Source organism: Panthera pardus, unplaced genomic scaffold (assembly GCF_024362965.1).
Source record: "Panthera pardus isolate Hobbes unplaced genomic scaffold, ASM2436296v1 HiC_scaffold_11, whole genome shotgun sequence".
Lineage (NCBI taxonomy): Eukaryota > Metazoa > Chordata > Mammalia > Carnivora > Felidae > Panthera > Panthera pardus.
The window spans coordinates 100242107-100311988 of record NW_026526666.1 but is presented as its reverse complement, the minus strand read 5'-3'; the positions used below and the strand labels follow the sequence as shown (position 1 = coordinate 100311988).

The 69882-nt window shown below is 53.9% G+C and overlaps 3 protein-coding genes across 3 annotated transcripts in view; 1 reads left to right on the top strand and 2 right to left on the bottom strand.

Moving 5' to 3' along the window:
• Positions 1-1281, top strand: part of CA6 (carbonic anhydrase 6) — a 19467-nt gene extending 18186 nt beyond the window's left edge. Inside the window, exon 8 of the mRNA XM_019461284.2 lies at positions 860-1281. Within this exon, the coding sequence (XP_019316829.2) occupies positions 860-960 (101 nt within the window). The 3' untranslated portion in view covers positions 961-1281. The remainder of the gene's footprint in view (positions 1-859) is intronic.
• Positions 1282-14686: 13405 nt separating this feature from the next.
• LOC109274059 (solute carrier family 2, facilitated glucose transporter member 5) lies at positions 14687-36129 on the bottom strand. Its single transcript, XM_019461287.2, is given in 14 exon segments — positions 14687-15416; positions 15523-15650; positions 16126-16201; positions 16792-16893; positions 17380-17490; positions 17579-17766; positions 17860-17985; positions 20154-20247; positions 20249-20307; positions 24594-24718; positions 27197-27357; positions 27885-27983; positions 35835-35922; positions 36017-36129. Coding segments are annotated over 13 exon segments (1503 nt in total). The 5' UTR covers positions 35865-35922; positions 36017-36129; the 3' UTR covers positions 14687-15212.
• Positions 36130-48311: 12182 nt separating this feature from the next.
• GPR157 (G protein-coupled receptor 157) lies at positions 48312-66277 on the bottom strand. Its single transcript, XM_019461295.2, has 5 exons — positions 65795-66277; positions 53167-53380; positions 50330-50524; positions 49609-49852; positions 48312-48532 (listed from the first exon to the last, which is right to left on the bottom strand). The coding sequence occupies exons 1-4, from the start codon at positions 66175-66177 to the stop codon at positions 49637-49639; spliced, it is 1008 nt and encodes a 335-aa protein (XP_019316840.2). The 5' UTR covers positions 66178-66277; the 3' UTR covers positions 48312-48532; positions 49609-49636.
• Between the last annotated feature and the right edge of the window lie 3605 nt (positions 66278-69882).

Genomic DNA, 69882 nt, shown 5'->3' with positions numbered 1-69882 from the left:
CTCCTTGTTCTAATTTTGCCGTGTTCCCATTTTCCCTAATAAAAGGGTACGTGACTCTTGCAACGGGCACATGCAGATTGTATCGTTGCCCACATGCTACGTCTCACATGTTCTTTCCACGAGCGGGGAGTGTCCTTCCAATGTACCCTCAGGAGGGAGCTCAGACGTTTTACATCCTCGCCTCTCTGACCGAGATGCTGCCGTTTGCCTATGTGTCCGCTGTGCCCACCCTTCTGAGACTGGCTATTTAGGATTATTACTTCAGCTCCCAGTAGATAGTAAGAAGGCTTCTTCCCCTGCCCCCGACCAAGAGACTTGAACAACAGCCCCCCTTTGCTGTTCAGAGAGAGAAGAGAACCGCTGTCACACCCAGCAGTGGTCTCCAGTCAGCCCAGTTGTGTCACCCACCTGACACCTCGTAGTTGTATCTGATCTCACCCTGATGGGTTACCATGATCAACCCACCAATGAATAATGGCCCGACAAAGAAGGTCAGTTACAAAAACAAGATAATGGCCAATAGAGATGTCTCGAAATTCATTTACTAGAAAACACCTCTGTCCCCTTAGGGTAAGGGCTCCTGGGCATCACATGAGAAACCAAGGTCCGTGAGTTAGAATCCCCTTCGACATATCACCCCTCAGATTCTGGCAGCTCACAAGCCTAAACTCAGACACAGTGAAGATTGCCAGAAGCCAATGGGGTGGGAACATGGAGGGCATTCTAAGGAACCAGACACCCTTCCCTAAGTGCACGTGTGGGGAATGGCATCTGGCTGTCCCACGTGCTGTTTTCACGAGGACCGCCAAAGGTTTGACCTTTTTTGTGTTAACTCTTCTTTTTATGGGATATATTCTAGGTTCTGAGTTCCAGCTTTACCTAACCAAGCTTGACAATAAGCTCGAAAACTTGAAGAGTCTTCTTGAAAAGAAGAAAGCGAAGGAACACCACCAAGAGTAGGGAGCTCGAAGTGTGCGGCGTGCAGGACGAGGCGAACTTCCGCTGAGCCCACGACCCTGCCTGGCTCCGAGAAATTCCGTGTCCGGATCGCACCCTGCCCGAGGCACCTGTCGGGTTTCTGAGTAAGATGGGGGAAACCATCGTCCCCGAGCGGAGGTGACGTGAGTCAGACGACACCGAGGGGAACTGACTGGAATAGAAATGCGAAGGGATCGGGGCGCTAACCACCTTCCCACCAAAGCCTGCAGGTTTGTCTGCGTAAATTACGAAGCAGCCCAAACTTCCGTGTGGGACTTGGGTGTAATAAAATAACTTTGAGAATTTGTCATTTGAAAAGTTCTCTTTTCTATCCCTTTGTACCACGTCGAGTACCCCTCCCGTGCCCTCCCCGCAGGGACACGGGCGAAGGGACAGAGATCAAGGTAGGAGGGGTTCCGGGACCAGGATTAGGAAAAAGGAAAGAGAGTCTTACCTTGGGGACTGCTAGTGGGGAGGTCTGGAGCACTGACTGTGATGTGTGAGCAAAAGAAAGAGCGGGCGGGGAGGGGGCGGCAGGGGGGCTCAGTCGGTTAAGCATCCGGCTCTTGACATTAGCTCAGGTCACGATCTCACGATTCGTGAGCTCGAGCCTTGCCTTGGGCTCTGTGATGACAGTGCGGAGCCTGCTTGGGATTCTCTCTGTCTCTCTCTCTCTCTGCCCCTCTCCTGATGGTGCTCTCTTTCTCTCTCAAAATCAGCAGCAGCAACAACAAAAGAGTGGGGGAGGAGAGGGGAGGGGAGGAGAGAACCCCTCCCCGCAGATCTGGTCCTTTCAAGTCCGGTGGTGGCCGGGTCTTGCCACACTAGACGCGGTTTCCAGTTCCAGTTACTATCGTGTGGGATAATCGCCTGTCCTGTGAGCCGTGGTTTGAGTGAATCCATGCATGTTCTTCAGTGAGACCCCTTTCTCCCGGCTCACTCTTCAACGCCAACCCCCACCCAGCCCCCCGCGTTCTTCTCCACTCCTTCCTCCGCTCTCCTTACTACCTTTGCCCTTGCACGCTGTCATTCAGCACGGCCTCAGCACTTCCTGACTTCATTTACCGCTCAGGACCACCCTCAGTGAAGCCGCAATTCCCCCAGTTTACTGAAACAGAAGCCGAGATGCAGGACGGCCAGGGGACTCGCCCAAGAGCAACCAGATAGAAGACAGTAGAGCCGGGATCTAAACCCAGGTCTCCTGCATCCAAGTTGCTTTAGCTACAGAAGGCTTCCCTTTCACTTCTACAAGCTTGTGAAGCACCTGCCATGTGCCAGGCGCGGGGCTGAGAGCTGGGACACAGAGACTGGGCGGGAGGGGTGTTTCCACACCGGGAGCTCGAGTCCAGTGAGCAGGACATTTAACTGACCGGTCACGCTCTCCTGGGACAACGGGTTACGACCTCCTCCCCAGAGGGGCTGGTACACACCGGGTTGAAGGGCCTCACCTGGAGGGCCCAGCGGGAGAGCTCACGCTAATGGGACAGTTCGGTGTGGACGGAGGAGCAGGTTCAAGGGGAGCTGCAGGGTAGCGGTGTCGCCGGGAGGTCGGGTGCGCTGGGGCCTCTGTGCCACTACAGCGTTCTGGATTTTCTCCTGTGAGCGATGGGTCGCTGCGGCAGCCTGTCCAGCCAGGAAACGGCGCGACGGATGTGATCGGATTCGTCCTGTCCCCCAGAAATGAGGGTCTGCGATGAACTGGAGACGAGACAGTGAGCCATACAGCCCAGGGGTTTAGCTTCCTGTCGGAAGAGAGGCTTACGTTTCCTGTAAATGAACACGTAAACAAACAGGATTACACATGTCTGTCTGTGCTTGAAAACACGGGGAAAAGGAACCAAAAGTGGATGACAATGGTTACCGAAAAGGGGAGGCAGAAGAGGAGTGGGGGACAGGGCTGGAAGTTGGGCTTTTCTGAGTGCATCCTGTTCGGTAGTGTTGGCTTTGGAACCTTGGGTTTCACATTAATTACAAAACAAAATTAAATGTTAAAGATGTGTTTAAATCCCTAAAACTTTGTTAAGACGTAAAAAGTAACATGATCGAATAATTGCACATTGAGTTGGTGGCATACACAGAGAAGAATTTTTCCAAGTTATTTTTATTTTTTATTTTATTTTCAAGATTTTATTATTTAAAAAAAGGTTTAACGTTTGTTTTTGAGAGAGAGAGAGAGCACGAGCCGGGGAGGGGCAGAGAGAGGGAGACACAGAATCCGAAGCAGGCTCCAGGCTTTGAGCTGTCAGCACAGACCCCGACATGGGGCTCGAACTCACAAACCGTGAGATCAGGACGTGAGCCGAAGTCGGACGCTCAACTGACTGAACCACCTAGGCGCCCTATCAACTGACCTTTTTACAACTTTTCTGGAAACTGTAAATATTATTGTTTAATTGTGCTCTTGCTTACTGTGAATTGATGATTCCAACTGTTTGCTATTACAAACAACACAGAATAGGAACCTGGCTGAATTTAGTTTAAAAACTAACACAAACTGAAACACCCGAGAAAAAAACTGAAAAGGCTTCAGATGATACTAATTTCAGGTTAAGGTTATTTCCCTCAGATGGTCGTTGTGAACGCAACTGAATTGCTAGGGTTAATTTTGCTCTCCCTAAGTTTTCTCCTGGGAGCCGCAGAGGCTCCAAGGGCACATTCTAACCCAGTGACAGAGAATCTGCTCCTCAAAAACAGCCACAAAGCCAGCTGCACGTTGTCAGTGAGAGAGAGAGAGAGAGAGAGAGAGAGCCGTGGGCGGCCGCCCCCTCCAGGGCAAGACCAGGCCTGCCTGGGAGCAGAAGCATGAAGTCCTGGAAATTCACGGGGCTCACGAGCCGTGGTAATAAAATATCCCTTAGGAACAGCCTGTTCGCTGTTCCACAGTGTTCTCAGTGGGTGTGCCTCTCACCAGAGCCGGAATTTTCCAAAGGGCCTTCTGTGTTGGTGCCATTTTGTGGAAATCTAAGGAGAGCCAAGGTTTTGCTGAAGATGGTTGGGAGGGCTGAGTAGGCGGGTTGTGTTGGCAAAGGAGGTGCTGCCCCCTAGTGGCCCCTGTGGGGATGGCCGGGTCTGTGCCCCAGGGAACCTCGGAGATCTACCCTTCCCATTTCTCACATTGGTAAACTGAGGTACACAGGACCCATAAAGGTCTTGTGGTAAGTTACAGGCGTATCGGCAACAAAGAGCACAGCGCATGTCCCGGAGCTGCTGTTCTTTCTCTCACGGGAAGGTGGGGATTGCATGGGCCGTGGTCCCTCCTGCCTCCACGGCCTGCTTTTTGAATCTCTTGCTTGCTTGCTTTTGGGAAAGAGAGAGAGACCATGAGCAGGGGAAAGGCAGGGAGAGGGAGAGAAGGAGAACCCAAGCAGACTCCGCACTGTCAACTTGGAGCTCGATGCGAGGCTCGAACCCACAAACCGCGAGATCATGACCTGAGCCAGAGTCGGACGCTTAACTGACTGAGCCTCCCAGATGCCCCTTCAAGATTTTATTTTTAAGTCATCTCTGCACCCAACGTGTGGCTTGAATCCACAGCCCTGAGATCGTGGATCGCACAATCTACCGACTGAGCCAGCCCGGAACCCCTGAGGCACATCTTTCTTAGAAGCCGACATAGACAGGCAGAGCCTTGGCCTGGGAAAAAACAATACCGGATGGGACCCTTAGCCCTTGTCAAGAAAAGAAGTCCCCACGTTCATGGAGGGGGCCCTGAGGCAGTGTCCCACTGCCCGCACGCAAGAACGAGGGTGCTGTATGCTCAGTTCCCCCTGCGTCCTGCCCCCGTGGTATCCCCTCCCATAATACAGTCTCGGTGCCCATACGATGCACATCGAAGAACAAGGAACAGAGCCACGGGGACGTTAAGTGACCTGTTCCAGGTGCCTTGGATACGAAACAGCAAAGCAAGATCTAGAACCTAGGTCTCCTGTTTCTCAGGCCAGTGATCCCTCTACTATATTCCCGGCTTGAGCGGACTTCGGAGGGCTCCTGTCAGAAGTTCACCCGTCCCTCTCGGAGAGCAAAGCACTCAGACCCTTCCCTGCCCACCAGTCTGTGCAGGTTCAGAACCTGAAAATCTTTCACTCTGAGGCTCCCGTCAGGATAACGGGAATGATGGTGAAGACGTTATTCATCAGTGGGGTTCCCTTCCCTCAAGGACATGGCTTAGGGACGGACTCTGGGGACAGAGGGTGGCTGAGATGGCAGGATCTCTTAGACATAAAAACCACCACACCTGAATGGCAAAGTGGGCGTGATGTCTGACCCGCCCTCCCGGAGGTGCCCAGCAGATGTCAGGACGGGACCAGCCAGAGCACGCGGAAAGGTGTCTGCCCCCCACACATGATGCATTTAATCTTCTCAACAATCCTGCGAGGTAGATACAAATACTATGATCCCATTTCTCAGTTTGGAAGATGAGACGGGCAAGTAACTTAGCAGGATCCAAAGCTATGCTGTCTGGGCCCAGAGCCCACGCTGGAATGTGCTGTCTTTGGAGGTGATGAACTGCCTGTCAATGAAGGCATTCAACCAGAGTCTTGACAATAGTAGGACGGATGAACAAGGAATTCCTACGAGGGACAGACCAAGAGATAAAGTCCCTTTCAGTGTTGAAATCCGTGATCTTAGGAACAGGCGGGCACGGGGCGAGGCTAAAGCAAACCTCTCCTGAGTGGGCTCGTGAAAACATCCCCCCCGTGTTCACACGGGACTCGCCAGGCAATTAACTGACGTGCAGGCTGGTTTTCTAGAGACTGGCCACCAAGTAGGCAGTGGGGGCCTGCCTGGGGGACCCTGGCCCCATAACTGGGGGACTGCTCTTCAGAGCCCAAACCTCGCTGGCTGTGTAGTCAGCCAGCCCCGAGGCCTCTCCTCCAGCCCTTCCGGATGCCCAAGAGCCGTGCTAGCCTCAGGGAAGCTCAGGGCAGCGATGAGACCGTCACCGAGGTCCCAAGATCTGCGACTGCGGAGGTTCAGGCGAGGCAGTGGCCGCCAAGCCTGGGCTTCTGGAACAGCCCAGTCACTCTCGGTGAAGTTCAGAACAGCACAGCCCAAATTGCAAAGAAGCCTGGATTACGGATAATTACACAGTGCATAATTCAGCATAATTACAATATGCTGAATGTTTTCTTCATTCAAGCACACAACATATGGCAGGTTGTTAATCAGGTACTTAGAGCAAGAGGTCTTATGGTCCTGCTTCAACAAAGAATTAATTTTCGGGCGCCTGGGTGGTTCCATCGATTGAGCATCCAACTTTGGCTCAGGTCATGATCTCAGAGTCCGTGAGTTCGAGCCCCGTGTCGGGCTCTGTGCCGACAGCTCGGAGCTGGGAGCCTGCTTCGGATTCTGTGTCTCCCTCTCTCTCTGTCCCTTCCCTGCTCACCCTCTGTCTGTCTCTCTCTCAAAAATCTCCCCTAAGATCTTGGCTCACGGCCCTTCCTTCCTGGGAACCTTGGCCTGGGCATCCTTCCTCGTCTGCAGACCCACATCCTTGCGGCACCCGGGCTTTGGCATAGAGGTTGCTGTGTAAACCAAGCAAAGTACAAAGCCCCGTTCCTCATTCTCGCACGAGACACGAGACCGGGGCCCGCGCCGTGACTCAGCCCGAACCCCAAACCTCAGAACGACCACGCTGGCGAGGCCGCCCAGGGAGAGGCTGCAGCTGTCACAACTTGGGGCCACGGTCGCCTGGCCGTGAATCACACCCCGGCGACCGGCCCCTGTTCACCACCTGCCAGAAGTGCTGCTGAGGCAGATGCTAAGTACCGCCAAGCACTTTGCTCTCAAAGGCTGGACGCGGCCACGGGGTGGACGACGGAGGCGATGCCCTTCCGAGCAACTGACACGGAGAGACATCCCGAGGAATTCAGGGACTTGCTTTTAGGGCATGACGTCTGTGCCTGGGGGGGGCGCGGGGGACTAGACATCAGGCCTCTTGATTTCCAAGATCACACCAGCTCCCCACCACACGCACGCTCGCCAAGAGATGGTGTGGTTTAGGTGAGGGCAACACGTCTCCTCTTGACCAGCCGTATCTGTTGACCCGCAGGCCGGCCACCGGCGACCCCCACAAGCCGCCCAGAGGAAACGTGGACACCGTGCAAGGGCACAGGAGCAGCACGGCCTTCGTGTCCACGAACGTGGTGTCACTCGAAGTAGGTTTCGGTATAAAACGTCAAGACCTGGAAAACGTGGCCCCATCTGCAGCCAAGAGCACTGGGCAACTCAAGAGAGAGGATGAGGTAATGTTCTCAGCTGCCCCCGGTCACTTCTGCCGATACCCCCCGGGAGACAATGGATTCTCTGCTGAGAATAAAACCACCTTGGGGTGAGGTGAGGAACCAGAACCCGGGGAAAAGTTACTAAAAAATCACTGTTAAAAAAACCACTTTGCAGACACAGGGCGCCCGGGTGGCTCTGTCGGGTAAGCATCTGACTTCGGCTCAGGTCATGAGCTCACGGTTTGTGAGTTCGAGCCCAGCATTGGGCTCTGCAGCGACAGCACAGAGCCTGCCTGGGATTCTCTCTTCTCCCTCTCTCTCTGACCCTCCCCCTCTTGCTCTCTCTCTCTCTCTCTCAATAAATGAACTTTAAACAATCACTTTGCAAGAGATGGAGATAACGTCAGAATTATTGTTACTAACCGTGGGGCCTCAGGAGAGCGATACTGCCTCTAGGAGCCTTACTTTCCTCATTGGTTACAGAAATAATATCTAGAAGAGAATGTGTGAGCATACCATGTGATACAGTGGTGGTGCATTGCACAACTGAGAAAGGCTGTTGTCAGTATATTAACATACCCTATGAGCAAATTGTGCGGTCAGTGCCTCCTATAAAGCGATTGTGAATAAAATATAACTACAAACGAACGACATTGTGAAAGCAGAGCAGAACTCATATACCCAAATGAATGGTAATAGACATTAGGTCCTGTCTTTGCTCTTTCCGGGACTTTCTCCTTGCAATTTACCGCCCCCCCCCCCCCCCCCCCCCCGCCGCTGTCTGTCCTGCATCGCTGGTCCTTCCTTTTTTTTTTTTTTACTGCATACTCCCTCTCAGTGTCTAAACATGACTCCTGCCCTATAAAAACCTAACACGATTCCGTCATCTCCCTTCACTAAGCTTCATATTTTGTCTCCTTGTGCCAAAAGCTCCTTCAAATAGCTCTCTGTCCTTGCTGTCTTTCCTCCGTCCCACCCGTTTCTCCCTTGAACCCACTCCAGCCAAGCTTTTGTCTCCAGCTCTCACCTCTGCTGCTCTTGTCAAGATCATTCGTACCCTCCGAGAGGTCAAAGCCATGGTCGGTTCTCGGTCCCCATCTTGACTCATCGGCAGGGGTTGTCCCTTCCTCCTGACTCATATTTCTTCCTGGGCCTTGGGGACACTCTGCCCTCAGGTTCTGCCCCCCCCCCCCCCATGACAAGGATCCCTTCTCCTTTTCCTTTGCTTTCCCTCACCTCCACCAAGCCCCAAGCCGGGAGCTCCCCAGGTGCACCAAGGAGGAGAAAACCACTGTCCACCATTGTCCCCAGAAATACATCCCCACGCTTATACATCTGGACTAATTATCCATTTGGAGGAAAGAGTCAATTAAAATTTTTTTCTCCTTTTTTTTTTAATGTTTATTTATTTTTGGGAGAGAGAGAGAGACAGAGTACGAGCACGGGAGGGGCCGAGAGAGAGAGAGAGACAGAATCTGAAGCAGGCTCCAGGCTCTGAGGTGTGAGCACAGAGCCTGATGCAGGGCTTGAACTCACCAACAGTGAGATCATGACCCGAGCCGAAGTTGGATGCTTAACCAACTGAGCCACCCAAGCGCCCCTCAAAAAGAATTTTTTTTAATACAGCCTATTTCTTTCTTTTTTTTTTTTAATGTTTATTTTATTTGTTTTGAGAGAGAGAGAGAGGGAGAGAGAAAGAGCAAGCCAGGGAGGGGAAGAGAGAGAGGGAGAGAGAGAATCCCAAGCAGGCTCTGAGCTGACAGCAGGGACTCAATTTCACAAACCGTGAGATCATGACCTGAGCCAAAATCAAAAGTCAGACGCTTAACTGACTGAGCCACCCAGGTGCCTCCAGTCTATTTATTTCTAATTACCCTTAGTAATAAATAAGCCATTAAACACTGAACAAAGGTGCTTATTTCAGAATTACTCTATTAGCTAAAAAAAAAAAAAAGGGGGGGGATGATTACATAAATTATGACAAATCACCTGATTGGAAGGCTGGGCTCCATTTGAAAGGAGAATTAAGAACACACTAGACTTTAAATTAAAGGCTGTAACAAGAGATGAAGAAGGGCTTTATATAATAATTACAGGGTCTATCCATCAGGAAGAGCTAACAATTACAAATGTCTATGCACCGAATTTGAAAGCACCCAGATATATAAAACAATTAATCACAAACATAACCGATCTTATTGATAAGAATGTGGCAATTGCAAGGGGACTTTACTCCGCTTACAGCAATGGACAGATCATCTAGACAGAGAATCAGTAAAGAAACAATGGCCCTGAACAATGCATTGGACCAGATGGACTTGACAGATATATTTAGAACTCTATATCCCAAAGCAGCAGGATATACTTTCTTCTCGAGTGCACACGGAACATTCTCCAAGATAGATCACATACTGGGCCACAAAACAGCCCTCAATAAATATAAAAGAATTGAGATCATACCATGCACACTCTCAGATCACAATACTATGAAACTTGAAATCAGCCACAGGAAAAAGTCTGGAAAACCTCCAACAGCATGGAAGTTAAAGAACATCCCACTAAAGAATGAATGGGTCACCCAGGCAGAGAAGAAATTTAAAAATGCACGGAAACAAATGAAAATGAAAACACAACAACCCAAACCCTTTGGGATGCAGCGAAGGCAGTCCTAAGAGGAAAATGCATTGCAATCCAGGCCTATCTCAAGAAACAAGAAAAATCCCAAATATAAAGGAGAATTATGAAACGTACATAGAAGGGGGCGCCTGGGTGGCTCAGTCGGTAGAGTGTCCGACTTCGGCTCAGGTCACGATCTCGCGGTTCACGGGTTCGAGCCCCGCGCCAGGCTCTGCGATGACAGCTCGGAGCCTGGAGCCTGCTTCGGGTTCTGTGTCTCCCTCTCACTCTGCCCCGTCCCTGCTTGCATTCTGTCTCTCTCTCTTTCAAAAATAAACATTAAAAAAAATTATTTAAGATAAATAAGCATTGTTTAAAAGAAAAGAAAATTCCAGAGGGACGTGGAAACACGTTGTATATGGTGTGTGTGTGTGCAGCGACCCAAGCAGAAGGCACCGGCGTGCACAGGTGAACCAGTGCTGAGGGCGCACCACAGGGACAAGACCCTAACGGTCTGCTCGCGACAGCTCAGGTGGCTGTGAACGGTCCGTAAAGGGCTGTGTTTGCTCTGCGGCTCCCCGCGTCCCTTCCAAGGCCCGGAGTCGGTATCTGTTGGGAGAGGCACGTGTCTGTGACCCCTGCTGGCTGGGCTGCGGCCCCAGACACTCCGTACCCGAGTCATGGAGAGCCCGGGTAGCCTGGGCCAGGCTTATTCCGCGGTGAGGGGATGGTTTTCCCTGTTCCCGCTCCCACTGTGCTCCCCTGATCTGCTTAAAGCGGATGCCCCCACATGTCTGTATTTTAGACCCCCCGGGGGAGGGGGCGGTCCTTCCACGGCAGAAAGGGGGTGCGCGCAGCCACACGGTGCTCCAGGGTTGCGGGTGGGTCCGCTGGCCAGGGGGGGAAGGACGCAGGACAAGGGCTGGCTCTTGTAGGCTGTCCCTACCCTCTCTTGTACCACCTGAGCCCGCTGTGCCAGTGGTCTGTCCTCAGTGACCTTGAATCACACTCTGGTTTCTCCCTTGGGTGGCACTTACCTGCCTTTTCCCGTTGGGGGCACAGCTGGGCCACCCAGGGAGCAATGAAATACACACATTCAGGTTTCTACTAACTTCTTCTGCTCTGCTTCTCAGAATTCTCCCAGCCCGTCCCCATCAGCTTCCTGCGGCTGTTCTAACCAATCACCACAAACCTAGCGGCTTAAAATAACACAGATTTATTACCTTCCAGTTCTGGAAGGTCAGAAGTCTGAGGTGGGTCTCCCTGGGCTAACATCAAGGTGCCAGCAGGACTGCGTTCCCTTCTGGAGGCTCCAGGGGGATATCCGTTTCTTTGCCTTCCCAGCTTCTAGAAGCCACCTGAACTCCCCGCTCATGGCCACTTCCGCCATCTTCAAAGCCAACGACGTTGGACTGAGTCTCAAGCTGCCGTCTTCATGGTTCTGCCTCTTCCCTGTGATCACACGGATGCCTCCTGGACCGTTCAGAAAATCTCCGATCTCAGGGTTGGCTGATTAGCGGCCTGAATTCCATCTGCCGTTTTAATTCCCTTTGCCAGGTAAAAATACCGCATTCACAGTTCCTGGGGATTAGGACAGGGACACATTTGCGGGGGCGTTATTCTGCTGACCACAGTTACCTTTCGGTGAGTCCCTACGGACTCTTGAGTGCTAGTCGAGTGCTAGTCTGCCAGATACTGCTGCTTTGTCAGCTGGTTGAACATTGTACTTTGGGCATGCCTCTTCCTGTTGGCCCCAGTGCTCACGGTCTAATCACAAGGGTTAAACTCCGTGTGCCTTCCCTGACTTTCTCTGAGTCGACCCCAATCACAAGTCAACTCGGTCGGCGGCAAAGTCAAGTCAAGTCGATGGCAAAACCAGCCTCCTTCCATGCCGTTCCTTGCGCTTGAAACATCCTTCCTCCAGACCACGGGACAAATGTCACCTCCTGGGGACGTCTCCTCGGGGACCCCTCACCCCTTACCTGCCGCGCTCTCAAACTTTACCTTGAATACTCCCTGCGATAACTTTAAGTATTTGTTTACTTATATTTTTGACCATTAGATCCGTTATACCCAATGCCTGACACACAGTAGGTGCTCAACAAATACTTGCTGAGTGATTGTCTTTGATTCACGATGTGCACGCCGCTCTCTTCCCTGCTACCCTTCCAAGCGCCTTATCCTCTATTCCTGTATGAGCCTCACCCGTTCCTGAAGGCTCGGCCCATGGTTTACTTTTTCCCCGAAGACGATTCTGGCCCACAGTCATTCATCCAACATTTATTTTTTTTTTTTAATTTTTTTTCAACGTTTTTTATTTATTTTTGGGACAGAGAGAGACAGAGCATGAACGGGGGAGGGGCAGAGAGAGAGGGAGACACAGAATCGGAAACAGGCTCCAGGCTCCGAGCCATCAGCCCAGAGCCTGACGCGGGGCTCGAACTCACGGACCGTGAGATCGTGACCTGGCTGAAGTCGGACGCTTAACCGACTGCGCCACCCAGGCGCCCCAGATCCAACATTTATTAAGTGCCAGCAAGGGCCACTGGGGCTGCTCAGCTGATTAAGACAAGGCTCACAGCAGACTCAGAACCAGACGCAGCAGTCTCCCCTTCTGTCCCTTTTTACCACGGGGCAATGTGGTTTCCATCCTCCTGGCTGACTCTAAATTCCTTGCAGATAGAAGAGGCCGTGTGTGCGTCGCTGTGCTGTGCCCGATGCGGGTGACAGACCCGAGTCTCCCATGATTCCACGACAAACCCCGCGCACATGAGGGTGTGACGATCACAGGTCCTTATCTCCTCACTCTTCCTCTGGGGACCGAGGAGCCAGCCCTTAAGGGGACAGACTTTCAGATGGCAAAACCCTGCCCCACTCCCATTCCAGAGTGGGATTTCAGACTCTGTCCCACAAGCCCTCTGTCCCAGAATCCCAAGCAGGCTCCGCACTGTCAGCGCAGAGCTCGACCTGGGGCTCGAACTCACGAACTGTGAGATCAATCAGGGTCTGATGCTTAGCCGACTGAGCCACCCAGGCGCCCCCATCAGTCACTAACTTTTGAACACAAACCTCCAGTGTATGCATATTTATTTTTTATAAGTTATGTATACGTACACGTCATGTGATAAAACACACACTCAACCAGAAATTGTGAAGGGAGACAGCAAGAAATACAGTCACCCTGTTATCCACAGGGGATCCACTCCAAGACCCCAAGGGACATCGCGGACAGCTCTGAACCCTGGATACACTGTTTTCTCCCATGCATACATACCTATGATCAAGTTTAATTTGTTAATTAGGCACAGTAAGAAATTAACACAATAATAAAGGACAATTATGTCGATATACTGTAATAAAAGCGATGTGATTGTGGTCTCTCTCTCCTGAGTTCCAGAGCCATATGGCTGACATCCTTCTAGACACTTCTAGGTTTTCAATAAAACACCTCCATCTCAACATGTCTTCTCCCCAAACCTCCCCACACCCTTCACTCCTGGCCCACCAGGAAGCCAGCAGGGGGCCAGGTGCCTTACTGTGGGGGCCAAGGGTCCCTAAAGCCAACAGCTCTCCCTCTGAACTCTCCCTGGCATCTTGGCCTGACTGCTGCTGGCTCTGCAGGGACCCCCTTGTTTCTTACCAACTGGCCCCCCTACCGAAGGCTCACCGGGTCCTTATTACTGCCACACAACTCCCTCAGACTCGGTGATCACCCCACGCCTGTGTTATCTTCAGGACAGAAGATGTTAGCTGTCAGCACAGAGCCCGACGCGGAGCTCGAACTCACAGACTGCGAGATCATGACCTGAGCCGAAGTCGGGCGCTTAACCGACTGAGCCGCCCAGGTGCCCCTCCTCCTGTATTTTGTAACCCGTGTAAATACACGTGTCTGTAAGTGTTCCTATTTGTAGCCATCCGTGTTTATAGCAAACTGAACGTGATCTCATACCAGTATCTCCAACGCTCATTTATGATCACGTGGATCATCCTAGACTCCTTATCTTGGCTTATCTGTAACCTCCCACCGTCTGCCATCCATTTACTGAATTGTTTAATCGCAGTTGTATATGTAGAGTGGTCTCTCGCTGCATTTTACCTGTGAGTTTATTTGTCCTCAAGACCGACGCTCATTCCCAAGCACTTAAAAATAACCGCGGAGATAATGCAGGCCAGCCGCTGATCGAAGCACCACACGCCTGTTATTTCAATCCCATAGCCACGTGAGACACTTGTTCTTAGCTCCATTTAATGGAAGAGGAAGCTGAGGAACAGAAAAGCTGAGTAAGTACCCACATTGCACCATTACTAAGCGGCAGGACCAAGGACGTGAGGTCCAGCCTCCCCCAGGCTAGAGGTTCCTTGATTCACACATCCGGCTGCACTGCCTCGGTGGCGAGAAATTCCGTGACTGTTTCCCGCACCCCCTTCCCACACAGGGACACAGTGTGGTCCAACCACAGCAGCGAACTGTTTACTTCTCCTCTAAGTGATTTATTTAGCTCATCACCTGAGGGATCCCCATTCCACCCTCACAAAAGCTGCTCCCGTCCCAAGCACCCCCAGCGGCCCTGGGTCTGCCTCCCTAACTCCCCGGAGCAGGGAGCAGATCTCACATCCTACAGGTGGCCTCACCATCTCAGCTCCTGCTTCTCCCCTTCCAGCAAATACTGTCTGAGGGCCTCCTGTACGCCAGGCCGGGTCCAGGCAGCGGGATTCCGGGATAAGCAAAAGTGGCCAAACTCATGCTCTCAAGGGGCTGATGCTCCAGCAAGATCGAACTGCTCAAAGGAGCAGGGACCCCCTCACCCCCGCACACACACCCCTCCCGCTGCCTTCTTCCACCTGCTCACAGGAAAGAAGCATGTCTGGGTAAAAGGGATCATATGTGTTTTATTGAGCATTCAGAGGCAATGCCATTCACTGCCCTTCAGCAATATAATCCGGAATTAACAAGCTCCGACCCCATTGAAGTCTCCATAGGGACCAGCTTCGCAGCTTCTCAGACATCACACTTTCCAGGACTGGTGTTTCTGGAGACGGATCGGGCAAGAGGAAGAATTCCCCTGAACGCAGGCCTCCGGTCCCCAGAAGACCCATGGATTTCAGAAGAGGTGTTTCTCTGGCCGGATGTGATTCTTTCCATCCCGCCACCACACTAATGATTTTTGTCGTGAGAGCCGGCGTTATCAGGACCTGACGGCTAGCCCAGCGCGGCGAGGGGCGCCTGCCCCCCGTGACTCGGGGTTGACGGCGGTCATCTGGAGACAGACGGCACAGCCCCGGTGCCTTCCACCCCGGACGGCGCCTAGTCCCGCACGTTCACGGCTATTGGCCGGGACAAAAGCCCGGGAGGGAAGCCGGCGCAGACCCGCTCAGCAGGCTCCTTCCCTCGAGTTACTGCCCCCGAGTAGAGGGTGGAAATTCCTCCAGTTCCTCTTTTTCCGGGTGCACCTCTGACACCTTATTCATCTTGGTGAAAATCTGATTGATCTCTATGAAGGTCTTGGCCTTGGTCTCGGGGACCACCAGGAAGGTGTAGATGGTCGTGAGAAGACAGATCACGCCGAAAATGACGAAGCTGTAGGCTCCGAGGCCCACCTGTGGGAAGGGCAAGTGGGGCTCACCTTCTCCAGAAGCTGCTCCCTTCACCGCGTGAGGATTTTGTGCAGGGGGCAGGGGGGGAGGCGGGGCGGCTGGCACTCACTTGGACGAATGGGAAGATCAAGCCCACCGTGAAGTTGGAGAGCCAGTGCACGCTGCCCCCCACCATGAAGGCGGCTGGCCGGGAGGACTGCAGGAAGGTCTCCGTGATGAGCACCGCGGGGACGGGGCCTTGGGGGGCAGAGGGGGAAGGAGGAGGAGCTGTCTCCTCTGGAAGCAGGCAAGCCCGCCAAGGGTCCCGGAGGCCCTGCCGTGCGCGGGGCGCCCGAGGCATCCGGCCCGAGGAGCGGGGTGTCTCCGGGACTCCCGGGCTGGCGGAGAAGCAGCGCGAGAAGGCCAACAGCAAGAATATGGCACCGCAGGTGACATCCTGTGATGTCCCTAAAAGGGGCCCGGGACCACCGCAAGGCTCTCTACGCCAATCGCACGGGGTAGCCTGTTTCAACCCACACGGCGAAGGCCGCTTTAGCACCGTCACTCTAATAACCCTCTGAGCAAACCCCTGCGCGACAGGAAGGCAGGGGGAGAGGCCATTCTGGGGCTGCATGAGGCCTCCAAGGAGCCTCTCCAGGGGACCCAAGCCAGAACTTTCTGGTTCAGGAAAGGAGGAGACAAAACCAGGGAGAGCCAGCTCTAGGGAACATACTGGGCCCAAGGGCGTGTCCCACGACGTAGGCGATGATGCAGGCGATGCTGACGTAAGGCATCCAGGATATTGTGTCCTGTGGGGAGAGGACATTGGATCACACCTGGCAGGGCAGAGACGACCTGGGTGGGGCATCTTGGTCCCCAGGGGCTGTGGCCGGGCCGGGCAAGGAGGGCACCTGGCTCCCCAGCAGGCCGTGCCACCCGGATGCATCTGGGAAATCGGCCGGAAGTGGGCAGCGGGCTACTTAAAATCTTTTTTTTTTTTTTTTTAACATTTATTCATTTTTGAGAGAGAGAGAGAGAAAGAGAGACAGAGCATGAGCGGGGTAGGAGCAGAGAGAAAGAGACAGACACAGACTCCGAAGCAGGCTCCAGGCTCCGAGCTGTCAGCACAGAGCCTGACGTGGGGCTCGAACCCATAGACCGCGAGATCATGACCCGAGCCGAAGTCGGACACCCAACCGACTGAGCCACCCAGGCGCCCCGGCAGTGGGCTACTTAGACGTGGAGGCTCCCAGGGGGGCCCAGGGGGCAGATGGTCCCCAGGCGTCTGATTCATCATAGTTGCGAAAAGATCATGTTGGTCACTTTCCTTACCATGCGAGTGAGGGCTCAGCGGACGGACAGGGCTCTCCAGCCGCCACCACACCCCCCCCCCCCTCACCTGCAAGGCCAGGGCCGCTGTCAGCACGCAACAGGCCGTGAAGCAGACGGAGAAACCCAGAAGGAGCAGGAACCTTCGCCCCAAGAGCTCCACCACGAACACCTGTAAGGGAGGGGGCGGAGGGCAAGCAGGGAGGCTCAGCAGCCCCGCTAGACAGGAGGCCGCACCCCTGCTAGAGCCGCCTACGCAGGAAGTCCTCCGCCCGTCTCCCAAACCCCCCTTCCGAAGGGGCAGCTGTGTGCCCGCCTGCCCGTGTGTCTGCCCCCCAGCAGGCCACCACCCTGCCCAGTCCAGGGCACAGGTAGTAACCACACATGGGACAGATTGGGGAAGAGCCACTTCACACGGCGGAAGCTTCCAGAGTGGAGGGCAGGGGGTCTCCATCTTGGGGGCTGGCACAGGCTGCCCACCCCCCCCGCCCCCTCCGAGAGACAGGCTGTCATCTGACAAGTGGCCCGGAGATGAGGAGACCAAGAGGCACGTCACCACCTCCGATCTGGCTCTTTCCTCAGCTAGGACCCACCCCCCCCCCACCGAACACACACACACTCAAGATGCCCTCGTCCTTGGTGGCTGTCGGGGACTCACGGCACAGACGGTCATCAGCACGTTGACGGCCCCGGTGCCCACTGTCACGTACTGGACGTCATTCTCCTTCACCCCCGCGCTCAGGTAGATCTGGTCCGCGTAGTAGTAGATCTGGAAGGCACCCCAGAGGCTGGCGGGGTGCTCGGGGCCCCCTGTGATGACGACAGCGCCCCGCCCAGCCCCCCCCCGGCCCCCGTACCGCGTTCACGCCCGACAGCTGCTGGCCGCCCATGAGGACGATGACGGAGATGACCTGCCACCGCAGGGACCTCGTGCGGAACAGCTTCAGCACGGAGACGAAGCCCACGGCCCTCTCGGCCTCGTCCTCCTGCCGGATCTCCTCCATCTCGGGGCCCACGTCGTCCCAGCCGCGCAGCCTCTTCAGCGCTAAGGGAGGGGAGCAGGGGGCCGGCTCAGGGGACCCCAACTTCCCGGAGCAGAGACGCCGCGGCCTCCGCCCCCTGCACGGTGGAGCCTTACCGGTTTGGGCAGCTACCTCGTCCTTCTTCTGAATCAGCAGGTACCGGGGGCTCTCGGGGAAAAAGGGTAATAGTAGGAGCTGGAGAGCCGCGGGGACCCCGGTCACCCCGAGGAGGATCGGCCAGCCTGCAAGGAGGCCAGTGCCCAGGTGAGAGCTGCCTTCGCCCCTCCCCAGCCCCTCCCGCCCCGGAGCCCGGCCGGACCGCCCTGTCCCCTGACTCGACACAGAGCTGACGACACCCCACACCGTCCCGTGCTCTGACACAGCGCCCTGAATATGCGGGGCCACCAGGACGCCTGGTCCGGCAGGGTCAGAGCGGCACTGGTCACAGACACGGAAGCCGCAAGCAATGCCACGTCCACAGTACAGAGGGGCCACAGAAGCCACGGCGTAGCCATACGATAGAAGTCTGTACAAACCACGGCGGGAGCCCATCCCCGAAACTCAGTGTCCGGTGCAACGATCTACGCAATGGGGTCCAACTGGATGAAGTCCAGGAGCGGAAAATTAACTCTATCTTTGCAAAAGGTGGTAAAAAAAAAAAAAAAAAAAAAAAAAAAACCATGGGGGGTGGGGGCGGTGCAAGGATGCGATGATGGTAACCGTCAGCACGGCGGCCCCCTGTGGGGGTGGGAAGGCCAGGGCTGAGGGCCGCAGCAGGCCTCCCCCTTCCCCTGCGGACTCTTAACCCAGTGTAATACAGGCGTGGACTCCGACCTAAGGCGATGGCCCTGTCACCCCCAGGGGGTCTCACTCCTGATGTGGGAGAGGAATAAACAAAGTAGAGCCTCCTGTGTAGACATCATCTTTTCCAGGTCTTGTTTCGGCCTCTGACGCTTCCTCCTAAGAACACACGCCATGCGATGAGTTCAACTTCTGCCCTGCCCACCGCTCTGCCGGCTGGATCCTCTTTTTCCTGATCTCCTCCCCTCCCTTGACTCCAAATCCAGGGCCCGGCTAATCCCGGACCCTGTTTCCATCTGCTTTCCGAGAAGACCGGGACACCCGTTCTCAACCTCTGCTCCATGACCGCCTGCCTCCTGTGCCAACGTTCTCTTGTGGGCTTCCTTCCTTCCTTGTTCTCTGAGCATCTAGCAGTATGCACGTGCCAGGAGTTGAGCTGGAGAATAAGGCCAAGCCCCGCCCTCCACACTGTGTCCAGAGGAAGGACACCGACGACAAAATGGTCTCCATAAAGGATGGAGGGACAAATGAAATCCACACATTTGCGGTTCCCCGAACGTGGCAGGGAGATTCCACAGGTGTGCCCCGTCTGCCCACGTCTGGAAGGCTGGTCCTACTCCCTCCGTCGGGCCCGCTCTGAGGCCCCCCTCACTGGGCACACCAGAGAGCACTTCACCGACACCGGGGCTCTGAGGCTGCCCTGGGTCCTGCGGGTGTATAGGTGACATCACTGGGAGACAGGAACTTAGCCCCTGCCCTGGTCCCCGCTCCTTACGAGGGTGATTGGAAGGAAGACAGTGGTCGTTTCATGTGGAGCCCGGCCCAAGCCACCTGGATTTGTGTCCTAATGAGACCTTGGACCTGGTGTCCAACCTCTCTATGCCTCAGGTTCTGCATCTGGAAAACGGGTATAATGATAACACCTGCCTTACAGGGCTATTTGGAGGATTAAATGGACTTCATCGAAAGACTTGGTGCCTGGCCCACCGTAAGCACTTTGTATGTTTTGGCTGGTGTTACCATTAATGGGGATTGCGAGACCAGAAGGGGGAGGTCATGCAGAAGCAGTGACAGTTACCATTCACCATGCACTTATGGTGTGCTGGGCCCGGGCTCCTGAGGAAAGTGGGGAGGCTCCAGAGTCAGGGTCTGGAAGGGGTACCGGCCCTGAGACTCACCATTTTACCCCGAGGGGGCTCCCTCTTTCCTGGTCTACAGAGTAGGACCGGCACAGGACCCCCCACCCTCCCAACCAGGCAGCAGCGTGCTGGGAGGCTCGAGTGAGGCCTCAAGCACACTGGCGGTGGTCATTACCATGCCTCGGGCCCCTCGCTTGGCCACCACGCAAGCCAAGAGAAAGTCAGACAAAGACACTTCCTGCTCACGCTAAAGCCCCCTCCTCTGTGTCCTAGGAGGGACTGGAAAATATTAGCCACATGGGCCCCGCCACCTTGTTCGGGGCCTGTTCTGTGCAAATACCACACCAACACCATGGGGCCAGGGCAGTGAGCCAAGGACACTTGCCTGGACACGACTGGAGAGGAAAGAGCAGCCCACAGAAACGTCCAGGCAGAAAGAGGAATGTGGTCCAGAGGCATCTTGAGCTTACCTTCTTCGCTCGCGAGGAGGCTCCGAAGGCCGAAGATCTGAGCCACGAGGATGCCAATGGTGATGAAGAGCTGAGGCACCACCCCGAGGCCCCCCCCTCAGGTTTTTAGGGGCCAGCTCTCCCAGGTACATGGGGACAACATTGGAAGACAGACCTGGCAGGATTGAAGTGAAAACACCGTCAGGAAACATTAGTCTGACCGGGACAGGCTCTGTCTTCAAACACATTCATTTTTTTTTAAATGTTTGTTTCTGAGTATGAGCAGGGGAGGGACAGAGAGAGAGAGAGAGAAGGAGGCACAGAATCTGAAGCAGGCTCCAGGCTCTGAGCTGTCAGCACAGAGCCCGACGCGGGGCTTGAAGCCACAACCCATGAAATCATGAGCTGAGCTGAAATCAAGAGTCAGACGTTTACCAGACTGAGCCAGCTGGGCCCCCCGATCTTTCCTCCTAACTGGCTTAGTCCCAGGGAGGAAAAGCCCGGGTGTGGTCTGGCACCCTCTCCTCTCTGGCTCCTTAGGGGAATCTGTTAACACAAGGCCAAGGACCCCTGCCCAGCAGCTTCACCTTCTGAGAAGGTATGTTACATAATAAACTGACGCACAGAGATGCCCACAGACGTTGAAGCACACGTTCTAGCTATCAGTAAGCATTACACACTGACACGTCATGGAAAAACTACAACTCGGGATTTCTGCAATACCTATGCTATTTCTAAACCCCCAATACTTAAACTTTTAAGTTTTCTCATCTTTCCGGAATCTGACCCTCTTAAAGGCAGAACCTAATTTTATAGGCTCCAAAGCACTTTCACATATATTGTCCCATTTAATTCTCCCAAAAGCCCGAGAGACTGAGAATCTTGGACAAAGGCCAGGTGGGTCATTGCTGGGATTGTACCGACTCACGCTGGGGCTCAGAGGGACGGGGGTCTGAGAAGGCTCCGGCCACAGGGAGGCCACGGGAACAGTGTGGGGCGCTTGGAGGTTAAGAGCTGCTGGTAACAGGAGGGTATTTGATGACATCCAGTTAGGAGGGAAACTTCTGAGAGCCAAGCATTGAAGCTTTGTGATTCTGCCCAAAGATATCTGCTTAGTGTTTTAAAAGAGGCTCGCTGTTCACCAATTCTTTCCAGTTGTCACAGCAATATCAGCCCTTAGAAGTCTGGTGGGAGGGGTGGGGGGAGACCCCGAAGGCCTAGTGCCCACAGGGCTGGGAAGAAGCAGGGGCCCTTGAGGGGCAGGCTCCATGGTCACCACTCAAGGGTCAGGGGGCGGGGGACGCTTCTCAGCAGCAAGTTCTTTTTCACTTGACCAGGGACAAAATTGAAAAGGCAAACCTCAGAAGGTTTGTGAGAGACGGGGTCCCCTTCCTGCCGGTGGGAAGCAATCTCTAACCTGTCTTAAGAGTGGCTCCACTGGTGGGGTGCCTGTGTGGCTCAGTCGGTTAAACATCTGACTTCGGCTCAGGTCACGGTCTCACGGCTCGTGGGTTTGAGCCCCACAGGGGGCTCTGTGCTGACAGCTCGGAGCCTGCGTGGGATTCTCTCTTTTTCCCTCTCTCTCTCTACCCCTCGCTGATCCCTCAGGCCCTCTCTCATAAATAAATAAACAAACAAACTCCACCGGGCAACACCAGCCTCTATGTTCTGACAGAGTCAGAGAAAGCAGCTTTTACATTTGAAATTCCTTCCATGAAAGCAGTTGGTCTTCTGGCCACACAAGTTGACTAAAAGCCAGTGAACTGTGTCTCAAGTCCTGCTCACGTCTGTTCCTGCGCCCCCCTTCTCGCCACACTCCCTTTGGGGGACCAGCTGCTCCCTTATTTTTTAGGGTGTCTGAGCAGCAGCTGCCGACTCACACACCGCCCAGAATTTCTCGGGAACCGTGCGCAAGAATTCACTGCGAATGGATTATGACTCCGTCCCTTCTCCAAGGGGGATCTGAGGACCTAGGAAACTCCCGACACCTTTTCAGGGGGCCTCTGAGGTCAAAACCATCTTCCAACAATCCTGAGATACTGCCCTGTATAGTGCCCACACGGTGGAGTGTTCCAGAGGCTCCCCGCCGTGTGAGGTCACGGCCAGCAGAACACAGAAGCAGGTCTGAGAAGCCAGCCGTCTTCTATGAGGCGGGACATTAAAGAGCTTTGCAAACCCGTGAAGCAATGCCACGCTTCTCGCTGAAACTCTTTGTTTCAGAATATACGCCTATTTTCACAGAGACGTGTGACGGGCTTATTGTTGCCGTTTAGATGAATTAAATGAAAACATTTCTTGGCTGCAATTTGTAAATGGTAGATATTGGCCAATACAACCCACACGAGCAAAAGCTCTTCGGGGCCCTCAATAATTTTAAGAGTGTAAAAAGGTCCTGAGGCAGCAACTCTTTCTGCCCATGGGTCCTGTCCCTGTGCTATAATAAAAACACCTAAGAGAAAGTGAGGGAGGGGGAGGGAAAAAGAAAGAAAGAAAGAAAGAAAGAAAGAAAGAAAGAAAGAAGAGAAAGAAAAGAAAAGAGAAAAGAAAAGAAAAGAAAAGAAAAGAAAAGAAAAGAAAAGAAGATCCTGAGGCCAAAAAGTTTGAGAACCACGGACTTAGAAGTAATGCTTAAGAGTAAAGGTTGGGGTTTTGGTGATTTGTTAACTATTGGAGCCTAATATCTCCCTGTGGGAACCAACTCTGGAGTGCTGGACGGTCAAGAGAAAAGTGCCTGCCTGCACCTGTCCACTGCCGGTGACTTCCAGGAATCGTTTGTTTTTTCTTTCTTTCCTTTTTTAAAATGTATTTATTTTGAGAGAGTGAGAGAGAGGGAATCCCAGGCAGCCTCTGCTGACAGTGCAGACCCTGACGCTAGGGCTCAAACTCACGAACCGTGAGATCATGACCACGATCGTGAGCCGAAGTCAAGAGTTGGACGCTGAACTGAGCCAGCCAGGCGCCCCGGAATCGTCTATTCTTTATTAGCGGAGCCCCGCTGCAGGGGGAGGCGGGAGGCGGGAGCAGGGCCAGACCAAGGCGGCAGAGACCCGTCCAGGCGCTCTCAGGGAAAGCAGTAGGGCGACGCTTGCCATGGGGCCCATCATTCCCGCCGGGACATGACCTCTTCTCTCTTCAGGGAGGCTGATTTCCTCTTTTGTCCCCCAGCCTCGCAGTTCCTTGCCATTTCCCCCGACACCGGGCTCCTCGCCCTCTCCCCCACGGCCCAGGAGGGCCAGCTGAGGGGCTTGCGGACATCAGGCCAAATCATCCGCTCACCCCATCCCCGTGTTTGGAGGCAGAAAACGAGAGTTGGTTGCCAATGCCAGGGCCGGGTGCAGGGTTGCTTGACGAGGCGCCCAGGATGCAGCCCTTTGGGGGCGCCCGCCCTGAAGGTGCACGGCCCCGAGGGTGGGTGTCCCACTTGCCCCCTCCAGCCCTGGGAAACACAGTCTACAAAAGAATGCCACGTGGGGGGAAGGCCACAGACGTGGCTTTAACCACATCTTTTTGGTCGGAAGGAATCACGGGGGAGTTTTCTACGACCACCAGAGTGCGGCCCGGGGGGCCATAGCTCTGGAGGGTTTGCAAAGCAGCTCCGGGGGTTACGAGACCAGAGACCTCAGGCGAGTGAGCGTTACCCTCTTCAGCAGGTGGACCCTGGAGGAATAGGTGAAAAGAACCCCTAAAAATCCTTCTGCAAACTTCACGTTCCCTCTAGAAGGTGACAGGTTGCTATCATTAACTCTTCTTGGGCGGAGGGATTCCTACATTAGATTGTTTCTCATGCGTTTTTGACCACGACCCACGGTAAAAATGGGGAGACACGTTTAACGTTGCAACCTGGTTCTCACCCACGTATACGGATAAGTCACCGAAACAAGTTTCCGAAGACTGCCCTTGCCCCTACTGCACACGACACGGTCTACACTCTGCCTAGAAAAAGAAAATGCTGGGGCACCTGGGTGGCTCCGTCCGTCAAGCATCTGACTGGTGGTTTCGGCTCAGGTCATGATCTCACGGTTTGTGAGTTCGAGCCCTGCTTCGGGCAGGAGCCCCTCCCCCTCCCCCAAATAAATAAACTTAAAAAGAGAAAAAGAAAAGGAAAAGCTGCTCACTAATCAGGGGCACCACCCACTCACTGGCCCCACCTATAGCTGGGAAAACACGAAGATAAGGAAAGGAAAGGAAAGGAAAGGAAAGGAAAGGAAAGGAAAGGAAAGGAAGTGCCCTTGCGAACAGGACTCTGGATTTCTGTCTTTCACAGAACAGCTCTCTTTGCAGGAAGCATCACAGCGAAGCTCGGTCCCTTGACTGCATCTGAGAAGCGTCAGGACAGAGGAACAGCTCGTGTCTATGTGCTTCAGCGGTTCCAGAACGATCCAGACCCCGGAGTCTGCCCCCGCCTCCCCCTCCTCCTCGATTATCCTGAATGACAGAGGCGTCACACGTAGCACCGTTTACCTGCACATATTCCCACCAAAAGTCTGGACAAAATGATCATCTCGAAAGACCCGGCGACCTTGCTGCACCCCATTAAGACGGCAGGCACTATGGAAAAGATGTTGTTGAAGAGCAAGGTCCCTTTCCTGCCGAGGACAAAATCTCAGTTAGTTTGGGTTAAGGGTTCAGCTGTTGTCTTTGCAGATGTTCGCCAAGGGTCTGCCCGGCTACAGCAGTGGCCTTTGCTGCTGTTTGACGCTGTGATGGAGACCGATGGAGGTCAAGTGCACAGCCTGCGGCGGGAACATTCTCTGTGGGAGCCAACAGCAATGACCACAGTGCAGAGCACGTCAGCGGTGGGGAGCAGAGGAAGAGGGCCGCCTGCTACGATACGCTGACGGGTTCCGGAAACCATACGCTCGCATGATTCTAGTGTAATCCTGCGGCCCAGATCAGGGAATGACATTAGAAGGATCGCATAGGCCAACCCCACTTAGACCACATAGAGGGAGAAGTCCTAAACGAAATAGTAGCAGATCGAATTCAACAGCATATATGCGAATCTTTCAATGTTAAAACGCCACACCAGATAAAACGCCAGATCTCCCTGCGAAACACAGAATTGTAACACTATTTTTAGAACTATAGAAGGCTATCCGTGGGACTCCAGGTAGGGAAGGCCGTCTTCAGGCGCAAAAGTCAAGAACCGTAACCGAGAGTTAAATCTGACCACTCGAACGTTTAAACATCTCGTGTGAAAAAGATACTATGGATATGATTAAAAATAAAGCAACAGATTAAGATACTTGCCTGAAATAACAGTTACTCGGGACACGCAGGGGGGTGAAATTTCCTCCCAGCTGTATAATCTTGGGTAAGTTACAGCATCTCTCTGTGCCTTGTTTTCTCATTTTGAAAAAGGAGATGATGGGGCTTTTGTAGGGATTAGGGGAATTAATAACCCTAAAGTCAACCCATCAGTCAACTGTTAGTTGCTACGGTTATTTCAGGAACAGGTTCTTCAGAAAACCACATTCATCACATTCTTTTTTTTTTTTTAAATGTTTATTTTTTAGAGATGTAGAGTGTGAGCAGGGGAGGGGCAGAGAGAGAGGGAGACACAGAATCCGAAGCAGGCTCCAGGCTCCGAGCTGTCAGCCCAGAGCCCGATGCGGGGCTCGAACTCACGAACCAAGAGGTCATGACCTGAGCCCAAGTCAGATGCTCAACTGACTGAGCCCCCCAGGCGCCCCAAAAACTTATCACATTCCAAAGCAGAAAGCTGGACAAGTGACTGTCCGTTGCCTCCGTGGACCAAAACGGTAAGTCCTTCACTCAGAGGAGACTTGTCCTGCAGATCTGTGACCTCATTTGATGTCCTGGTCCCCGAGGCCCCTAGGGAGAACTGTTGAGTTCAACACCAACCTTCCAGGAAGGCCTTAGGATCTTAGATTCCCAAACCAGAGGTTGTATGTTGCTAGTTTCAGACTCTTTTTGAAAAATACTGGAGAAGGCACTGGGTTCTGGCCTTGATTCTCAACCTAGCAAGATCTGTGGTGAGAAGAGATCTTACCTGGCCGGCGTCTGTGTGCTCAGGGAAAGGGCTGGTGGGGAGGAGCTCTTTGATAGTGTTCATAACAAGGCCTCTCTCTCATGCCCATGGAATTTACACAAGGGGGTGTGATGTCTTAAGGACCTTTCTTGGAATCAACTACGGAACGAGAATCTCTAATGTTTCTGGAACTGGGGGCAAAGATACAAGCTCAGCCCTTGACATCCAGAACACTCAGGGTGAGAGGTGTCCTGGGTCTACAGGATTTCACAGTCGAGTGCCTGACATTAATCTCAGCCATTTCAGGGTTTTACAGGCATTTAATTTGGACCCAATTTAGCCTATTACTTGATCCCGAGGTGAAAGAACAGAGTAGTGAGTTTGTGTTAGTTTGGGAGGCAGGGCTTAAGAACACTTATGATCTACATCGGGATTGACACCTTGGCCATATTATCTGGTGTTTGACTCTTTTAAAGGCAAATAAAAAAGGGGGGGGGGAATGCCTGGGTGGCTCAGTCGGTAAGCGTCTGACTCTTGGTTTTGGCTCAGGTCACGATCTCACGATCTGTGAGTTCGAGCCCCGCGTCCGTGCTGACAGCACGGAGCCTGCTTGGGATTCTCTTTCTCCCTCTCTCTCTCTCTGCCCCTCCTCCGCTCCCACTCACGTACACCCTCTCTTTCAAAGTAAATAAACTTTAAAAAAATCTTTAAAAAAATAAAATAAAGGCAAAAACAAAAAACAAACGAGGAGGGCAGAACTTGATTTTGGTTTCTGGTAAGGAAAAGACCCGTAGGGCAAGAGAACAGAGAGAGGGAGTTCTGACCTCCCAAGCACTTTCTGGTCTTTCTGGGTCTGCCCCGGGATTCTGACACCTATCACTCCCACTTGTCGCCCCGAGACCCTGCTGCGTCCCCAGGTCAACATCTGGTCTTCTTAAGACCATGTGAGACATCAGCAATCATCACAGCGGTTAGTACCTAGTTTTACAAACAGACGATTTCAGCTTGAGGCCTGCGTTTTAAACCGATGGGGTCTGGGAGCTACAGGAGTTGGAAACGCACCTTTCCTTACCTGCCAAAGTTATTCACCAGGGGGCCGACCATGAGGGACCCGACGAAGCCTCCGAAGGGAAACATGGACACGGAAACAGACCACAGCAACGTCAAGGCAAACTCGTCCATGTAGTCATTGTTCCGCTCATAGTAGGTCTTGTTGTAAAACGTTTTCATGAACTGCAGAACAAAAGCAGGGCAGAGCGCCCGTGTGCCTGGACCCGGCTTTGCAGACGGAAGCACCTACGCGGTCAGGCCGCCCGCTGGATGACCGGGGCCCAAGACGCCAACACCAGTCGGGGGAAGAAAGGGAGTAGGGACCAAGCAATTAGCAGGGGCGCCCGCGGGGAGGGCTGTCCGGGCCTCCGATGTGCACGCGGCCCAGGATGTTGTTAACTCCAGTCCTCCGGTCCTTTGCATGACCCCTGACCCTCCAGACTCGTCTGGGGAGCACGAGGCCGCAGAAGACCAGAGCCCCCAGCCTCACCCCCGAGGCCAACCCCGGGGCACCCAGCCAGGCCTGGCGCTCCATGAGAAGCCGAGGCCGGGGCCGGGTTCATCCCCAAGGCCCTGGGCCGTGCGTCCCTGTTACCTGAAGACCCACTGTGTGCACCAGTGTGCACTCACTACCACCTTGGTGGCTGCTCCAAAACCCCCTCCCGTTTACAGGGGGTGGGGGGCGTGTCTCATGCACCCCAACGACCTACCTGGGCAGGGGAGTTAATGACGGCCACGTTGTACCCATACTGGAAGGATGACCCAAAGGCAGCAATCAGCGTCGCCAGGCCAAGCACAAGCGTCAGCCTCTGCGGGAGGAGAGACCCTGACTTAGGTCACAGAAAGCAGCTGTGGTTCATGAGAACCCCTACTTTACCCTGAAGTCTTCTAGAAGGACGGGAGAGAATCCGAAGATCCTGAGTCTTTCGAGGGCGCCCTGTGCCTACTCTCTACTATCTAACCTGGCAGAAAAGCTTCCCTCCGGGTTCCTGGGAGGCTCAGTTGGTTAAGGGTCTGACTTCGGCTCAGGCTCACGTGAGTTCGGGCCCCGTGTCGGGCTCTGCGCTGACGGTGCGGGGCCTGCTTGGGATTCTCGCTCTCTCTGCCCCTCCCCTGCCAGTGCTTTCTCTCTCTCTCTCTCTCAAAATAAATAAATAACCTTAAAAAAAAAAAAAAGATTCCCTCAACCCCAACACTTAGGGCCAGGTAATTCTTTGCCCTGGGGGGCTGTCCTATATGCACTGGAGGGCCATCCCTCCCCTGCCTGCGACAACCCAGAGTTCTCCAGGCACTATACATGTCCCACTGATTGGCCGGAAGGGGGTGGGGGGATGAGAATCGCTAGGTCAGAAAGACCCGGAAGGGTCATTTCCTCCAACACTGTAATGTCCGAATTGTTTCCTTAACATTCCTGACGTGTGGCTGTATTTGCTGACCGTAGCAAATGCACTCAGTACTGCCTTAAACACAAAGTCCCCTAAACATCGGGGAGGAGAGAAAGGGAAAAAAAATTTTTTTAATGTTTATTTACTTTTGAAAGAGAGAGAGAGAGAGAGAGAGACAAAGGGATGAGTGGGGGAGCGGCGGAGAGAGGGAGACCTAGAATCTGAAAGAGGCTCCAGGCTGTCAGCACAGAGTCCGACACGGGGCTTGAACTCATGAACCGAGAGATCATGACCTGAGCCGAATTCGGACGCTTACCCGACTGAGCCACCCAGGTGCCCCAGAATGGGAAAGTTTTCATTGTTTATTTAGGGCCTCTGATTAACTTCCTTTAGCCTTTGGACTTTTGCTGTAACAGATGAAAGACAGGGTGAGAAAATCTATATTTTTTTAAGTTTATTTATTTATTTTGAGAGAGACAGAGGGAGAGAGAGAGAGAATCCCAAGCAGGCTCTACGCTGTCAGCACAGAGCCCGACATGGGGTTCGAGGTCACAAAAGGGTGAGACCATGACCTGAGCTGAAATCGACAGCTGACGCTTAACCGACTGAGCCACCCAGGCGCCCGGGGAAAACATTTAAATACAGATTTCTGGGGCCTCTCACACACATGCATTCTGTGCTAACATTCCCCTTTCACCCACGAGGAAACTGAATACGCACAGAAGGCAATCTTTTCGACGACCAGAGGAAGGTCATCAGCAAAGTCATGGAAAGCCAGAGAAAAATCGAAGTGAAAAAAGCTTTTCTCTTGGAATCTACAGGTTTCTTCTCACACGTGTCCACTGCCACTTTCCAGCTTCATCGCTACAGTCTTCAGTTTCCTCATCTTCCAAAGGAGGGTCATAACACTCCCTCAGAGCCGTCGCAAGGTGTAATTACGAGAGCAGTTAGCCGTGGAGGTGAATCCACTGACTGGGGCCTGGATGGGGCTCTCGGAGGCGGCCGCTGAAGCACCTTCACGCACGTATTCCCACGGAGGCCCAGTCCAGGGGACACGTGCCCTCCCCGCCACCGGCAGGGCAGGGCCTCAGGTCTTCCTCTGGGTGGCCTCCCCGCCTAATCCAAAGAGGGTACCAGCTCTGCAGAGGGGTAAGTGAGGACCAGGGCAGGCAGAGAGCCGGTGGTCATTCCTGCCTTGTTGTGGTGCTCTGGGGAGCCCGAGCTGGTTAGCCCTCTGCACAGCAGGAGCCCCCAATAAATGAAACCTCACCTCCTCCTCCCCCCACCAAATGGATTGAGGAATGGCTAATTCAGGAGCGCCTGGGTGGCTCAGTCCGTTAAGCACCTGACTCGATTTTGGCTCAGGCCGGGGTCTCAGGGACTATGGGATTGAGGTCTGCCAGCGCGGAGCCTGTGTGGGATTCTCTCTCTCTCCCTCTCTCTCTGCCCCCTCCCCTGCTCACTCTCGCCCTCTAATAAACATTTTAAAAGACGGTTAATTCAGCACAAAGTTTCTGGTAAGCCAGGTAAGAGCCATGGGCTCTGGTTTCCAGTCTCCCTTAGTCCCCACCATCCCCCGGAGCCGGCGTGGGGCACAGGTGACAAAAGTGGGGGCGATGGCACCCAGGAGAGAAAGCGGGTTCCAGGGCTTCTGCCGCGCTGTCCTGTGACTTCTAAAGGCAGGGGGTGCGCAAGTAGGCACATCCACGCGCAACCCCCCCACCGGAGACGCAGGACAGAGCGCTCTGGGCACTCACTCACTTCAACATGTGGAGCATCCAGACAGGGTTCTAAGTGCTGGGGATACAGTGGAGAACAAAACAAAGACCACTCCCCTATGACTGTTCTATTGTTTGATTTTGTGGCAGGGAGGGAGGAAGGGAGGAAGGAAGGAAGAAGAGAAAGAAAGAAAGGGGGGGGAAGGAGGGAGGAAGGGAGGGAGGAAGGAACGGAGGGAGGGAGAAAGGGAGGGAGGGAGGAAGAAGAGAAGGAAAGACAGGGAGGGAGGAAGGAAGGGAGGGAGGAAGGGAGTGAGGGAGGAAGGGAGGGAAGGAGGAAGGAAGGAAGAAGAGAAAGAAAGAAAGGGAGGAAGGGAGGGAGGGAGGAAGAAGAGAAAGAAAGGGAGGGAGGGAGGGAGGGAGGAGGAGAGAAGGAAGGAGAAAATTGATAAACAGTTTTCCTCTTTAATTCTCTTCCAGGTAAACGATGAACTAGAAACACAACAGGCTTCCCTCATTCTGCCAAGTGAACTCTCGGCCACTTCCCACCTCGATGGGTCCTACGGCCCGGAGTCCTTGGCCAAGCGCTGCCGGGGGGCTGGCTGGTGCCCCAGAATGGGGGATGCTGGCGGGCACCGTGGACAGTCCGCGGCCCAACTGCCTCCGTGGGGTCCCAGTGAACGTGACCAGGAGGAACGCGGGTCGCAGATAGAATCTCTAAGCACAGAGCCTACAGTTTAACATCTAAGGTCCATCTTCCTCCTCGAGTTCAAGACGCGGCCACATTCTACAGACCCGTACGGGTCAAGGGGTTCCCCTCCGCGGAAACAGCAAAGCCATTCGGGGAGGTTCTCACTGACCTTGCCGGTCCGAATGCCTTCGTTCATTAAACAAAGTGGTTGACAGCTGACCGTAGTCCAGGTGCCATGCCAGTCTGGTGAGCAGATCAGCTGCCCTCCAACACCAGGGTCCAATGCGGAAGGCAGACGTTTAAAAAAATACATAATAGGGGCCCCCGGGTGGCTCAGTGGGTTGAGTGCCCGACTCTCGATTTAGGCTCAGGCCATGATCCCACGGTTGTGGGATCGAGCCCTGCGTCGGGCTCTGTGCTGACGTGCAGTCTGCTTAAGATTCTCTCTCCCTCTGCCCCTCTCCTCTGCTCTCACTCTCTCTAAAATAAAAAAACTGGGGCGCCTGGGTGACTCAGTTGGTAAAGCGTCCGACTTCGGCTCAGGTCATGATCTCATGGTTCCTGAGGTCGAGCCCTGCATAGGGCTCTGTGCTGATGGCTCAGAGCCCGGAGCCTGCTTCAGATTCTGTGTCTTCCTCTCTCTCTGCCCCTCCCCCACTAGCACACACGCAGGCGCTCTCTCTCTCTCTCTTTCTCTCTCAAAGATAAATAAACATTAAAAAAAAGTTAAAATAAAAAAATTTTTAAATAAATAAAATAAACTGGGGTGCCCGAGTGGCTCATTTGGCTAAGTGTCCGACTCTTTTTAAAAAATAATTTTTAATCTTTCTTTATTTTTGAGAGAGAGAGAGAGAGCGTGAGTGGGGGAGGGACAGAGAGAGAGGAAGCCACAGAATCCGAAGCAGGCTCCAGGCTCCGAGCTGTCAGCACAGAGCCCGACGTGGGGCTTGAACTCATGAACTGCAAGATCATGACCTGAGCCGAAGTCGGACGCTCAACCGACTGAGCCACCCGGGCGTCCCACGTGTCCGACACTTAGTTTCAGCACAGGTCATGGTCTCATGGTTCATGGGATTGAGCCCCACAGGGGGCTTTGCACGAGTGGGTGCAGAACCTGATTGGGATGCTCTTTCTGTCTCCCTTTCTCCACCCCTCCCCCACTGGCATTCATTCTCTCTCTCTCTCAAAATAAACACTTTTCTAAAAAGGAAAAAATAAAAATACAAAAGTACATAATAATTGAATAATTTAAATGAACTGTAACTTTACCATACTAAGTGTAACTGTAGTGAGCTCTACAAAGAAAAAAAAACACAGCGCCCCCTCCCTAGTCTCAGCAAAGGGACTATATTTAAAAAGGCGTGGAAAAGAAAGCCAGGGTTTAAGCTTTCTTTCTTCTTCTTTTTTACTTTCCAGGAGGGAGGGGAAAAAAAAAAAGACTTAGCACTGGGTTAGATTAGGGCATGAGGGAGAGCAAAGGATTCCAGGTCCCCCAGCAGCCTGTAAAAATGACGCATGGCCCGGTGGCCTTCAGACATGAGCCAGGGGGTTGGGGGGGGGGGTCTCCTCAGAGGCCAAGGGGAGCCATGACTCAGCTCTGCTTTCTGGAGAAATCCCACATTCCTCACGCCCATAGTGAGCTGGCTTCCTGTTCCATAATGCTGAGTACCTTTTTGAGACTTAATAAAATAGCCACCTTCGAGGCCGGTCCTCCCGGGGCACAGTGTCATTCAAGGCCACTGAGAAAGGGAGCCCTGCCCAAACGGGGTCCCTTGGGGATTTCCTTCCAAGATCCGTTCAGTAATCTCTGTTAGAACGCAAGCATCTCCAGAAAAGTTAGCTCCTATGAATTATTAACTCTTTGAGCCACTTTCTCACACTCCTGATCCCAAAGTTCAAACAGAAAGTGGGGCTTCGGTGGTGAGGGGACAGAGGAGAGGTGCCTTGTCCTGTGGCTGTGGTGGTTTAGAGCACAGTGGGGGCAGCCCGAGAGCCTGGGATCATCAGGTCCTGTGCTCCTGCGGCTGGCCGTGTGGCCTCGGGCCGGTCACTGAACTTCTGTGTCTCAGCTCCTTCACCTGTAAAATGGGGCCAATGATACTCCCTCCCGCATAGGACTGAGGTGAAGAACGAAGGAGTTCTAAGAAAATGAGTTCTAAGAAAACCACGTGGAGCCCTGCCTGGCTTGTAGAAAGTGCCACCCACAGGTTTGCTATCATTATTATGAACAATGATAGACCCAGAGGGAAGTTCCTATGATGCTAGATGTGTTGTTGATGGAGGCACGTGCCCACAAGGATGTGTTTACAGGGCGCCTGGGAAGTTCAGTCAGTTAGGTGTCTGACTCTTGAGATCAGCTCGGGTCATGGTCTCATGGATGGTGAGTTCGAGCCCAACACTGGGCTCTGTGCTTACAGCATGGAGCTTGCTTGGGATTCTCTCCCTCTGTCTCTCTCTCTGTCTCTCTGTCTCTCTCAGCCCCTCTCCCCCATGCGCTTGCTCTGTCTCTCTCAAAAATAGATAAATAAACTTCGGGCACTTAGGTGGCTCAGTCAGTTAAGCTTCCGACTTCAGCTCAGGTCACGATCTCACGGTTCGTGAGTTCGAGCCCCACGTCAGGCTCTCTGCTGTCTGCATGGAGCCTGCTTTGGATCCTCTCTCTCTCTCTCTCTCTCTCTATCAAAAATAACATTAAAAATATTTTTAAACTATTAAAATAAATTAAATAAATAAATAAACTTAAAAAAAAAAAAAAAAGAAAGGACACGTTTTCCGTTTCTAAAACACTTGGCATATTTTTCTTCCTTATCTATTTGTTCCCCCCTCCAGGCCAAGAGTACTTTTTCTGCGCAGAAAGTCCTTGATGCACATTGGTCAGATTCTGGTTTTTTCTCTTTACATATGAGGAACCCAAAGGCCACTGAGGTCATGGTCACACAGCCAATGGGGGGGGGGCGGGGTACAGAAAGCTGTACCCCGCCCCCCACCCCCCAGCCCAGCCCGCACAGCGCCAGCTTTCTGCAGGCTCCCCCGGGCTCCTGAATCCCCCCTGGACTTCACTTAAAGATCTGCGGGTTCTTGCAAGCAGCCATCAGGATTCTCAGGAAGCCCAGCACGCGTCCTGGCTTTTGTCCAAAGGGTCAGGTCTGCCCTCAGGCAGCCGGGAAGGGGACACTTTCATCCCCCCCTGACACTGGAGGGGCTTCCTTCCTCCCAGGGGGCAGGTGACTATAATCAGCCCCGACCTTTTGCATGTGACCGTTTTAACCATTTCCTTTCTAGATGGATTGCTGCTTTTCAGGGCCCACGATGCAGGGGCATTTCTGTTTTTCTGCAGCCTCACGTGGGGGGACCGTCAGGCAGTGCACCTCTCTTTGCGGAGAGGGCACAGATCACACCAGGGTCTCTCCTGACTCCCAAGCCCCTCCGGCCGTGTTCCCTCATAGCCCCTTTCCTATAAAATAGAGGGGCACCGCGCCTGAGAGGTCTAACACTTTCTTAGTTGCCGCGAGAGTCCACCAAGGTCCACGCGAAGGCACTCAGTAACCTCGAAAGCTCTCTCTCTCACGGGACAAGAGCACTCCTGGCATCTAACGAGTGGAGACCAGGGATGCTGCTGAAAATCCTGCCTTACGCAGGCCCGTCCCCCGTAGCACAGAATCATCCGGCGTCAAATGTCATTAGTGCCCTGCTCGAAAGGATGATCGAAAGCAATAACATTTATGGGGGAATCACTATGGGCCGGGTAATTTACATGCATTACCCCATTTCACTGTTCCCGCAGCCCTATGAGGTGGTATGGTTATTATCCCCATTTCGCAGATGAGAACACTGAGGCACGGAACAGCGAAGTAACTTGCCCAAGTTCCCACAGCTAGAATAGGATGGAACAGGAATGAAACCATCTCCCAAACACGCTCGGAACCTACAAGCTTCAGGGCGTGCTCCTGACCTGCCTGTGGACACGGTCTTCCGTCCAGGACGGATTAAATAATAACTTGCACAAATATGTGCCTCTGCCTCCATAAATACAAGCAAATGCTGCTGTGATGAATAAGACACAAATCCTTTCAAAGCATTCATAATACATTCCTATTATCTTTCTGTCGTTATGCATTTTCGTCAATCGAGGAGGGAGTGGGGCGGTGCTGGGCTGGGGTGGGGGTGGTGGAACGAGGTCCAGAAAAATCTGTCTCTGAAACAAGGGAATCTCCACTGCAGATTTGAATTCGATTCGGGTCTTGCACGGTCTTTTCCGAGCCCACCTTCTTCCCACGCTGGCCCAGCCGTGCGACTTGCTGAAAAGCCCAGTGAAAACCTTCTGAAGCCCAAATCAAAAGAAATCCAAAATCAGGGCCGCCTGGGTGGCTCAGTCGGTCAAGCCTCTGACCAGCTCAGGTCACGATCTCGCAGTTCACGGGTTCGAGCCTCGCGTGGGGCTCTGTGCTGACAGCTCAGAGCCTGGAGCCTGCTTCGGATTCAGTGTTTCCCTCTCTCTCTGCCCCTCCCCTGCTCACGCGCTGTCTCAAAAATAAATAAACGTTTAAAAAAAAAAAGCCACAAACCATGTACAAGGGCTTTTGCTGCTGGTTTCAGAATCCCTTCACCTCCAACTTTTAAGGGTAAGGCAGTTGGGACAAATTAACTCTTTGCGTCCCTTCCATTTGGTGACGGGGGCTTTTCAAGGCTGTTCCAGTAGAACGATCCCCAAACAATCTCTAAACTGAAATGTCTCTAAAGCTGGCCGCTAGTCCCTGTGCAAGTGAACTCTGAGGGGCAGGTTCCCTCCAATGGTCCACCTCCCCTACCCCTCCAGCAACGCTGAGCAGACTGTTCTAAGCTCCTTCCCCGCGGGGCCCCGCTTACCCTTTCCTTCTTGGCCGGAACCTGCTCCATCCTGGCCCTGAAAGTGCGGCTTGCCCTTTACTTCCTTTCCGCCAGACTAACAAGTGCTCTGAATGGAGACAGAAACATTCTGGCTGTACTTTGGCCGCCAAGTCACAGCCAACAGCCTGTTTTTTTTTACAGCCAGCCCGACACAGAATAACCCTTTCAGGAGTCCCGACGTGCGTCTTCTTTCCCCTTCTTTCTAAATTCAACGTGTGGGGTTTAGCTCAGCAAGAGGGTGCCCCCCGCCCCCGCCTTCCCCGACGGCAGGCACAGCCTTCCCGACGGCGGTTCTTCCTCCCTGCGCAAGTCTCCACCAGGAGGCTCGTGATGCGAGGCCGGCAGGGTTATTTCTGTCACAAGCACACGGAAAGCCACCGGCCCCACGCCACTCCCGGTCCCACGAGGGCAAGAGATCGGGTCACAGGAGGTTTCTCAGAAGCGGTCCCTGAAAGGAAGCCTGCCGCAAACCTCTCCGAGAGAGTCAGCTCCCGCTCGAATACCCAGGCCACGCTGGCTCAGAGGGTTTCGGTTCCTTTGTAAGGAACCGAGTGTGTATGATGCGAAGTGTGTATAATCATTACTGCTCTAAAGGCAGTAGATAGTCCGGATGCCTTTGTCTACAGGGCAGGGAAAGTGAGTCACAGCTGCTGCTGTGGGCCCTCCATGCGTGACCGAGGCCGCGGCCAGACCCCGTGCTCAGCACGGGTGCAGCTTCCGTGGAGCGAACCAGGACAAGGGGCCAAGATCCGGAGCTGAGTCCCACGTGGCCCGCAGGCTTTCGTGTTTGCAAGATATATTCCCCGTTTTATCTGCTGTGGGACAAATGCAGTGCATTCGGCCATTCCTTCCCCTGGTGCAGAAATCAAGTCAACCGGGAGCCCTCTGTGTGTTGGGCACTGTTCCTGCATCAGTAGCAAACTTGGGAATTGTGACCAGGGCTCCTGCATGCAGGAGACTGGGGGGGGGGGGGGGGGGGAGGGGGTGACTGGAGGGGCCTCCGTGTGTGTGGGTTGGGGGGGGGTCCCTAAGCCCCCCTGACAAGGGAGGATTGGCCATTTCTTCCCCACAATTTCACGTCCTGTCCTTTCTTTCTGGATCATAGCCACAGTTTCCAAAGAAGGTTTGGCAAGACCAGAGGTTTCCAGTCATTTCAAAGAGTTTTGGAAAATTCTCCAGAGAAAATGCACCTTAGGTGGGGGGAAAGAGGAGGAAGGATGCAAGTTGTGCAAAGAAAGAAACGGGCCGCAGTTTGCAATCCTGGCTCCCGGTGAGGCCCAGCCGCCCCTTGCCCTCCTGCGCGCTGAGCAGCGGTGGCACAGAGGTCCCTGTGCGGCTCCTTGACCTGCCCAGGTCAAGCCTGGTTCCTGCGGGTCCCCGGGTTTTGTGGGCACAGTTGAGTGTCACCAACGCCCCAGCACGGCCCGCGGAGGGGCTAGTGGCCAGGCCGCCCTTCACCCAGACCCCCCCTTGGGCTCGAAAGCTCCAGGCAGGTGCTGTGTCTCTGAGTGGTCCTTCCCTGCCCTGGGCCCAGCAGCCTGGGACCTCTGGTGGCCGTCTCGTTCCCCCCCGCCCCTCCATAGAGGGGCCCTGGGCTCCCAGGATCTGGGCACTCAGACAGGGGACTGGCCCAGGGGTCAGAGGCAGACCCCCCTGCCTCAGGCTGACTTGGGGTGTGTGGCCTAAACTGCCCGCCCTGCAAGTGGTCTTTGTGGTTTTCTGAACTCTGGGTGGGGGTGGGGAGCCTCACTCCCCCTGCCCAGCCCCGGTCTGGGACCAGGAGAGGAACCTGCCACTTGAAGCCTATTTTCGCCATGGGTTTAAAATGACAGTAATGAGCAACACTGATTAATCCATTGTGTATAGATATTTCCCAGAAAATACGTGTTTTGAAACTACCTCGAAGGAGAGCTAAGGAATCACATTTTAAGGGAAAGGGGACAGTTGCAGGGCCATAGTGGGTACTGGTGGGGCCTCTGACTCTCTCCCCCATCGTCCCTAAAGGTTGGTTCGTCACAGGGAAATTTATTAGGATTTTATCATTGAGGGAGAGAAGGACCCAAAGCCAATTTTCCTCTTTCTCAAGAAACAATGTGTATGTATTATTATTAGGTCTCCTCTGACCTCTCTCGACGCAGAAAGTACTCGTCAAGGATTCAGGCCTCAGATCTCAGTTCCCAAATTATTCTTATTCACATAAAATGTAAATGTTAGCACACAATTTTTTTTTAATGTTTTTATTTATTTTTGAGACAGAGAGAGACAGACCATGAGCAGGGGAGGGACAGAGAGAGCGGGAGACACAGAATCCGAAGCAGGCTCCGGGCTCCGAGCTGGCAGCCCAGGGCCCGACGCGGGGCTCGAACTCACGGACGGTGAGATCATGACCTGAGCCGAAGTCGGATGCTCAACCGACCGAGCCACCCAGGCACCCCCGCCCTGTTATTTTTATGTACCACATAGAATGTGGGGTTCTTTGGGAACAGGTGTCAGCATCACAGCAGAGATGTCTGCGTGTGCCTCCGGGGGTACAAGACGAGGCCGTCTACCAGGTGTAGTGTGTATGGGGCTTGCTTCCTGGAGGGGCGGGAAGGGACCGGGTGGGGTCCATGCCAGCTTTAGATAAGGAGTAACAGGTAACTAGCATGGATCCAGATAGCCAGGTGTTCCTTGGCTTAGCACAGGGCATTCTCGGTGCCGTGAGGGGAGGTGGGAGGGTGGTCCAGTCTGTTCACACAAGACTTCGAGCCCCGGGCCCAGGGGGGCCAACCGCCGCCACCCGTCACCTCTGCACCGTGGGTGGGAGGTGGAGGGAGAAAACTTACCCGGATCCAAGTTACCTTTCTCGCTCCTTAAGCCAATTCTGAGTTCTGATATGGAAGCTGGCTCAAGATGCTATCAGGTGTCCCCAGGGCGGGGAGGCTGCCCATCACACTCGGACACGCCTGGTGAATAAACTTGAGACTTTACAAGGTTCCTATGCGTTCTTCCCAAGAACAGAATTTGACCTTGCTTATCAGAGCTCACGTGCACAAAGGGGTGTGTCCCCCAAGAATCACGGGCAGAAAGCGTGAAAGCCAGGTCCCGAGACTCCTCACGGACCCAAGTGGCTTCTCTTGCGTGTACGTTACCGTAGGTAGACAACTCTTGATTTTGGGGGTGTTTTTGTGTGTTTTTGTCTTTTGGGTTTTATTTTCTGGTTTTTGTTTTTTGTTTTAGCTTGTTTTTAACGGTCATAAAAAAAATAACAAAGTATCCCATTTAAAAAAAATACTTTATTTATTTTGAGAGAGGGAGAGAGAGAGAGAGAGAGAGAGAGACAGCGCACGTGGGCAAGGGGCAGAGAGAGGGAGACAGAGACTCCCATGCGGGCTCCACACCGTCAAGCACGGAGTCCGACTGGGGCTCGAACTCACGACACCGTGAGATCGTGACCTGAGCTGAAACCGAGAATCGAACACTTAACCACCCGAGCCAACTCGGTGCCCCCCCAATTTCCCAAAGTACACTCTTCGCAAGCCTCCAAGCCATCGCGCGACGTGAGAGGAGCCAGGCACAAAAAGGTACACGTTAAACAATTCTGCTGATCGGAGAAGCCCGGACTAGGTGAGTCCCTAGAGACAGAAAGCAGGTGGGTGGTTGCCAGGGGCTGGGGGGAGAGGGAAATGGAGAAGGACGGCTTAATGGGGGTGGGATCTCCTTTGCGGGTGGGGATTAAAATGTTTCAGACCTAGCTGGAGTCGTGGTGATACAACCCTGCGAACGCGCTAAGTGCCACTGAATCGTGCACTTTAAAAAGGTCCATTTGGGGGGCACCTGTGTGGCTCCGTAGGTTACACATCTGACTCTTGATTTCGGCTCAGGTCACGATCTCGCGGTCTGTGAGTTCGAGCCCCGCGTCGGGCTCTGTGCTGACAGCTCGGAGCCTGGAGCCTGCTTCGGATTCTGTGTCGCCCTCTCTCTCTGCCCCTCCCCAGCTCGTGTTCTGTCTCTCACTCTCTGTCAAAAATAAATAAACATTAAAAAAAAATTTTTTTTAATGTTAATTTATATCTGAGCCTACTTGGGACTCTCTGTCCCTCTCTCTGCCCCTCCCCGGCTTATGCACAGGCCCTCTCAAAAATAAGTATTAAAAAGATAAATAAATAAAAGGTTAATTTTGTTATGTGAATTTCACTTTAATAAAAGGGAATACTGAAATATCCTCTAATGATCTAACAGCTACCGTTTAGTGACCTCATGTTAATAAGGTTAAAGGATAACTTTCCCAAGAAAAAGTAAAAACCTACGACTCCTGTACAGACAAAAAAATAAGCACGTGTTCAATATTTGAACCCGTTATTCAGGGGCCCAGGCAGAGGTTATAACTGGTTCTTAAGAGGATCCAGAAAAGCAGACGCATTTATAGACCAGGCATGTTGAAAGGAATTTGCAAATGGATCTTAAGTGGCTTCTAGGGAGGGAGGGAAGTCAGGGAACCTCCCCCCTGCCAGCATTTGTTTGGGGGCCGTAGGGCAATTATTTTGTGTCAGCATCGTTATCAACAACTTGTAGAATCGTAAACTCCCAGGCAGTAGGAAGGGAAGAGCTCTGTGGAATCAGGAAGTGCGCTGTGATGTCACCACTTTCCCTGCACCCCCCCCCCCAAGCTCATTTCCCCCTCCAGAGTTTGAGATCGGCCTTGGTGGGAGCATCGCAGGCATCGGCAAAGGCTATAAATCAACACCCCCCGCCCCCGCCCCGTCCAGTCCCCTCCGTTTGGACACAGCACCTCCGTGGGATCTAGTACCATGTGACCCCCCCAGGGCCAGAAAATGCATCTTGCAGCTCCCACCCGGGATCCTGAGGCACACGTTATGGAAGCCAGCAGCCCTACAGGGGGTGCCCGGCCACTCGAGGTCCCCTCGCAGCCCAACCGCGCGACCCCCAGCCCCCGCTCTTGAAGCCCCCGGAACCCGTCTCCCCCAGGCTTTGCTAGTTTATGGGCAGGGGACAGCCACACCTGCAGGCTCTCAGGCCCCACCCCAGAGCCCCAGGTGGTTCTGCCCTCCAGAACATCAGAGAAGCACTGCTCTTCGGATAACCAGCCTGGAGGCTTCCCGCATCCGGCGAGGGCAGAGTCACCCTCTGGCCTTGCACGCGCGTCCCCGGGGCTCTTACCTCGTGAGGCCACTCGGCCAACTTCAGACAGCACTGGGCACCTTGCCGTGACTCCCCACCCTTGTGTCCTTGCCTTCTGCTTTTCCTCTGGGGCTGGTGACAGGCTGCAGGGAGGTCTGCTCGCTGGTATTTGGTTGTCCCCAGTGCAGGGATCAGCCGATCCTGTCCCGTCCACCAGGAACAAGAAGAAAAGTTATAGAAGGGATTCGCGGAAGGGAGGGTCTGTTCCGATCTCCGGCCCGATAGTCTTGAGGAGTTCTCAAATGCTCGCTGAATAGGGGCCGCCCACCATTCCTTCCCCCCTGGGCACCTCCGTCGGTTGACTCTTGATCTTGCTCAGGCCTTGATCCTGGGGTCATGGGATCGAGCCCCCCGCACCCCCCCTCACCCCCATCAGGCTCTGTGCTGACAACGCAGAGCCTGCTTGGGACCCTCTCTCTCTGCCCCTCCCCTGCTCACACTCTCTCGCTCTCAAAATAAATAAATAAACTTAAAACAACAACAACACTCCATCTCTGAATTTTCATCTCAGATGCCGGCTAATCCAAAGCTGTGATCATCGAGATCCTGATGCCTGGCTGGCTCCGTTGGTAGAGCATGCGACTCTTGATCTCAGGGGCATGAGTTGGAGCCCCACGGTGGGCCCGGAGATTGAAGAGGGAGCATAAAGCACGCTGAGAGTGAAGTGCAAGCTAACAACACCCCACCCCCGCACCCTCCACCCCCTCCCCTGCCCCAGGTGGGACATGCGTGACATTCCTCAGCTGCCCAAGGACAAAGGACCGAACACAAGTGGTTGAACTGACAGAGATCACAGGACCTGAGTCTCCACCAGTTTGCAAATCTTCGTAAATTACAAGAAAAAGGCACTCTTACCAACAGTCTAATGTCCGGAAACCACAGCCCCAACATCACCTTCCCCTCCGTGACGAGGTGGAGATCAAAGGCGAGAAGGAAATGCAGGGAAAATTAGGTTTCCTTACAACCTGCAGCCCATTGACAAATACTCGAGGCCAATACAGAATTTAACATTTCTTCAGGGAACCCCCTACTGTCTTAATGTTAATGCTTTGCTAAGAGGGAAAAACAACCTTAGCTTGACAATAGCTAGGCCTCCAGTAACCTGTGAGTTTTTAGCATGTGAAAATCCCTTTAGGAAACTTCCTCTTGACCTTACCTCCCCCAACTCCAGAGTATATAACCAGTCTCTCCTCAGGGTCCTGGGGCAGCTCTATCCTGCCCACGGGTCCTGTCCCGTGCTTTAATGAAAACCTTTTTTGCACCAAAGACGTCTCAAGTTTCCTTAGCCGTTTGCTCGCGGACCTCACGTCAAATTTCATCAGTTTCTTGGTCCCTGCCCAATCGAAGTACATTGAGAGACCCACCTAAGCCACACTTCAACAGCACCACCTAATGTCCCAATGCTGCCGCTCTCACCCTGAGATACAGTAAGGCCCTGTCACAAAAGTACTCTTCTTTATCCTGGTCTGCAACCTGTGCAGCTGGCCAGGGCTTTATGTTGAGAAGGGCTACCTCATTTGGCCCCAAACCTAAGCAAGAGCTCAGTGAACGCTAGTTATTAGCTACCAAGAACGTCGGACCTAGTAACAGTAGGCAAAGCCTTTCTTCATGGGGCCTGGATTCTAGACTCTTCTCCAGGAAGCAATTCTGACGGTTTTGTTGTTTGTTTTGGACCCACAGGCTTCATTCAAAAAGCAGTCCGCCTTTCCCCCAAAGCTTCTCACTTTCCAGATGTGAAAGGCTTAAGCTCCAGGCGCGTGCTGGGCTGGCCCTGATAGAGGCCCACCCTGTGCCAGGAACAGGGCAGGCTCTGGGGGAACAGGCCAGAAGAGTAGTATCTGCGAACACTGCTTGCCAGAGGTCTGCTTGGAAGGCCTGGCGCAAACTCAAGTGCCCTCTGGGCAGAAGTGAAGGGCCGGACGGACGGGAAGAGGAAAAAAGGATTTTCCAGGGAGAGGGAACAGCATAGGACAGCATGGAACAGCACTGAGAGGTTGTGATTGAATAAGGAATATATATTCGGTCTTCGTCTCAGCCCTGGCGTACAGATCCTAAAGTCCTTAGAATTTCCTAAGTACTGAGAGTGGAAAAGGCATATTGATGTCCATGGGATGACTTTTGGAAAAGCCCCTAGGTAAGCTAGGGATGAGACTGGGATGAGATTCAGTCCCGCCGTTGACTTCCTGGGAGCGGAGAGGGGCTAGAGAGTGAATTAAATCACGCATGGCCAATAATTTAATCAGCCATGTCCCTGTCATTAAGCCTCCATGAAAGCCCAGGAGGACAGGGGTCTGGAGGGCTCCTGAGTTGGTGAACATGCAGAGGCTTGGGGAGAGTGGTGCCCTTCCCCCACGCCTTGTCCCAGGAGTCATTTCCATCTGGCTGTTCCTGAGTTATATCTTTTCGTAATCAACCAGTAATCGAGCAAGCAAAATGTTTCCGAACCCGAGGATGGGGTCGTTGGAACCTGATCACAGCAGGGTGGTCAGACGCACAGGTGACTTGAGATTGGCATCTGAGGGGTGGGGGGCGGTCCTGCGGGACTGAGCCCTCCTTCTGCAGGACCTGACGCTGTCTCCAGGCCAACGGGGGTCAAACTGAATTGAACCGTCGGACAGGCAGCTGGTGGCACAGAGAATTGCTTGTCGGTGTTGAGAAGAAACCCGCACGTCACAAGCATGGACCAGAGTGCTGCTTGCTGGGTGAGGAGGGTGACGAGAGCTCGGAGAGGGGACAGGGACCAGGTGAGGGGAGGCCAGAGGGCACACCGGGGGTTTGGGCCGTTCCCTACAGTTTTTGCTGTTCAGCCTGGGAGTCGCCTGGCCAGACTGTGCTTTGGGTGGCGCTCAGGACCTCCCTAAGCAGGACGAGGGGGAGGGGGCCGGTGGGAAAGTCAGGGAAGGGTGATGAAGGGAGACAGGACTGGTGGGGACAGGCACGTGGAGCCCTAGGAGGAATGTAGGGTGGCAGGAATATTTCTCAGCATAAGCGGGACAGGCTTCTTCCGTTTTGTCAACAGGTAAGCACATAGCATCCAGTTTAGAGACATGGCAGCAAATGCAAAGAAGAGAATAGCTAAAAACAAAAACAGAACCCGCGGCTCCCGTCACAGTGGTCGTCGCCTAGAGGTGGGACTAAGGCGCTGCTCTTTCAATACTATTTCAATTTGTGTGTGTTGTAAGGCGCCTGGGTGACTCAGCCAGTTAAGCGTCCGACTTCAGCTCAGGTCATAATCTCACAGTTCGTGGGTTCGGGCCCCGCGTCGGGCTCTGTGCTGACAGCCTAGAGCCTGGAGCCTGCTTCGGATTCTGTGTCTCCCTCTCTCTCTGCTCCTCCCCCACTCATGCTCTGTCTGTCTCTTTCCTTCAAAAATAAATAAAAACATTTAAAAAATAAATTTGTGTGTGCCGTATCTTTAAAAAAAATTTTTTTTTAATGTTTACTTATTTTTGAGAGAGAGAGCGGGGGGAGGGGCAGAGAGAGAGGGACACACAGAATCGGAAGCAGGCTCCAGGCTCCGAGGCATCAGCACAGAGCCCGACGCGGGGCTCGAACTCATGAACTGCGAGATCACAGCCTGGGCTGAAGTCGGACGCTCAACCGACTGAGCCACCCAGGCGCCCCTATGTGTGACATCTTAATAGCAAATTTAATGTAAAGAAAAGATGCAAACCATTCCTAGGGGCCAGTCGATGTATTTTCAGTTCGTTAATGTTACTAAGACTTTGATTCTTGGGATGGTTTTAGGTTCACAGTAAAAGTGAGGGGGAAGGTGCAGAGGCTTCCATATCCCCCTTCTTCCACACACACAGCCTCCCCACCGACCCTCTCCCTCACAGTGCTGTGTCTGTGACCTTGGATGAACCCACTTGGGCCCATCATCATCCAAAGTCTGTAGGTGAACGTTAGGGTCCCTTCTTGGTGTTGGACATCGTGTGAGTTTGCACAAACGTGTGTGAACAAGTATCCCTCATCATGGTACCATACGGGGTGGTCTCACCGGCCTAAAAATCCCGTGCTCTGCCCATTCATCCCTCCCTCTCCCTCAACCCCTGGCAAACCCCTCCACGGTTTTGCCCTTCTCAGGATGTCTGAGAGTTGGAATCGTACTGTACGTAGCCTTTCGGACTGGCGTTTCACTTAAATGCATATCATCCATGGCTTTTCAAGGCTTGACAGCTCATTTCTCGGTGGTGAATGATATCCCATGGTCTCGGTGGCCTACTGACGAGCATCTCGGTCGCTTCCAAGTTTGGGCAAGTACGCGTGAAACTGCTACCAACATCCATGGGACGGTTTTTGTGCGGATGTGAAGGTTTTCAACTTGCAGGTGAATATCGAGCGCCGTCACTGGATCAGATGGTAAAAGTGTGTTTCGTCTTATAAGAAGCTGCCCGACTGCGTTCCAAACTGGCTCTCCCATGATGCGTTCCACCCGCAATGAGTGAGAGTTCCTGTGGCTCCACACCCTCGCCAGCATTTGGCGTTGGCAGGAGTCTGGCTATTCTGACAGGTGCGCAGTGGTATCTCGTCGTTTCAATTTGCATTTCCCTGAGGACACACGACGCGGCGTCTCTTTGCCCATGCTTAACTTGCCATGTGTACATCTTCTTTGGGGAGGCGTCTGTCAAAGTCTTTGGCCCATTTCTTTTTTTCTTTTTAAATTTTATTTTGGAAAGAGAGGCAGGGGAGGGGCAGAGGGAGACAGAGAATCCCCAGCAGGTCCCACACTCAGCACAGAGCCCGATGTGGGGCCCCTGGGATCATGACCTGGGCCCAAATCAAGAGTTGGATGTTCAACGGACAGAGCCACCCGGGCGCCCCTTTGGCCCATTTCTTAATTCTTAGTGTTATGTGTTAAGAGTTCATTGCAGGGGCGCCTGGGTGGCTCAGTCGGTTAAGCGTCTGACTCTTGATTTCAGCTCAGGTCATGATCTCGCAGTTCGTGGGTTTGAGCCCCACATCCGGCTTTGCGCTGACAGTGCGGAACCTGCTTGGGATTCTCTTTCTCCTCCCCCTGCCCCTCCCCCCCGCTTGCATGTGCACTTTCTCCCTCTCTCTCTCCTCTCAAAATAAATAAACTTAAACATTAAAAAAAAAGGGCGCCTGGGTGGCTCAGTCGGTTAAGCGGCCGACTTCGGCTCAGGTCATGATCTCGCGGTCCGTGAGTTCGAGCCCCGCGTCGGGCTCTGTGCTGACCACTCAGAGCCTGGAGCCTGCTTCCGATTCTGTGTCTCCCTCTCTCTCTGCCCCTCCCCCGTTCATGCTCTGTCTCTCTCTGTCTCAAAAATAAATAAACGTTAAAAAAAAATTAAAAAAAAAAAAAGAGCTCATTGTGTATATTGGATGAGTTCTTTATCAGATGTGTCTGCTTTTTCCAGTCTTGGTGATAAATAACCGACCTACGTGGCGGTATGTTTAGGGCATACGGCACGGTGGTTTGGTTTGCGACGCTGTGAAATGACCACGGTGACAAGTTTCGCTACCGCGCACCTCGAGGAGACACCCCGACGTGTCTTTTGCAAATGTTTCCTCACAGTCTGTGGCTTCTCTTCCCATTCTCTCGACGGGCCATGTACTTTTAACTTCACAAAACCCAGAGACTAGAACCAACGGTGTGCCCCCCCACCCCCCGCCACTTGACTATATTTGCCCACAGAGAAGGGCCCAGATGTTGTTTCCAGGTCCCAGCCGCGTAGAAGGTTCTGGAGCCGCCCCACAGCACAGGCCAGTCTGTGCCCACTGCTCCAACCCCCATCGCCGGCAGTCAGTTCACCAAACACGCAAAAGAAAAATAGCTACTTTATTTCATTAAAAACAGCAAGACTTTGGCTTCGACCCAAGATGCCCAGGGTTTCATTACAGTTTTGCACCCGCCAAAAGACAGCACGCTCATTGTGCCAGGACAGGACGTTTGTATAAAACGTTTCTTCCTGTTGGGCACACAGCGAGAGCTGTTCGCACCCTCAGCCCAGGACCAAATCGTACTCTTTATTAAATGACAAAACAAACAGCAAGTGCCCGGCGAACCCGATTCAAAGACCGAGGTTCAGAAAGTGCCTGAGAAGAGAGGGCTCCCGGCCGAGGAGCCGCCGAGGGGGCCGCAGCACCTGTCCAGGCTGTTACGCATCCGTGACGGGGGGATGTGGGCGGATGGACACGAGCAGGGCTGATGGGAGAGAAAGAAACCCACTGGGGCCTGAGCGAAGCGGAAGACGAACGAAGCCTCTCTTGCTCGATCAGAAGCCCGAGCCCCTCCCACAGTCCTAAGACTCGACCTCATGGCCACCACCATCCAGTTCCGAATCCCGTCACCCCCTGACCCGGCCCCTGGGACAAGTCTGTCCCCTGCCCACGCGGTTTCCACTACTTACAGTAACACATCCACCTGCTGCAGAGACGGGGCGGGCAGTGGAGGAAGCTGAAGTGGAAATAGCCAGGGGTAACCCGTGGGTGGGTTTTGCAAAAGCAGACAGCACAGCAGCGGCATCAGACAAGAGGAATGAGAACTTGAGGCAGCCCCAGGCACCGAGAGATTCTCCTGCGCCCCTACTCCCTCTGCGGGCCTCTCCTGACCGCGGCCTGCCTGGGGACACCCAGGTCTCGCCAGTGCCGTGGAAGTCACACCGGGCGGCGGACAGCCAGTCTTGCCGTCTAAGCCCGGGACTCTGGGCCCCCTTCCGAGGTTTTAGTCTCACATCATCCACCGTGCCCCACACGCTAACTCAGCTGGGAACCGTTTTCTTTTTTGCAGCAAGTAGCTTCCTAAATGTCTGCTCCATTCTAGAAGCTAATGTGAAGGTCTTTATGAGCCATGTGCCCAGGAACTGCTGTATCGTCTTTAACCCCAGATTCCTCTTACACTGGCCGCTTCTGTAAGGAGACCGCGCCCCTGACAAGTAGCTTTCTGTAGGGCAGCCCGGGGCTTCTAGTCCCTAAGGGGATGACTGCCTCTTGCTGATTTTCATAGAGAAAACTTTTTCTTTAAAAAAAAAAAAAAGGAAACCAAAAAAAAAGCATTTTGGACCTAGTTCTGTCGACGACTCTTTCTTTCCCATTGTCTTCCTGTGACAGATTTTGCTTTTAAGAATAAACTAGGAATCAACAGGGCACCTGGGTGGCTGAGTCGTCCAACTCTTGATTTCGGCTCGGGTTATGATCTCACGGTCCGGGAGTTCAAGCCCCATGCCAGGCTCTCTCCCTCTTTCTCTGCCCCTCCCACGCACTCTCTCTCTCAAAATAAATAAACTTAAAAAAAAAAAAAGGAATCAACAGTATGATGAGGCTTTGGCTTTAATCCAGAACCGTTTTCCAGGTTCAGAAGATCGTTTCGGTTTTGCCGAGTTCTGACGGAGCCCAGGGGAAGAACAGGTGTGGGGTAAAGTGGCACTTTCCCTCCGTAAGCCTCCTGTAGTGATGCTGACACCCGCCGCCTTCGCCAGGGATTTCTGTGACTTAACAGAGAAACTGTTTCCTGAAACGCGAGGAAATTGTTCCTGGAAGAGCCGTGAATATAGAGAGAGACACAGACGCTTATTTGAAATCCTTTTCTCTTAAATGTAAATCGTCATTCCCGTGATGCATGTGTCACTTCCCCCAACCAACGCCCCAAACCTTCCCCTTCAGGTTGGAGTTCGTATTTGGATCATTCACGGACTCCCTGGTCACCTTTCCTATAAAAAACTAAAGCAGGGAGTGAATAAACTGGCTCCCTCCCCGTCTCAGTGTTCACAAGGGCAGACCGGAGGGGCAGTGGGCATCCACGGGGATTCTCTGCAACGGCCTCTTCCTGTCCCTGTCCTAGCTCTTGCGTTGGACGAGGGAACCTGTATTTTAAGTGACCGGTGAAGGGAGGGTCTGGGTTCCGGCCTGTGCTTGAAATTCAGACACAATCTGCATCAAGGGTTGGCAACCCATACAGACGTTCTGGGGGGCCCCAGGGAGACCGGCCGCCCGGCGCCGTTGTGTTGGGCTCACGTGGTCACCGGGAAACCTCCCGGGGAAACCTTCGACCTGCTTAAAGGGAACTGGCTCTTCCACTGATGAGCAAAGCTCTCTGCGAAAAAAAGCTGGGCTCTCCCGGAAATCTCAATGCCCCCCGACAAACCAAAAATCCGCTTCACGACATCTAAGTGGGGGACGCATCTCTGACACCCCCTGCCATTTTATTTAGGATGAGTGCACGGTATCCAAATCTCACTGTGCTCTCCTCCCCACAGGCGTGGGCCCCTCGAACTGTAAACAGTGCTGTGCGCGGTCCCGGGGCCGATGACCGCTGGACCGCGGGGCGACCTGAAAGTGACCTCGTGCCACCGGCTGCCCTGAATCTCACGGCCGACCCTCCTGCAGACGAGTACCCCTCCGAGCGAGCGCAGCAGGACACGGGCGGGCGGGCGTGGGTGGGGATGAGCCCCCGGAGGCTCTAGGAGGTAGAAGGAGCTGAGTTTGCTGGCTGCCCTCCCCACCGGGCGTCAAGAGCTTGAAAAGCAGAAGGTTAATAGTTCCGCAGCCATCCGGCCGCACGCCCTGCAGCGGGGACTCCCGGAACCACCTGTCCCCAGGTAGGCAGCACCTGTGCACGGAACCGGGCAGGGAACAGCTCAGGTGACTGGAAGTTCATCTGGGGTGTGTCTGGATCCCTGAGATTCGCCGGTCTTGGAGGGCGCAGGAGGCTTGGGAGGGCCAGCCGGGCTCTGGGCGGAAGGCTGGGAAGGGCAGCAGCGACAGCAGACAGAGAAGAGCCGGGTTCGGACGGCGTGGGTGCAGAGGACGAACATGATGCAGTTGGCACCGCCCTGAAATGTGTTCCCAATCCCCTGTCAGGGAGAAAAGAGGCCTGAGTGCCGCGGCTGGAGGGGGGTCTTAAACCCACACGCAAGGGGGCTGGGAGGTGCTGCGGATCCCGGAGCCCTGTCCTCCACCCCCCGAGGCAGGTCTGGAGCGCAGGCCCGGCCCAGACCTGTATCCCCAGGTCTTCTGGGTTGGGAAGGACAGGATCGGTCAACTGAGCCGGGGCTGCTCCTAGGCCACGGGGGAGAGCACCTTCATGCCCCTGGGCTGCACGACAACCTCACCGCCCTTCCACCTTCTCTCACCAAGGCTAGCCCTGTCTTGGGCGGCGGGGGGGAGGCACCGTGCATCCGAGATCCCTGCCAGCCCCGGGCTGGCTGGTGCGCTGGGATGCACCTGCTCTGCGGCTGGAGGAGGGGCGGGGGGGGGGGGTGCGGCGAGCGGCACGGGACCCAGCGCCAGAGCAGTCAGGACCCAGGACCGGGGAGGGCAGGCCTGCGTACGTGCAGGACGACCAGCACTGGCGACTGCACCGCCGGGGAGCCACAGAGGGTCAGGACGAATCGCACGGTGCTCCAGACCCGGAGGCAAATGAAGATGAGCGGAATGAGGACCAGCTTCTTGTCGGCCGCCGAGGCGTGGCGCTGAAGCCTGTGCTCCTCGGAGAGGATGGGCCGGTACTCCGAGAGCGCCTCGTGCTGTGTTGGGGGGACACAGAGAACAGGCGTGAGCCAGGCGGGCTGCCCGCCGCCCTCCATCCACCGCCCGCGGCGCGTCTCCACCAGGGCGTCCAACGCACGTCTGACGCCTCCCGTGTCGAGAAGGCCATGCCTGATCCGAGCCCCAGAAACGGCGTCCTTCCGGTTGCCCGGCCCAGGAACCCCCTCCCGCTGCTACAACCCGCGTCCCATCCCCAGGCCCTGCGGGTTCTAACTTCAAAAGACATCAGAATGCGGACGTTCTGTCCACTGCCACTGCCAGAGGCAGCCTGGTCCAAGCACCATCACCGCCTCTCCGGGTACTTGCGGCTCCCCCTCCCCGTCTCCCTCCATCACCCTCCCCACTCCCCCCCCTCCTCCCAGCGCAGTCTTGTTCTTGGCACAGCACGGTTCCTTGAACACCTAAGTCAGGTTCAGCCGGTCCGCCACTTAAAGGTCTCCCCGCTTCATACGTTCCTGACAAGGCCTAGCTCTGACCTAGCTTTCCCCTGGTTCCCTCCAGCCACTCAGGCCTCCTGGTTATTCCCCAAACTTATACCAGGCACACCCTGGCCGCAGGGCCTCTGCACTAGCTGTTTCCTCCATCCCCCCACCCACCCTCTTCAAGTGTTTGCTCAATGTCGCCCCCTGGAGGAGGTCTATCCTGACAACGGCTTTTAAAGTGCAAAGGCATTTCCCGGGGTTGTGCTGTCCCCACAGTCAGCTCTTTATTTTCGCCTGTTTTTTCGTAGCTCTTGCCATCCTCCTTCCTAGATGCCATTCACCCTTGTTTATCAGGCCTGTTGCTGATGATGGTCCTGTCCTCCCCTTCAGATTGCAAGCCCACCCAGGCTGCAAAGGCCTGTGAAGGAGGGGGCTCCACCCAAAGCTGGGGGAGAAAGGAAAGGTGAGCGGGCACAGGCTTTTGGCTTCCCGATTCCTGGGAACACCCTTCAGTGAGAGGACGGGAAGGCTCCATTTCCAGATTGCAGCTGGACTTCTAAAAAGAGATGAAACTCCTCATAACAAAGATGTGTTTTTGAGCCTGGCCCTGTGCCCGGGACCCTGAAAGCCCAGGGGAGGGGAGAAGCCACACGTCCTGGCACCTCTGAGCACCCAAGCTGCGGCACCTCACCTGCTCGGGGCACCTGCTTCCTCCCTTCCTCCCCTGGGGCGACAGCAGCAGCCCTCTAGAACCCAGGGAGCCTGGGGGAGCAGGGTGGCCCTTCCAGAACCCAGGCAACCTGGGGGGTAGGGGAGTAGCGGGGGCCCTTCCAGGACCCGGGGAGCCTGGAGGAGCAGGGTGGCTGTCCTCTCCCTTGCAAAGCTTCCTAGCTGGAGGCAGAGAACAGCCCATACACCTCCCCGCTGGCTAGTCTTCCCGTTTTCTGGAAACACTTGCAGAATTGTAAGAGAGAACCCCTTCTCCCGTGGGGTGCTCGAAGGCACCGCACCAGGTCTCCCACCAGGGTGGGTTGGGGGCGGGGGGAGGTCAAGGAAGAAGACAGACACACAGAAGGGCAGCTCCACAGGGGCGGCCTGGGAGGCTTCATCAGGGAGCCCAGAACCTTCCCAGGGTAAAAAGGAGCCAAAAAGGGAGTCCCGGGTCGCCAGGAGACCAGCGAGGAGACAGATTTCAGACCAGTCGGTCGGCAGCCCCAGCGGCGCCAGAAGAGGCTGTTAGGGAGGTGGGCGGCAGTGACATTTCTGCGTAAAAAGCCCGAAGTCTAGACTCCGAAGTCGCCGGTGGGAGCCGCGGGGAGCCCCCTACGAGCTGGGAAACGGCTGGGAAACGGCTGCCGAGTCACAGGACGCCGGGAGACCGGACCGGGGACACGCTCCCTGCAGGTCCAGCCCGACAGAGGGGCGAAAAGAAGGCCCCGCCCCCGGCGGCCGCAGCAGCCCCGGCCCGAGCTCGGACGCCCCGCTCGGCTCCGCGAACCGGTGGCGCTCGGTCCCCGTCGCCGTCCCCGTGCGGCCCCACCGCCACCCGCCCCGCAGCGCCTCCGCCGGCAGGACGCCCGTACTGCACGCCCGCAGAGCCGGCAGGACCAGGAACCATTTGGCCACTTCGTGGGAGGAACAGCTTTCTTGCCTGAATTTTCGGCCAGCGCAGCTCGTGTTCTCTGAGCTCCCGAGACCCCGAAGAGCCCCCCATTTATGACACGCTTTTAACGACCACAGCTAACGCGGTGAGGCGAGGCGTCTGTGTCGCCGGTTACGAAATTCCACGCCCTCCTCTTCCAGGGGCGTCCAAGTTCGCCCGCTCCCCGAGCAGTTCAACGCTCTTGGAGGTGGAGCAACCCCGGCGGCCTGCCAGGAGGGGGCAGCAGAGGCCTATGCGCCGAACACAGGCGGGGGCGCTCGCCTCCGCCTCCCGGACTCCACGCACCGTCGCTCTGGCCTCAGGGTCTGCGCGAGTCTGGGGAGCCCCTCGGCCTCTGCCAGTCTCCGTTTCCTCATCCACAACGGAGGAGTGACAGGACCCGCTCCTGCCAGGGCCGCGTGATTAGCCAACCATTCGGCCCACGATGCACCATCCCGGCTTGTCCCCGAGGTGGCCGAGCCCAGCACCGGGCTGCCGGGCACAGTGGCCACAGGGAGGTCTGGGCTGGGGGGCTGGGGGGGCCGCAGGTACCTACCGCCCTGTTTATGTGCTTCCTGATGAGGAGGTAAAGCACCGGCAGCGTGACGTAGGCCAGCATCTCCCACAGCTTCCCCGTCAGCAACATCCACAGGACGCGGTCCTCTGCGTCCAAGTCGATCCAGCACCAGCCGACCGACACGTCCGAGGCATCATAGCCGATCTTCTTCAGAACGACAGCTGCCACGGTGATGGCCAGTGGGACCCCCCAGCTGAGGAACAAGGGACAAAGGGGACGCTGCGAGGTCAGGCCCCGCTCCCGGCAAAGCCGGCAGGGGCGAAGCGAGCGGACGCTCCGCGGACAGATCGGTGCTCTCCAAACCCTGCACCTCACAGCAGAGAGGCGGGCAGGAATCCTCGAATCCCCCACCCCGGCCCCGCTCCTCCCAAGCCCTGCCAGGCCCACCCGAATGTCACGGAGCTCGGGTAATAGGACACAGGGATGTCCCGGCTTCCTGCCTGGATAGACACCACCCCCACCTCCCTCGGAGGCCGGCTTCTGATTCAGAATTGCTGGGCTCCTTGCAGACGGGCACGAGAACGCTGCGGTGTGGGGAGGGCAGCTCCTTCCTGCCCCCAAGGGGCCTGCATGGCAGCACACAGACACCGGCCCATGTGCCCATGGCTCACCCACACACCCCATAAACAGCCAGGCCCCCCTTGGTCCCTTGCACACACGGGCAGCTTGGGTTGCCCGAGCAGAGGGTTCCAGGGCCCCGTGCACCTGCAGCCGTTTCTAGAAGGGGAAACAAGGGCTTTGGGTGGACACATGTCTATGGCCCAGAGGTCTCCTTGCTCCAAGAGAAGGGGGTATCCCTGGAAAAGGGGGCCCCCTAAAGCATAAAACCTGGGGCAGGGACCCCCTCTCACAGAAGCACGGGGCTGACATTTTGGGAGCTCACCCTGATGGCAACACAGCAGGATGAAGGCCAGGCCCCAGGGTGCTTCCTGGTGTCCCCGCACTAGTCTGCTGGCAAAACATTTGAAACGGGCCAGGGGGACACCCAGAAGCTTCATGGTGGCACGAGGGGTGGTTAGGAGCCTGGGCTGTGACGCCACAGGCTAGGTCCAAGTTGGCCCTGCCCCCACTCGGCCTCAACACATCAGTGTCTTTCCCCACCAAGTGGGGTTGAGAACCGGGCCTGGGACCGAGTAGGTCATTATGAGATCGCCAGTAAAGATTGGCGTGTGCCTGGCACACAGGACTGGGTAAGTGTGTCAGAGTATCTGACCGCTGTCCTGGGTCATGACTGACGGCCCAGGATTCCGGCCTATGGTGCAGGTGCCAGGAATGTGGGAGGCCCACGCAGTTTCTGCCCCCTGGAATAGTACACACGGGCCCGTGTCCCAGGTCAGTCACTGAAGGACAAGCACTACGTAAACAGGACACGGTCTTCAGTAAAATGCTTAGTTCAGAAATCGGTTATATATACATATATATGTATATACGAAGTTACATAGGTATATATGAAGTTTATTTATTTTGAGAGAGAGAGAGAGAGAGAGAGTGAGTGCAGAGGAAGGACAGAGAGAGGGGGCAGAGGATCCGAAGCAGGCTCCAGGCTCTGAGCTGTCAGCACAGAGCCTGACATGGGACTCAACCCCATGAACCTCGAGATCATGACCTGAGCTGAAGTTGGACACTTAACCCACTGAGCCACCCAGGTGCCCCGGAAATCGGTTATATTTTGAGAGCAACAGCAGCTCTTTTTAATTTTATTTATCTTTTTATTTATTTACTATTATAAGTAATCTCTCCACTCAATGTGGGGCTCGAACTCACGACCCCGAGGTCAGGAGCTGCATGCTCTTCTGGCTGAGCCAGCCAGCAGCGGCTCTTTTTGAGAGAAAGTTGTGGAATAATGATGAGACCGAGGCTGTGCATTAGTCTTGCCAAACTGAGAAGTTCTGGGGTCAATCAGAGTCTCTAAATGCTGCGGGGGCTAGGGTGGAACAGAAGGGAGGAAGCCAACTCCCGGACCTGGGAAGGACTCGGCGTGGGGCACTTTCAGAACAGAGGTGCCTGTTCAACCTGCTCCCGTCCCCACCCTGGCCTCTGGGGGGGCCCAGACAGGAGCAGGAGGATAGCGTCACTGTACCTCTGCACCCCGGCCTCTGCTCGCCCAACGGCGGGAGGGGAGGCGGGACGCAGCCTGTCTTTCTTGAGGTCACCAAGGCACAGAAGGGCCAAAAACCCCCACAGAAATTAAAGGGTTATGAGAAAGGTACCAAGTTAGCCCCGGGAGTCTGTCCATTTTAAATGCCTGTTCTGTCAGTTAGTCATCTGTTTAGCTGATATATATTAGCGTCAAACTGTTGTGTCGTAATAAAGGGTTACCCTACAAAACCAAAGCTCATGCCATCCTGGGGCCCGGGACAACATATGTCACAGCTATGAGCTCCATGAGGGCAGGTGCAGGGCTCTTTCCAGCATCTAGAACAGCTCCCGGCACCTGGTAGGGGCCAAACAAGGACCTGCTGAATGAATGAATGAATGAATGAATGAATGGAGTTTGAGCCAAGTGACTGAGACAGCTTTCCCCAATTTACTCCTTAACTATTCATTGCAAGGACATCATTGTCATTGAAAAGGAAATAAGAGGCTTTATAAAGTACTAAACTGCAATCCTGAAGTTATTTGTGTTTCGACCACTTTATGGTTTACGGGGTTCCTCCTAGCGGAGGGGTGCCCCCAGGCTGGAAGGAAGGGAGAGCACAGAGCAGGAAGAAGGAACCGCTCAGTCAGCAGGGACTCCTCCTCTGTCAGCATCCTGACGGCGCTCACAGGAGACCTGGGCCCCACACGGAGACGGACCCTGCTCTGTGACTTGTCATAGGAAAGCTACGAAGTGATGGGTTTGTATATCCTGTGTATCCTGGGTTGCACCTGGAGCTAAGTTTGTGTTGGGAAAGGGCCAGAGAGAAGACCAAACAGGTAGAGGGCTTTCAAGGGTTGAGAACGTGGGTTGATCGGGGCGCCAGGGTGGCTCAGTTGGTGAATCAGGTCATGATCTCACGGTCGGTGGGTTGGAGTTCTGCTGTCAGCGTGGAGCCCGCTTTGGATCTTCTGTCTCCCCCTCTCTCTGCCCCTCCCTTACATGCACGCTTTCTCTCTCTCTCTCGAAAATAAATAAACATTATAAAAAATACATCCTAGGAACGTGGGTTGATCAATCAGAGTCACTATTTGAACATAAGCACAGACGGGCAGAAGCTGTTTGGGGAGGTATTTAAGGGGGAGCCGGGAAGAAGAGGTAACGTGAGGGAAGGGTGGGAATAGAGTGGGAGGGAGGGAGAGCCCAGTAACCCACAAAGCAGGTTCTGCCCGACTTGTAATTTATGGGTATGGGCTGGCGTGCTGGCGATGTTTAACAACCGGCTCTCCGCAAAGAGTGTATTTGTGTGTGTGTGTGTGTGTGTGTGTGTGTGGTAGGAATGTATGTACATATACGTGTCTCATTAATGTAACTGACACCAAACGTGTGAAGCACACGATCTGTAAGTAATATAGACGACACAGTCCTCCTTGTTGTGACTTCTAAAGAGCCAACTGAGTCTCACAAAACGCGTTAGTTGGTCTGTGCCGACACCCTGTGGTGGCAGTTGCCAAATGAAAGTAGTCCCATGATGTGAAGTTGGTTGTGTTTTCATTTCCCTTCCCGAATAAGATGAACGTAAAAAGGGAAACCTAAGAGACAAGACCAGTGCGGGAACGCCTCTTCTCACCCTCTTAAATACCCGGCTTCCTGCCTGCCCCAGCGGGGTTACTATCTCTGCTGAAGTCCTCACAAGGAACACTTCGTAAGTGTAATCTTCACTAACATCTTCTCCGTTCCCGTAAGTCTAGATCCAGCAAACTATGGCCCGAGGTCTGTTTTTTTTTAAATAAAGTTTTATTGCAGGACAGCCTCATTTACACTCGCTCGTGTACATGTGTATGGCTGCTCTCAGGCCACAGAGAGAGCAGGAGTTGGAGAGGTGCGACTGAGATAAGGCGGAAAAGACCTACTAGCTGGTTCTTCACAGGGAAAGGCTGCTGACCTCTGCTCTTCGCAATCGACAAAACAATAAACCAGCCCCTGATCTGGAGGGGCTGCCATTTTCCACGGTGTAAACATCCCCACTGTGGCTAATTTCAAGCCGCCAATACGTGGTAGGAAACAGATGTGCAGCACGCCCAACAGTATTCCCCCTGCACAGAGACAATAGTTGTAAATCACCTCAAGTGTACGGATAAGAGTAAAATCATTAAGATGTAATTCTTGGCAATTTTGGTTACTCTTTTTAAAGTAACTTACTCTAAGTTTACATACTTTACTTTTTGCTAATGGCTGTATTTAACAATCAGCTCATAAAATGCCCTAAAATTTAACGACTGGGGTCTCGCCGGCTGGCTCAGGACAACCACTGGACAGAGGATAAAAACGGATAAGAAGCTGCAAGACGCCCTGTGTTCTTAACCTGTAGAGTGAGAAGACAGTCAGTATTTTGGGCAACCTCGGATAAGCCGAACCATTCTCTGGCCAGGTGACCAGCCCGAGTTGTAGGCGCCATGAATCCGGAAGGCATTCCACAAAGACATGCGCGACATGATCCCTGCTTTCCAGAAGGGTGTACTGGCAGGTACCATGCCACAGTTTTTTCTTCTCCCTCCCCCCAAAGAAGCCATCAACCAAAACATTAACAAAATCAGGACAAGTAAAATATAGCTGAATAGCAGCACGTGAAAAAGACCAAGGGCTGTAGTTGATTATGACCTAAAAACTCATGTGGTCAGAGGGATCACCCTGGTGCTCAGATGGGGCAGATCAGAACCGCCGGGGAACTCTCCCGCCTCCGTGTGGACACTTGAGACCCGCATTCTAAATCTGAGATGGTTAAGCCAGGCATGTCAGGAGATGCTGGGCCTTGGGCCATCCTCAGATGTTTAAAGACCCCTGATGAGGTCCGGCTAGGACCTGACCTAGGAGATGGGGTCAGGAGGCTGGAGGAAAGGGCAAGGCGTCTTGCTCGATCCCCAAACTGAGGGCTGGACTGACCCACATGCAGGGGAGGCTATGAAAGGTGTCTGGAGAGGGACAGGATTAAAGCAGGTGACTGATAAGGCCCTTTGTCTCCAAACCTGTGACTCTGAGAAGCAGGGCTGGGGGCACGTAGATGGAGGGAGCCCGAAGACCACACGCTGAGCAGAGTCCCTCACTTGGAGGGGTAACCTAGAGGTTCTTCGAGAGGTGCCCACACCCCCTCACTCGTGTTCACCTGGAAACCAAGGCCAGACTCCGAGTCGGACTCATTCTCCCTCGGAGGCTGTTAAGGGCTGAGTTGCGTCCCCCTCAAAATTCATATGTTGACGTCCTAACCCCAGTAGCTCAGGATGTGACCGTAGTTGGAGATGGGGGTCTTTAGAGAGGTGATTAAGTTAGAATGGTCTGTAAGGTGGGCCCTAATCCAGAACGACTGCTGTCCTTAGAAGAGACTGAGATACAGACACACACACACACACACACACACACACACACACACACACAGAACGCAAAGCAGGCTCCAGGCTCTGAGATGTCAGCACAGAGCCCGACGCGGGGCTCGAACTCGCGAACACCGAGATCGTGCCCTGAGTCGAAGTCGGAGGCTTAACTGACTGAGCCACCCAGGCGCCCCAGAGAGGCTTTCTACAAACTCTGCAGGAGAGACACGTGCCAGCTCCTGGGGACCCCACCACATCCGGTCGGACAGAGCTGGTGGGGGGCCCTCGGTAAGCTTAGGGGAGGGGTGAACAGACAAAAAGCCATTCAGATCTACCAAGAGCTTAGCTCCTCCTTGGAACTTGGCATCCTCTTGCTTTTCAGTCTCCTCCCGAGGAGCAGAACCGGGGGCACCACAGGATGAGCCGGGTGGTGAGTAAGCCATCCCTAACACCTGCATTCCCTGGCATGTGTCAGATGACCGTGAGCGGGGGTGGCCCGTCCCCAGGACAGTGATGCTCTGGGTTTCCCTTGGGAGTCCCCAGCTCTGCCCACATGGGGATCTTCTGTTAAATGGTCTCTGAAACCTCTCCCACTGGAGTCATGGGGGGGGGGGGGACACCTGCAGGGGCAGGGACAGTTCCACTTTAGCACACAGATGGGGAGAACCTTCCACCCGCCGCCTGAAAGGTCTGCTCAGTCATCTGCCCCCACCCCAAACCTCACTCTTCCCACAGATCTTTCTGCAAGGGGGTTGGCCCCTGCTGGGAAAGAAACAGGAGCCTTTCCCAGTGCCTGGTCTACGTGCCGTGTGGCCCACGGAAGGCCTTGACTGTTAACTCAAAAACTGCCTTGAGAACAAAACTATCGGGCAACAATGTGCCGATTTAGAAAGCACTTGGTGGCAGGACAGAGCCAGGCCCGGAGGGAGGCGCAGCTGCAAGGAGCCGGGCCTGGTGAAAGGAGTCACAAGGCCCGTGGCCGCCTAGAGGTTTCTTCCCGGGAACAATGGGCACTTATTGCTGAGTGTGGGGCAGAGGGGTGGGTCGTGGGAGAAGCGCAGGGAGCGGCCACTGCCCAGGCCACCATGAGGTCGCTCCGCAGCTCTGGCCGCAGAAGGGAGTGGGGTGTCTGTCCAAAGGGACTCTGAAGCACACACACCTGGGCACACCTCTGCAGCCCCGGGGCCGGTGGGCATCAGGGAGCCACGCTGCCACGCTCGGAGCCACTCTCCTGGCCGTCCGGGTCCTGGCTGACTGGACGCCGGGGAAGGACGGGCAGAGTCTGACCTTGCCCGGGCAGGAAGGTCAAGGGCAGCCTCTGGTGCTGCGCCCAGTATCCCGTGAACACGAAACGCTGTGCAGAGACCTCACGAGGCAGCAGTGCCCTCTGAAGACTTTTTAGGGGGAACAGGTAAAGCCAGCCCAATTCTTGTTATTTTGGGGAGCACTGGCCGACACAGGGTGCTGTTCATGCAGCTGCTACCTGCGCCCCTCACTCAGACACACCTGCCTGGGGCCTCGTCACTGGGCCCCACGGTGAGCTAGCTTCCCACCAGAGAGCTCAGAGGATCTTCCCCTTTGTGGCCCGTTTCCCCTTTTGTCTACATTAGAACTTCCCGCTCCCCACAGCATGGGCCTTTTTATTTTTATTTTTAAGTTTATTTATTCATTTTGAGCTTGAGCCAGGGAGGGGTAGAGAGAGGGGGAGAGAAAGAATCCCAAGCACAGACCCTGAAGTGGGGCTCCGAGCCACGAACCCTGAGATCGTAACCTAAGCCGAAATCAAGCTTAACCCACTGAGCCACCCAGGCGCCCCTCCCCTCACGGCAGGGATCTCGATGGTGAACTTGCGGTGGGTGCCGTAGACTCTTCCTCCAGAACCCCCAAGCAACCTCTGGAGTGGGCGGGCCCACGTGCCCCCATCCTCTCCCACCTCAGTGACGCCAGAAGAAACCCTAAGACTGCTTGAGGCGGCCAGGACCCTTCCTTCTGACTTGGTGAAATGAGGCGCCCCTCCCCGCCCCACCCCTCCACCCCTCCCACCTTCCTCCAGTGGTCACAGGACACACAGGGACAGCTGGCACAGTGGCGCCTGGGCACACAGGTGCAGGGGACAGTTCACTGACCCTGAAGGAGCCCACCACCCCGTGCGGGGGGACCGGAGCGGACAACTGCTTTCGGAAGGCAGGGCGTGAGTGATCCCCAGGGGGACCGGGGGGATGGTTTCTGGCCAACCTGGCTTATCTGACCAGAAGAGAACTGCCCCCCCCCCCCGCTCACCACAGCTCTAGGCCCTTCTAAGAGGTGCGAATCGTAAAGGGTCCCCGATGCATGTCCTGGTGAATGTAAAACATGGGGTGACTGTGTCAGGCTGCCTCAGCAGCTAAGATACAGCAGGGAGGGACTTCTTACTACAGGGATTTCCCTTTCATGCTGCCTATTCTCACACAACCTTAAAAAGGCAACCAAAAACAGGAAATTCACTTCAGAACACTGTCAGGTTCAATGTATGCTAAACGAGCGAGGGGGTTAAGTTTGAGGAGTGACAGATCTTTATCGCAACGAGATATTTACTCATCACAAAGGGGAAAACAGTAACTGCAGTGCAAAACTGACAGGCAACACCTTAATCAGGCGATCAAAGTTAATATCACCCGATGGCGGGGGGAATCAAAGTCACCCGGGGAAGGGGGCAATGAGAAGACGGTGCTTCTGTGAGATTCCAGCCAAAGGACAGGACCTGAAACCACTCTTGGGGAACCAGCTGCCAGCCCAGCAGAGGGACTTTCTGCAAAACAGACCTGTACTCTTCAGGGGCGCCTGGGCGGCTCGGTAGGTTGAGCGTCTGACTTCGGCTCGGGTCATGATCTCCTAGTTTGTGGGTTCGAGCCCCGCTTCGGGATCTGTGCTGACAGCCCAGAGCCTGAAGCCTGCTTCGGATTCTGTGTCTCCCTCTCTCTCTCTGCCCCTCCCCTGCTTGCACCCCCCCCCAAAAAAAATAAAATAAACATTAAAAAAATTAAAACAAAACAAAAAACCCAGACCTGTAACTCTTCAAAAAAGTCAGTGTTGTGAAACACTAGGAAAGACGGGAGAACTGTGGCAGATTGAAAGAGAGTAAAGAGACCCGACAACTAAACCAAACACAAGCCCAGGTTTCCCTCTGCTGTCGGGGACATTCGCAGAAGACAAAGTCTCTGTGATGTCCACTGTCAGAGAGCATTGTTCCGTGCTGTACTGTTTTCCTGCTTTTGGAAGGTTTATGTGGTTACTTAAGAGATCCTTCCTTTCTTTTGGAAACATACACTAAAGGATTTAGGGGTTCTGGGGACATCAGTTTACAACTTACTCTTTTTTTTTTTTTTTTTTTTATTTATTTTTGAGAGGCAGAGTGTGCAGGGGGTGGGGGCAGAGAGAGAGGGAGACAGAGGATCCAAAGCAAGCTCTGCTGATAGCAGAGCCTGATGTGGGACTTGATCTTACAGACTGTGAGATCATAACCTGAGCCCAAGTTGGCTGCTCAACCGACTAGAGCCACCCAGGCGCCCCAAGTCTCCAGCTTACTCTTAAATGGCCCCAGAAAAATAACTGCAGAGGACAAAGCAAACACGATAAAATGTTAACAATGGTGGAAATCTGGAACGCCAAAAATAAATTGTCTCATGACACCTCAATTTTTAAAATTATCGTCAGGCCAAGAGACGAGATGGGATCATAAACAGAGGACGGACCCTCTAGCCCCGAGCCTCCCATTCAAGGTTCTGTGACCTGGGGCAAGTCTCACCAGCTGTGACAGGAGGGTGACCATCCTGCCTGGCCCCTGGGTCACTGGCTAAGGAATGGAACTGCATTTTGCAAGACGTCAGGAGCCAGATGCAGGCTTGTGATGAGATACCGTGTCCATGAGGATAAAGTGTAAGCAGCCCTCCTCCAAAGCGGGGAAAAAAAAGTCTTTCTGTAAAGGCAACCTGGTCAGTTATTACGATGGGGTCTTGGGGGCACTGCAGGCTCTTGCTGGGAAGTGGTGTATGGGCAGGATTCTATCCCGCCTCCTGCTTTACATGGTTGCCTTCAGTTTTATAGATGGATTTTTTCATTTAGTGTTATATCATACCGTTCAAAAAACACGACTTAAAGAGTTCGCAGCCAGTATCTAAAGGCTGTGTAACATTTCCGGTAGGACGCAATTTGTCATCTACTGTTCCCTGATTTTTTGGACATTCAAGTTGCTTCCAAATTCTCACACAAACTCCCCTGTATATACAGCTTTGAATGTATTTTGAATGATCTCTTTATTATTTTTTTTTTTAATTTTTTTTTAACGTTTATTTATTTTTGGGACAGAGAGAGACAGAGCATGAACGGGGGAGGGGCAGAGAGAGAGGGAGACACAGAATCGGAAGCAGGTTCCAGGCTCTGAGCCATCGGCCCAGAGCCCGACGCGGGGCTCGAACTCACGGACCGCGAGATCGTGACCTGAGCTGAAGTCGGACGCTTAACCGACTGAGCCACCCAGGCGCCCCGAATGATCTCTTTAAAGATATATAGGATCCTATAAATAGGATCAGTGGATCAAGGAGTACTTTCTATGTGGATAATTCCAGTCTACAGTGCCAGTAATAATGTAGGAAAATACCTGTTTTCCTGGCATTTATTGTGTTAGTATTCTACTTCACTATTTTTTTCTAATTCAATAACAAAATGGTACCTCACTGTTAAATAATTTGCATTATTTTGAGTATGAATGGAGTAAACTTTTCCCCACATGTTTATGAACTGTTTTGACTCCGTGTCTGGATGTGTCCTCTGTCCACTCATCAGGATATCTGCTGGTTTTTTGAAAAAATCATTTCAGGGGCGCCGGACTGGCTTAGGGGGCTGAGCGTGTGACTCTTGATCTCGGGGGTCATGAGTTCAAGACCCACGCCGGGTACAGAGATTACTTAAAAATAAAATCTTTTACAAAATCATTTCATAAAAACTACAATAGACATGATCAACTGGAGGTCTGAAGAAGATTGATTTTCAGCAGTCTGAAATGGTGAAAAAGTGGATGACCGTGCAGCCTCTGTCTGAAGATGAGATTTCTCCTGCCAACAGGTCTTTAACAGTTATACGCTATTACTCCCAGGAGTGGCGCTGGAGAGGCCTTAGCAAGGTCATTAGCAAGACAGGCTGGGAGGATCTCAGTCAATAAATGAACCTGTTAGACAGGTTTTCTACCAATCCTCTTAGACCAGCCAGGAGCTAAGCACTAAGCTTCTGAAAGGGAACCCCAGAGAATAACTTGTCATTCTCTCTTCCTAGCTTGGATATAGATAATTTTCTCCTTCTCCTTCTTGTAATTTTCTTTTAAGAAGTAGATGGATCACATTCAATGGGCAAGATGAACAATTCCCTTCTTTTCTGTGGCCAGCAAAAGGGGCTTTCTTAGGAGGCCTTTCCTAAGCATCACAGAAAACACCCCTAGGACTGAGCTGAAGGAACTCCCAACTCGGGTTCATCAGGAAATGTATCTTCTATAGGATCTGTACTAGGTTCTCTTTATCCCTTAAAAAACACATTGTAATATATATATATATATATATATATATATATTTTTTTTTTTTTTTTTGTAAGAGGGGGAAAAAAAGAGAAGAGATTCTTGGCAAAGAAAGCCAGTCGGAGGCTCGATTTCTCAAGTACATGTGAACTCTAGTCTACATGCCAGCCACACCCAGCCAGACTGCTAAGGACTGGGTCTCTGGCCTGGACACAGAGCTCAGGGGGGTGCTGCAAGGGGAGGAAAGGCAGCCCCTGTGAGTCCCTGCAGCATCTGAGGTCCTGTCTCACTCCTTGCCAAGCTTTTGACATGAACAGCTGAGAAGCAGGCCATTTAGTTTCCCAGGGACCAGCTGGCCTTCATCCAGCAGTTCTGAGACCTAGAGGTCAAGTGACTCCTGCAGACTTGTGATCTCACTGTTGTGACACCCAGGTGACCTGTCTCTACCAAACTGCTGAGTGTCCTCAGTCCCATGGAAAGCACTCAAGTATTTAACAGAGATGTCCTATAATTAGGGCAGCACTAGGTGCACTCACTTTTTTTTAATGTTTAGTTATTTACTTTGAGAGAGAGAGAGAAGGGGGGCGGGGCAGAGAGAGGGAGAGAGAAAATCCCAAGCAGGCTCAACCTATCAGCACAGAGCCCGATGAAGGGCTGGAGCCTATGAACTGTTGAGATCATGACCTGAGCTAAAATCAAGAGTCAGATGCTCAGCTGACTGGGGCAGCCAGGCGCCCCAGTATTTGGTGCTCTTATCTGGGAGAGGAAAAAGGGCAAACAAGCCCTATAAGATTCCGGCCTTGGGTGCAGCACGGGACACCATCAGATGTCAGAATCTTGAAATTACACCAGGAAGGCGTAGGTGAGGGTGACCTAATGAGACGCTTCAATGCCAGGGCAGGGCACCGCCTGGGCTTCCTCTACTCCCATACACTCCAGGCAGCTGGGGGCCCTCTTCCAGACCAGTTTCTGCCACTGACCTCACCCTCAGAGATGCCGAACCCTACGAAATCAAGATGGTCTGGGTCTAGAGACGAGCAAAGACAAAATAATGAAGATGGTCCTTTGCAAATCTTACAGCTGAGACACTGCAGGTAGCAGGGGGCAGCTAGCCTGGGAGTGGCTGAATGCATCACACCTCCTGTGGCACGGGGTGGGGGCTGGGAGCAGCCGCCCTCTCCAGCCTGGAGCCCAACCTAACTCATCTCTCTGCCTGGGAACGAGGCGCTTTTCCCCAAGGGCAGCAGAGATGGCCAGAACTTAGGGAAGGCATAAGGTGTCTTCCAAGTTACGAGGGCCGAGCTCTGGCCCCACCCCCACCCCCGCCCTCCAAGGGGCTGCGCTGAGGCACCCAACTCGCTGGGAGGCTCGGGCCACGGCAGGCAGGAAGGGGCGCCCTCGGCGCTGACGCTCAGGACAGGTCCAACCTCTCCACCCGCATCGTCCCGCTGGCCCCGGGGCTGCCCCCTAACATGAGCAGACACGATCTGCCGGGCCCCCCGCCAGGGGTCCGACCGGGACGCGGGCGCCACAAGGGCGCGAGGGCCCCAGAGGCAGCAGGCAGGGCCCAGGCGGGGGGGGGGTCGGGAACTCGAGCGAAGCGGCGCCGTTGTCACCCACCTGACCACGTGGAAGGCCCAGAGCAGGCGGCCGGTCCGAGGCTCGCGCGCCGAGCGGACGATGCTCAGGTACAGGTAGAGGGCGATGGCCACGGTCCAGAAGAAGGAGCTGGTGTTGGCGAAGGTGGAGAGCGCGCCCTGCAGCACGCAGTCCCACGAGGGGCCCGCGAAGTCCTGCAGCACCCCGTAGAAGTAGGAGGCGGCCGAGAGCAGGTCGGCCAGCGACAGGAAGAGCAGCAGGCGCCGTGCCCGGCTGCGCAGGTCGGGCCACAGGGCGTGCGTGGCCACCAGCAGGCCCGAGCCGAGCGCGGAGAGCGCGCACGACAGCAGCACCACGGCGCGCTCCGACGGCACCAGCTCGGTGGGCGGCGCGGGCGGCGGCATGGCCCGGCGGGCAGGGGGCCGGGGCCGCGGCGCCGCGGGGACAGAGGCCGGGCCGCGCGTGCGGCCGCCGCCGCCGCCGTCTGGGCACCGACGCGCCCACAGCTCGCGCCCCGACCCCTCCCGGTCCCTCCGGGTCAGCGGCCCCGGCCCCGCCCCTTCGCACCACCCCCGCGCCCTCCACGCTCCGCCCCGTGGCCCGCAGGTCCCGTTCCCGCCCCGCCCAGGTCCCAGCATCTCGCCCCGCCCTCACGCCCCGCCCCCGCGCCCTCACGCCCCGCCCCGTGGCCCCCAAGCGCCGTCCGAGACCCAGCGCCCGGACCCCGAGCCACGCCCCCACGCCCTCTAGGCTCCACCCCGTGGCTCCCGGGTCCCCTGCCGCGTCCCCGCGCCCCGCCCGGGCACCCTCCTCCCCGCCCCCTACGCCAGGGCTACCCCTGCTCCAGCCAGATGGCTAGGACACCCTGTCCTGGACGGGGAAGGACTGGCATTTCTAGGGCTACTATTACCTTCCTTCCTTGCAGCCAGCTTGTGTGCGGAGTGTGTGGTGGGTGGCGGAGGGAGGCATTCTTTCCACTAGTAACAGAAACAACGGTGGAGGACGAGCCTCATTCCTCATACAGTGGGCACCCGGAGCGTTCGCAGGGCAGGGATGGTTGCTTTGGGCAAGGGGTGTTTTCATTTTTTCTGGCAATGAGCACGCGATTTTTTAAAGTTAAGATTACTAGGGTTTGGTTTGGTTTTTTCATGAAACACTAATTCCTGATTTGCTGGTTTCACTTTTTGGAACATTTTGTATTTTTAAAAATTGAGATACCAATTACCTGCCATCAAATTGGCCCTTTGAAGCGTACCGTCCCGTAGTTTACGGTATATTCACAAGTCTGTGCAACCATCATTATCTAATTCCACATTTCATCACCTCAAAATGAAACTGTTAGCAGTCGTTGCCGACCTCTCCCTCCCCTCCGCTCCAGGCGATCACTAACCTACTTTCTGTGTCTATGGATTTGCTTGTTCTGGGCATTCACATAGATGCAATCAGATAGTAAGTTGTCTTTGGGGACTGGTTTCTTCCACGTGGCATGTTTTCAAGGTTCATCCACATTGCAGCATGTTATCAATTATGTTGATAGCCCACTTTCCAGCTACTTTGAATAATGCTGTTACAAACACCTGCGCACAGGTTTTTGGGTGGACACATGTTCTCAATTCTTTGGGGTATGTACCTAGGAAGACAACTGCTGGTCATATGGTTACTCTGTGTCCAACTTTTTGAGGGACTGCCAGACTGTTATTCAAAGTGGCTACAGCTTTTTATATTCCTACAGCAACGCAGGAGGGTTCCAACGTCTCTCCACTTTCCTGACACTTTTTATTATGTCTTTTTGATTCTAGCTCTCCTAGTGGTATCTCGTCGTGGCTTTGCTTTGCATTTCTCTAGTAAATAGCGATGTGGCTCTTCGTGTGCTGGTTGATTCTTTGCATATCCTTGTTGGAGAAATGACTATTCAATTCCCTTGGCTATCCTTTTGGGCACTGAGGGGTTGGAGTTCTTTATATTTCTAGATCTTAGACTCTAACCAGATATATGACTTCACAAAAATTTCCTCCCCTTCTGTGTGTTGTCTTTTCACTTTGATAGTTTACTTTTGCAGCACAAAAGTTTTTATTTTGACAATGTCCAATTTCCCCCTTTGATTGCTGTGTTTTTGGTGTTGTATCCAAGTGCCTGCTGCCTAATCCCTGCTCATGAAGATTCACACCTGTATTTCCTTCCTTCCCAGCACAACAGAATATTTTGGTTACTGTAGCTTTGTAGTAAGTTTCGAAATGGGGAAGTGTGAGTCCTCCAACGTTGTTTTTCTTTTTTAATATTATTTTGGCTGTTTGGGGCCCCCTGCAATGCCATATTAATTTGAGAAGCAATTTTTTCATTGCTACAAAAAAAAAAAAAGTCAGCTGGGATTTTTATAGGGATTCCTTTGAATCTGTATATAAATTGGGGGGATAACGCCATCTTTTTAATGTTTATTTTTTATTTTTCAGAGAGAGTGCAAGCAGGGCAGGGTCAGAGGTGGGGGTGGGGGTGGGAAGGGGCCCCAAAGGGGGCTCTGCACTGACAGCAGGGAGCCTGATGTGGGGCTTGAACTCACAAACCAAACCATGAGATCACGACCCGAGCTGAAGTTGGATGCTCAACTGGCTGAGCCACCCAGGTGCCCCTGGATAATGCTCTTTTAATATTAAATCCTCTTATCCATGTACATGGGATGTCTTTCCATTTATTTAGAGTGCCCTTAATTTCCTTCCATGAAGTTTTTATAGTTTTCGGTATACACTAGATTTGCTTTTACATTTGATTCATAAAAGGTAAAGATTATCATAGGCATAGACCTTTTTGTATCTAACTTTTAAAAACACCGTGTTCTGAAATACGCACACTGAAAACTAAAATGCAAAGTACAATCGAATAATTATACAACAAATACCCACCCAGAGCAAGAAATAGAACATTTCCAGCACACCAGAAACCTCCCCCCAAACCTTTTTTTCCCCTTCGCTCATTTCCTTGCTTTTTACAAAACCACTCATGTATGCATCCCTAAACAAAATGGTATATACAGCTTGCCTGTCTTGAACTTTGTGTCAATGGAATCGCACCCTATCTTCCCTTTGTGTCTTCTATTTTTTGCTCTGTGTTATTTTTGTGAGACTCACCACATTCTTCTCACACAAAGCTGCTGTTCGTTTTCATCACTGTATAGTATTTCATCGTATGACCAATATATTTACCCATTCTACTGCTCTTCCAGGTCTGGGCTATTCCTAGCAAGGCTGGAATGAGCATACGTTCTTTCTTTAATCAGAAAAAAATTTACTAAAAACAATTCTCCGAAGCTTGAGCAAACATCTTCAGGGACTTTGCTCCGCAGAGCTGGTTTCCTTCTGAGTCACTTCAGAAGGCCCTGACCTCCTCCTGAGAGGACCCCAGATAATGAACAGCCCCCGGCAGAGGTTGCTGTCAATGAAGCCTCTCAGCTTTTTACTGAGATGAATAGTTTTAAGCTTGGATTGTGCAAGCAGCCCTGGACTTTGGCATGAGGCTGGGCAAGAAAGAGCCCAGAATGGACTGCCCCCACCCCCACCCCACCCCCCAACCCGCCAAGATCAGAGTCATTTAATCCCTTGGGTATTTGGGGGAGGAAGACAGACGGGACAGGTCTGGCAAGCTGCTGCTCTAGACTGACTACGTCTTTCCTGCTTTACTGAGATGACAGCCCTTTGCCCACCATCCCAGGAGAGCATCTGGCCATTCTGCAGGCAAGTCTGATCAGGTGATGGCTTGGTTTTCTTTGCACCGGGGAACAACGTTCAAAGAACATTCAGACTTCCCACTATAGGGAAAAGGGGGGAAAGTCACACAACGATATAGCTTCAAATCACTTCAAATTAAGCTTACGGAGTATTTTCCACAATCTGAGCTCCCTGACGTTGCCCCGTGGGTCCGGGCATTGAGCAGGAAGGAAGATGCACGGGTGCCAGGTGGCTGGGTGGTTTTAAGCCACTTAGTGTGTTCTCCACCAAAAGGAACCAGCGACTCCTGGCCCCATGCCTCTCAGTAGAGCTCCTGGGCTCTCTGCTTCTCCTATCCCAGGGGTGCTGGGCCCCCAGAGAGGCCTGACCCGGAGAGCGGGAGACCCAGAA

Coding starts and splice junctions, on each gene's coding strand:
- GPR157 (XM_019461295.2), bottom strand. CDS start 66,177: ATGCCGCCGCCCGCGCCGCCCACCGAGCTGGTGCCGTCGGAGCGCGCC. Junction 53,381..65,794: donor TGGGCCTTCCACGTGGTCAG/GTGGGTGACAAC, acceptor CTTGTTCCTCAG/CTGGGGGGTCCCACTGGCCA. Junction 49,853..50,329: donor CAGTGCTGGTCGTCCTGCAC/GTACGCAGGCCT, acceptor TCTCCCTGACAG/GGGATTGGGAACACATTTCA.